Raw genomic sequence first — 72,089 nt, 5'->3', positions numbered from 1 at the left:
CAGTCACACAGCTACCCAGTATCCCCAATCACAGAGCCCCCCAGTCACACAGTAGCCCCCCCCCCAATCATAGAGCCCCCACAATCACACAGTCTCCTAGTCACACAGACCCCCCAATCACAGAACCCCCAGTCACACAGCTACCCAGTATCCCCAATCACAGAGCCCCCCAGTCACACAGTAGCCCCCCCCAATCATAGAGCCCCCTCAATCACACAGTCTCTTAGACGCAGACCCCCCCCCCCAATCACAGAGGCCCCAGTCACACAGCCACCCAGTATTCCCAATCACAGAGCCCCCAATCAAACAGTCCCTAAGTCACACAGTCCCCCCCAATCATAGAGCCCCCCTCAATCACACAGTCTTCCCAATCAGAGAGCCCCCAATCACACAGTCCCTCAGTCACACAGTCCCCCCAATCATAGAGCCCCCCAATCACACAGTCGCCCTAATAAGAGAGCCCCCAAATCACGCAGTACCCTAGTCACAGACCCCCCAATCACAGAGCCCCCAGTCACACAGCCACCCAGTATTCCCAATCACAGAGCCCCCAATCAAACAGTCCCTAAGTCACACAGTCCCCCCCAATCATAGAGCCCCCCTCAATTACACAGTCTCTCCAATCATAGAGTCCCCCTCAATCACACAGTCCCCCCAATCATAGAACCCCCTCAATCACACAGTCTCTCCAATCAGAGAGTCCCCAAATCACACAGTCCCTCAGTCACACAGTCTCCCCAATCATAAAGTCCCCTCAATCACACAGACCCATCACAGAGCACCCCAGTCACAACCTCCAAGTCCCATAGTTGCCCATTACAGAGCCGACCAAATCAAACAGGCCCCCAATCACAAACTCCCCATTACAGAGCCCCCGCAGTCATACAGTCCCCATCAAAGAGCTCTCCAGTCCCCAAATCCCATTATCCCGTCATCATAGAGCTCTCTAGTCACACAAGGCGCCCCATCACAAAGCCCACCAATAACAGAGCCCTCCAATCACACAGCCCACCAATAACAGAGCCCTCCAATCACACAGCCCACCAATAACAGAGCCCTCCAATCACACAGCCCACCAATAACAGAACCCTCCAATCACACAGCCCACCAATAACAGAACCCTCCAATCACACAGCCCACCAATAACAGAGCCCTCCAATCACACAGCCCACCAATAACAGAGCCCTCCAATCACACAGCCCACCAATAACAGAGCCCTCCAATCACACAGCCCACCAATAACAGAGCCCTCCAATCACACAGCCCACCAATAACAGAGCCCTCCAATCACACAGTCTCCATTTCACATCAGAGTCCTTTGGTTTGAACTTTTCTCGTTCAAAAAATTTATTTGAAAGATCATTGTAAAATAACAGTTACAGTATATTAGACAAGAATTTCGAAATGAATATTGATATCACTGAAAGTACAAGATATAACATTACTATTACATTACTATGAATACATGTCTGAGCGAAAAGAAAAAGGAAAAGAAAAGAGGATCTGACACGTCTGACACGTTTGATTCAATGAATCTGAATATTTTGAACTTTTTTGTCTTGAACGGCACAGCAGAGGACAGAGGGTGTTGGTGGTCTGATTTAAATTACTCCCGTGTAATCCAAACTTCACAACCACGAAAATCCATCGGAAACGCCAATGTACTCACTTCCCGTCTTTATAAAGGTTAAAGTATAATAAATAAATAAATAAATTGTATGTCTACAGAGAGTTATGAAAGAACGTATACCGATGTCTCCCACTGAACATCACAATGACAATGTAATATTGTATACAATGCCCAGCAGGCAGATGTGACACTTGTCAGCAATGAATGGCGATGGAGATTCTGTTTCCCGGGTAACATTGTAACGTTGTCCCACCAGGAGGATCCGACATCCAGATTGTAGAATATTGGAGGAAAGCTCACACTCACACGCGGATCTGCCATTGCTTTTATGATGAACATGTCTCTTCGCCTTCCCAGGGACCGCGCTGCATAAAACGCCGCTGACGTCAAAGGACAGCACGCCGTATTCTACATGAACATGCGTCTGGAGTCATTATTGTAATGTTTTCTTTGAAGTGATGTTTGATGTCGCATTTTCTTCCGCTCATGCTGTACCATATTTCCACCATTCAATCACATATAGAGATTTGTCAACTCTCTACATTGTAGTTGGTTTTCACAGGCTTTTGAGAACAGGTAAAGTATATAGAAAGCCAACCACTAAAATATCAAATAAACTTGTTATTTTAATTTTAAAAGTTATTTATACTTTTTTTAAATCTGTATCCTTCAAATAATCCTGGGTGATCCAGCCATGAAGGTTTTTATGTAACCACTTCCTCTTACAAGGTGACAACGCTCTGTCTTTGTCTTCCAGTTGTGTTCCTGTGTTGTCACCCTATCTCAGGGACTTCTGATGGAGTGGCCAATATGCATTACTCAGGCATAGTCCATTATTGTCACCGGGAAACCTGCATTGATTATCTATCTATCTATCTATCTATCTATCTATCTATCTATCTATCTATCTATCTATCTATCTGTCTATCTGTCTGTCTATCTGTCTATCTATCTATCTATCTATCTATCTATCTATCTATCTATCTATCTATCTATCTATCTATCTATCTATCTATCTATCTATCTATCTATCTATCTATCTATCTATCTATCTATCTATCGTGGCCCGTCCATTAGGGGCGCCACCGTCCACCGTGCTGGAGGACACCGGAGCCACAGGAGGAGAGAGGAGACGGAGAGGAGCCACAGCCCCCCCACCCACCACCGTCCGCCGCGCTGGAGGACGCCGGAGCCGAAGGAGGAGAGAGGAGACGAAGAGGAGCTGCAGCCTCCCACCCGCCACCGTCCACCGCGCTGGAGGACACCGGAGCCGCAGAAGGAGAGAGGAGAGGAGCCACAGCCCCCCACCCGCAACCGTCCGCCGTGCTAGAGGACACCGGAGCCACAGGAGGAGAGAGGAGACGGAGAGGAGCCACAGCCCCCCCCCACCCGCCACCGTCCGCCGTGCTGGAGGACGCCGGTGCCGAAGGAGGAGAGAGGAGACAGAGAGGAGCCGCAGCCCCCCACCCGCCACCGTCCGCCGCGCTGGAGGCCCTTGGAGCCGAAGGAGGAGAGAGGAGACAGAGAGGAGCCACAGCCCCCCACCCGCCACCGTCCGCTGTGCTGGAGGACACTGGAGCCACAGGAGGAGAGAGGAGACGGAGAGGAGCCACAGCCCCCCACCCGCCACCGTCCGCCGTGCTGGAGGACGCCGGAGCCGAAGGAGAAGAGAGGAGATGGAGAGGAGCCGCAGCCCCCCACCCGCCACCGTTCACCGCACTGGATGACACCAGAGCCGCAGGAGGAGAGAGGAGATGGAGAGGAGCTGCAGCCCCCCACCCGCCACCGTTCGCCATGCTGGAGTACACTGGAGCCGCAGGAGGAGACGGAGAGGAGCCGCAACCCCCCCACTCACCACCGTCTGCCATGCTGGAGGACACCGGAGCCACAGGAGGAGAGAGGAGACGGAGAGGAGCCGAAGCCCCCCCACTCACCACTGTCTGCCATGCTGGAGGACACCGGAGCCGCAGGAGGAGAGAGGAGACGGAGAGGAGCCACAGCCCCCCACACACCACCGTCCGCCGCGCTGGAGGACACCAGAGCTGCAGGAGGAGAGGAGGAGAGAGGAGTGCCGCTGGCTGCTCAAAGGGGGGTGGGGGGGTTGTTTGCCGCTGCCCCCCAAAAAAAACCACTAGCCGCCCTTGCTATCTTTCTGTGTATCTATCTACACTAAATTGTCAAAAGTATTGGGACACCTGCCTTTACACGCACATGAACTTTAATGGCATCCCAGTCATATGCCGCATACACACGATCGCACATTCCGACAACAAAACCGTGGATTTTTTTTCCAACGGATGTTGGCTCAAACTTGTCTTGCACACACACGGTCACACAAATGTTGTCGGAAATTCCGAACGTCAAGAACGCGGTGACGTACAACGCGTACGATGAGCCAAGAAAAATTAAGTTCAATAGCCAGTGCGGCTCTTCTGCTTGATTCCAAGCATGCAGGGAATTTTGTAAGTCGGAGTTGTGTACACACGCTCAGAATTTCCGACAACAAGTTTTGTTGTCAGAAAATTTGAGTACCAGCTCTCAAACATTTGTTGTCGGAAATTCCAACAGCAAATGTCCGATGGAGCCCACACACGGTCGGAATTTCCAAAAACAAGCTCACATCCAACATTTGTTGTCGGAAATGCCGACCGCGTGTACGGGGCATTAGTCCGTAGGGTTCAATATTGAGTTGGCCCCGCCCTTTGCAGCTACAACCACAGCTGCAGGGAAAGCCTTGGCTGCTTATGACTTGCTGTCTGTAGTGACAGCATCTTGGCGAGATACCCTGGATAACACAATACGCCAGAAAACGAAATGTCTTTTTGTTATGGTTTACAATATCAGGGCTCAAAATTTCAAGTCTTGAGCTACTAGCCAGGCCTTAAGAGTTGCTCGCCACCAGTTGCCCCGCCCAACCCCTACCCTGCCCCGCCCCTAAACACGCCCTTGTAAATTATCTCATGAAATGACACTGTTAAATGTTTTATGCAGAATTAAGTTACAAAAATAAATATTAATATTAACTTTAACAATATTAACATAAATCATATTTCAATGATCTGACTGTGATAAATAAAATAAGGATAAAAAATGATTGGCTACTATAGGCAATCTACACATCATTACTGCCTTGTTAGGTAAATAAGCGTTACGTACAGATTGCAGGGTTGAGAAGTGCCCGTTGTACTGTACCTAGTGTGGGGTTGAGAGGTGCCCATTGTACCTAGTGTGGGGTTGAGAGGTGCCCGTTGTACCTAGTGTGGGGTTGAGAGGTGCCCGTTGTACTGTACCTAGTGTGGGGTTGAGAGGCGCCCGTTGTACCTAGTGTGGGGTTGAGAGGCGCCCGTTGTACCTAGTGTGGGGTTGAGAGGTGCCCGTTGTACCTAGTGTGGGGTTGAGAGGTGCCCGTTGGACCTAGTGTGGGGTTGAGAGGTGCCCGTTGTACCTAGTGTGGGGTTGAGGGGTGTGCTACGCAATGAGTGCAGGGCTAAGGGATGTGCTGTGTACTCCCAAGTTCTCCCCATGGGGATTGAGTCCAGGACCTCCTGCATGTAACGTGATAACCGCTACACTATGGAACCTGTGAAAAGTGTGCCAAAAATTGTCTATTTTTCAGAAAGGTAAGGGTTAAACACCAAAAAATGCTTGCATCCTATAGGTCAACCTGAGGCCCTTTGGCGTTTCTTTTGTTTTAGGACACTTTCAAAAGGTGTAGAAGAACTGGTGTTTCTGACCACTCTATGCCTAAGGGCCATGACCTGGTACCAGCCCATAGCAAAGAGCTCCAGGGGCCTCTAAGGTCCCCGGCCTGCCTCCACCAGCGACAGTTCTGGTGAAGACCAGCTGTTGCTTAGACTGCACACCTTGGGTGAGGGCATGTCCTCTGCTAAAGATGGTTTAGCGCTCGCTTAGCATGCGAGAGGTAGCCGGATTCTCCATTTGCTTTAACCACTTCAGCCCCGGAAGATTTGGCTGCTGAATGACAGGGCCATTTTTTTGCGATTCGGCACTGCGTCGCTTTAACTGACGATTGCGCGGTCGTGTGATGCTGGATCCTAACAAAATTGACGTCTTTTTTTCCCCACAAATAGAGCTTTCTTTTGGTGGTATTTGAACGCCTCTGCGGTTTTTATTTTTTGCGCTATAAACAAAAAAAGAGCGACAATTTTGAAAAAAAACACAATATTTTGTACTTTTTGCTATAATAAATATCCCCATTTTTTTTAAAAAAAAGCGAATTTTTTTCTCAGTTTAGGCCGATATGTATTCTTCTACATATTTTTGGTAAAAAAAAGAAAAATCGCAAAAAACGTATATTGATTGGTTTGCGCAAAAGTTATAGCGCCTACAAAATAGGGGATAGATTTATAGCATTTTAATTTTTTCTTTTACTAGTAATAGTGGCGATCTGCGATTTTTATCGGGACTGCGACATTATGGTGAACACACTTTTGACACATTTTTTGGGACCATTGGCATTTATACAGAGTTCAATGCTATAAAAATGTACTGAATACTGTAAAAATGGCACTGGCAGGGAAGGGGTTAACACTAGGGGGCGATCAAGGGGTTAACTGTGTTCCCTAGGGTGTGTTCTAACTGTAGGGGGAGGGGACTGACCTAGAGGAAATGACAGATCTTGGTTCCTAGCTATTAGGATCTGCCACTCTTCACAGAGCAGAACAGGGATTTCTGTGTTTCCACACACACACTTCCGTGTTCTGCCTCTCGTGCCCGTGATCGCTCGTGGCCAGAGGTCATCCCAACCGTCGGCCACGAGCATCGGCACCCCAGCACGTGCGCGCCTGCTATCCCAATCCCACGAGCCAACGTATAGCTACGACGGCTCGCGGGATTGTGCCGACCTGCCGCAGTAAAATGACGGCAGCTGGTCGGCAATCGGTTGAAACTGTAATAATAGAAGAGACATTTGTACAAATCAAGATCTGTTGAGAGTTGGAGGAATGAAAAGTAAACTAGAAAATAAAATAACAAAAGTCGTTAAAGGCACCTCTAACTAGACTTTATCTCTAGATTAAACTCCTATATATATCAACTAACCAGTTGTGGACTCTGGACGTGTGTAGTACGTCTAAAAAGTCTTTCTCAAAGTTCATTGGGTGTGTGTAGTATGTCCTGTTCTGCTGTGGCTCCTCCCCTCACACCTGCCGACAATTACCAGCTTTTAAATTGATAGCTGGGAGTTGATGTGTGAATACAGCAGTTTTAGAAGCAGCTGCTATGAAAAAAATGGGCCGTCAGACTCGATGTTTATAAACATTGTTTACACATGAGGTAGAGTGATACAAAGTAACATTGTTACTTTTGTTACATAGTTACATAGTAGGTGAGGTTGAAAAAAGACACACGTCCATCAAGTCCAACCTATGTGTGTGATTATGTGTCAGTATCTAATTGTTTCATTTATCTGCAGATCAAAACTATGCTATACTCTGGAAGCCGTTCCTCAAGAAAATGAAGGCAGAGGGCAAAGGACTAGTTACCAGTCATGCCTGTGGCCTCCCTGCTACTGATCTTTTCCCCATGGCTGACTTACTAAAGCCTCGTACACACGATCGGATTGTTGGCCAACAAAACCGTGGAATTTTGTCCAAAGGACGTTGGCCCAAACTTGTCTTGCATACACACAGCCACACAATTGGTGGCCAACAATTACGAACGTAGTGACACACCAGATGTACTACGTGTTTTTTTCAGCTCTTTAGCGCCACCCTTTGGGCTCCTTCTGCTAATTTCATGTTAGTAGAAGTTTGGTGAGTGTTGATTCGCACTTTTCATTTCACGCTTTTCAGTTCGTTTCTGAACGGCTGTACTTCAACCAGACATGTTGCGGAATCAGAGGAGATAACGTGTTATTTATTATTGGCCTTGGAGTTATTGCTTTGAAATTTTTTTTTGGTTGAATAATAATGATTTGATTTGGTATATTTTCTATATTTTTGGATGCATAGAATGCACTTTTTGGTTAAGTTCTATTGGCAGATAACATGTCTAATTTTATTTGTTTTCTTTTTTTAATGCACAATAAAAAAAATGTGTATAATAATACTTGGCTATGTGTTTTACTTCAAATGACAGTTTGGGAAGCAGTTATATTTTTAAAAAATACAATGTAAAATTAACAAGGGACACCAACATAGTTGTATCTTTGATCTTAAAAACTACGAGATAATGATGTTGTGGTAAAAAAAAAAAAAAAGCATAATAATATTATTCTTAATATCACTAGAAAAAAAAAGCCTTTGAAAATTTTTTTGCAATAACTCCATCAGTATCACCAGCAAAGCAGCTTCATTATTATCCCATTAAAGAAGAAGAGAATTGTGCGCTGCATTTCCAGATTTCATAATTTGCCGCGTCACGAATGTTAATTCTCCATTACGAACGCTAGTTTACAAGACCGACCGCTTCCGGCTTCTCCTTGCTTCTGAACATGCGTGTTTGTACTTTGGACTTTTGTCCGACGGACTTGTGTACACACGATCGGAAAATCCGACAACACACATTTGTCCACGGAAAATTTGAAAACCTGCCATCCAACATTTGTCCGCGGAAAGTTGGCCAACAATTGTCCGATGTAGCGTACAAATGGTTGGATTTTTCACCAACAGCCAGTCATTGAACATTTCCCATCGGGAAAGTCCGATTGCATGTACGCGGCATAAGTCTTGCTTTATAGTGTGTCTTTGTGTGGAGGTGGCCACCTTGAGTGACTGCTGGGCAGGGAATCCCCCACCGGCAGCTCATTACAGCTGACTTCTGGGTCCAGATTCAAACCCAGAGCTGAACCCAAACTTATTCTGCCTGCAGATGGGGCAATTAGGAAACATTGCAGTAAAGTAATCTCTCTGTTCTCTCCTCCTGTTTGTAAGCTTCCAGTTTTAGACTGATAACAATAGTCTGCAGAGCTTGATCGACCAAGGTCTTCTGTGCAAGGCAGTATGAAGAAAGTTTCATACATATATATATACAGTGGGGATGGAAGGTATTCAGACCCCCTTAAAATTTTCACTCTTTATTATATTGCAGCCATTTGCTAAAATCATTTAAGTTCATTTTTTCCCTCATTAATGTACACACAGCACCCCATATTGTACACACAGCACCCCATATTGTACACACAGCCCCCCATATTGTACACACAGCACCCCATATTGTACACACAGCACCCCATATTGTACACACAGCACCCCATATTGACAGAAAAACACAGAATTGTTGACACTTTTGCAGATTTATTAAAAAAGAAAAACTGAAATATCACATGGTCCTAAGTATTCAGACCCTTTGCTCAGTATTTAGTAGAAGTCCCTTTTGATCTAATACAGCCATGAGTCTTTTTGGGAAAGATGCAACAAGTTTTTCACACCTGGATTTGTGGATCCTCTGCCATTCCTCCTTGCAGATCCTCTCCAGTTCTGTCAGGTTGGATGGTAAACGTTGGTGGAGCCATTTTTAGGTCTCTCCAGAGATGCTCAATTGGGTTTAAGTCAGGGCTCTGGCTGGGCCATTCAAGAACAGTCACGGAGTTGTTGTGAAGCCACTCCTTCGTTATTTTAGCTGTGTGCTTAGGGTCATTGTCTTGTTGGAAGGTAAATCTTCGGCCCAGTCTGAGATCCTGAGCACTCTGGAGAAGGTTTTCGTCCAGGATATCCCTGTACTTGGCCGCATTCATCTTTCCCTCGATTGCAACCAGTCGTCCTGTCCCTGCAGCTGAAAAACACCCCCCAAAGCATGATGCTGCCACCACCATGCTTCACTGTTGGGACTGTATTGGACAGGTGATGAGCAGTGCCTGTTCTTTTTTTTTTTTTGCAGCAACTGCGTAATGCTACCATGCCAATATGGACCAATTTATTTGAGTTACTGTTGCCTTTCTATCATCTGGAACCAGTCCGGAACCTCTGACATCAACAAGGCATTTTCCTCCACACAACTGCCGCTCACTGGATATTTTCTCTTTTTCGGACCATTCTCTGTAAACCCGAGAGATGGTTGTGTGTGAAAATCCCAGTAGGTCATCAGTTTTTGAAATACTCAGACCAGCCCATCTGGCACCAACAACCATGCCACTTTCAAAGTCACATAAATCCCCTTTCGGCCCCATTGTGATGCTCGGTGTGAAACTTTAGCAAGTCATCTTCACCACGTCTAGATGCCTAAATGCATTGAGTTGCTGCCATGTGATATGTGGCTGCTTAGCAATTTGTGTTACCAAGCAATTGAACAGGTTTACCTAATAAAGTGGCCGGTGAGTGTATATATGCAGTATATACTGTAGATGGATCTAAGAACAGTGTAATAAAAGGTTTAGATGGAAATGTGGGGCCCATTCAAGGAATCCTTTTATTTGAAAGGTAGTTGGCAATGGAAGGTTCCCAGGATCTGTGTATGTACAATGTTCATATTTATAGACAAACATGAGCGGGGAGAGGCAGCTGCTGAGCGTTCCCCATTGTGGAGCCATTCATTGGCTCTTATTATTAGCCGCCATTGTCCTCCTCTGTATACGGAAGACACAGGAGATGTTTTGTGTGTGAAGATTGCGCTATTATAATTATTATGATGAAGAGTTCCTCCCCGGGTCAGTCCGGACTCTCTCCGCTCACCCTGTCAGTATGACAATAGTAGAAACCATTTTGCATTTTTAATGCTGAATTCCAGGCAGATATAAAAAGACACAAATGAATGCAGCTCTATAATCATTAACCTCTTCCTTACTGGGCACCTAAACCCCCCCCTCCTGCCCAGACCAATTTTCAGCTTTCAGCGCTGATGCACTTTGAACGACGATTACGCGGTCATACAACACTGTACCCAAATTACATTTTTATCATTTTTTTCACACAAATAGAGCTTTCTTTTGGTGGTATTTAATCACAGCTGGGGGGTTTATTTTTTGCTAAACAAACAAAATAAGATGGAAAATTTAAAGAATAAATAAATAATGTTTCATAGTTTGATATAAAATTTTGCAAACAGGTAATTTTTCTCCTTCATTGATATGCGCTGATGAGGCGGCACTGGTGGGCACTGATAGGCTGCACTGGTGGGCACAGATAAGGTGGCACTGATGGGCGCAGATAAGGCGGCACTGATAGGCACAGATAAGGCGGCACTGATGGGCGCAGATAAGGCGGCACTGATAGGCACAGATAAGGAGGCACTGATGGGGACAGATAAGGCGGCACTGATGGGGACAGATAAGGCGGCACTGATGGGAACAGATAAGGCGGCACTGATGGGGACAGATAAGGCGGCACTGATGGGGACAGATAAGGCGGCACTGATGGGGACAGATAAGGCGGCACTGATAGGCACAGATAAGGCGGCACTGATGGGGGCAGATAAAGCAGCACTGATGGGGACAGATAAGGCGACACTAATGGGCACAGATAAAGCAGCACTGATGGGCACAGATAAGGCAGCACTAATGGCCACTGATAAGATGACACTGATGGGTGGCACTGATAGATACCACTGATAGATGGCACTGATGGGTACTGGTAGGTGACACTGATGGGCACTGAGGTGACACTGAGGGGCAGCACTGTTGATGAGGCACTCATTGTGGGCACTGATAGGTGGCACTGTGGGCACTGATAGGTGGCACTGAGGGCACTGATGGGTCGCACTGTGGGCACTGGTAGGTGGTGCTAGTGGGCACTGGTAGGTAGTGCTAGTGGGCACTGGTAGGCAGCACAGTTGTGTACTGCTAGGTGGCACTGACAGGTGGCACAGGTGGGCACAGATGAGCTGGCGGCAGCTCTCCTTGATTGGGATCGATGTCCTTCTCACAGCTGCCGGTGATCGGCTTTTTTTTTTCTCCTCATGCTATCAGCGCGGGGAGAAAAAATAGCTGATTACCGGCTCTGTTTACATCACATGATCAGCTGTCATTGGCTGACAGCTGATCACGTGGTGAGGGGTCAGGATCGATAGTCTCATAGACTCGCTGATCACAGAGCGCGCCGCGCGCGCCCTGCAGGGGGCGCACAGAACGCACGGGCACGGGAGGACGTACTGCCGGCAAATTAGGTCCGCACTGTAGCCGTCATTCGGCTATAGCGCGGATGTGAAGCAGTTAATAAAAATATGAAATTTCTTTTTTTCTCCAAAGCACCGGATAAGACCCGGTATCAGTCTCTCACAGTCCCTGTACAGCAAAACTCAGGCTGGGAGAGGGAGAAGCGGCACAACGAGCCAATCAGAAGTGTTGCACTGCAAAAGAAAATGCTGATAGGAGGAGAGAGGAGAGTGACGGAGAGATGAGCTCATCAAGTCTGCTGCTTCTCCTTTCCCTTTCTCTCTCTACATAATAATGGAGACAAACTGAAATTCAGTGAGTGAAAGGGGCAGGCCAAGGAGAAAAGGGCTAGATGTTGCCTTGTACAACTGTGCAACACTGACGGGAAGGCTGGAGCTTTAAACATATAAATGTAGCAAGAAATGGTTTGCACATGTTTATTTATTGAGGTTATTTTTTTTTTTCACATAGTATGGATCGATGAATATGTCGCCTGGAATGAAATGTGTGTATATTGAATATATGGATTTCTTTGTCTTTCCAGATGAAAAATCACCCCCACCCCCAACTGCTAAAATTATAAGGAGGAACAAATGTGAGTGGCGTTCTTTCTGTATGGTTCTCTGTCTCTTGTTTACATTATTGGCAGCCCTTACCGCCCCGCTGAAAAGCGATCTGCGGTGGGTCGTAGAGTCAGAGGGTGGCTAAGAGGCAGCTGACCACCAATATAAGGGGGCATTCTACACTGACCACCAATATAAGGGGGCATTCTACACTGACCACCAATGTAAGGGGGCACTTCTACACTGACCACCAATGTAAGGGGGCATTCTACACTGACCACCAATGTAAGGGGCATTCTACACTGACCACCAATGTAAGGGGGCATTCTACACTGACCACCAATGTAAGGGGGCACTTCTACACTGACCACCAATATAAGAGGGCATTCTACACTGACCACCAATATAAGGGGGCATTCTACACTGACCACCAATATAAGGGGGCACTTCTACACTGACCACCAATATAAGAGGGCATTCTACACTGACCACCAATATAAGGGGGCATTCTACACTGACCACCAATGTAAGGGGGCACTTCTACACTGACCACCAATATAAGGGGGCACTTCTACACTGACCACCAATATAAGAGGGCATTCTACACTGACCACCAATGTAAGGGGGCACTTCTACACTGACCACCAATTTGAGGGGGCATTTCTACACTGACCACCAATTTGAGGGGGCATTTCTACACTGACCACGAATATAAGGGAGCATTCTACACTGACCACCAATGTAAGGGGGCATTCTACTCTGAGCACCAATGTAAGGGGGCACTTCTACACTGACCACCAATTTGAGGGGGCATTTCTACACTGACCACGAATATAAGGGGGCATTCTACACTGACCACCAATATAAGAGGGCACTTCCACACTGACCACCAATTTGAGGGGGCATTTCTACACTGACCACCAATATAAGGGGGCATTCTACACTGACCACCAATATAAGGGGGCATTCTACACTGACCACCAATATAAGGGGGCATTCTACACTGACCACCAATATAAGGGGGCAATTCTTCACTGACCACGAATGTAAGGGGGAATTCTACACTGACCACCAATATAAGGGGGCAATTCTTCACTGACCACCAACGTAAGGGGGCATTCTACACTGACCACCAATATAAAGGGGGCAATTCTACACTGGCCACCAATGTAAGGGGGCATTCTACACTTACCACCAATATAAGGGGCATTCTACATTAACCACCAATATAAAGGGGCATTCTACACTGACCACGAATATAAGGGGGCATTCTACACTGACCACCAATATAAGGGGGCAATTCTACACTGACCACCAATGTAAGGGGGCATTCTACACTGACCACCAATATAAGGGGGCAATTCTACACTGATCACCAATGTAAGGGGGCATTCTACACTGACCACCAATATAAAGGGGCAATTCTACACTGACCACCAATGTAAGGGGACATTCTACACTGACCACCAATATGAAGTGGCATTCTACACTGACCACCAATTTGAGGGGGCATTTCTACACTGACCACGAATATAAGGGGGCATTCTACACTGACCACCAATGTAAGGGGGCATTCTACACTGACCACCAATGTAAGGGGGCATTCTACACTGACCACCAATGTAAGGGGGCATTCTACACTGACCACCAATATAAGGGGGCACTTCTACACTGACCACCAATTTGAGGGGGCATTTCTACACTGACCACGAATATAAGGGGGCATTCTACACTGACCACCAATATAAGGGGGCATTCTACACTGACCACCAATGTAAGGGGGCATTCTACACTGACCACCAATATAAAGTGGCATTCTACACTGACCACCAATATAAGGGGGCATTCTACACTGACCACGAATGTAAGGGGGAATTCTACACTGACCACCAATATAAGGGGGCAATTCTTCACTGACCACCAATGTAAGGGGGCATTCTACACTGACCACCAATATAAGGGGGCATTCTACACTGACCACCAATATAAAGGGGGCAATTCTACACTGGCCACCAATGCAGGGGGCCTTCTACACTTACCACCAATATAAGGGGCATTCTACATTAACCACCAATATAAAGGGGCATTCTACACTGACCACGAATATAAGGGGGCATTCTACACTGATCACCAATGTAAGGGGGCATTCTACACTGACCACCAATATAAGGGGGCATTCTACACATACCACCAATATAAGGGGGCATTCTACACTGACCACCAATGTAAGGGGGCATTCTACACTGACCACCAATAAAAAGTGGCATTCTACACTGACCACCAATGTAAGGGGGCATTCTACACTGACCACCAATAAAAAGTGGCATTCTACACTGACCACCAATATAAGGGGGCATTCTACACTGACCACCAATGTAAGGGGGGAATTCTACACTGACCACCAATATAAGGGGGCATTCTACACTGACCACCAATGTAAGGGGGCATTCTACACTGACCACCAATATAAGGGGGCATTCTATACTGACCACCAATAGAAAGGGGCATTCTACACTGACCACCAATAGAAAGGAGCATTCTACACTGACCACCAATATAAGGGGGCACTTCACTATTGCCAACAATGTAAGGGGGCATTCTACACTGCCCACCAATACAAGGGGGCACTTCTAACCTGACCACCAATTTGAGGGGGCACTTCACTATTGCCAACAATGTGAGGGGGGCCCTTCTACAATGACCGCCAATAAAATGTGTCACTTCTACGCTGACCCTTGCCAGACCCAGGCTCTTACAACGACAATGAGCAAGCCTATTCAAAAACTAAAAAAAAAAAAAAAAAATATTTTTCACAATCACTCCGCTCATCCTAATGAAAACAGACAAAGAATTAATCAATCGCTATCATGTTTTTTTTCTTGATAGTAGTCTTTAAACATAAGTTTATTGAATTGTAGTGTGCATGTTACACTTTCTGGTCTGCTGGTCTTCAGTGGAGGGGGGGTACTGGAGCAACCATTAATTTTTTGCCATTTACCCGGCATATAGCGAGCTAAAAAATGTTCCATTTGAATTCTCAGGTGGTCAGTGTAGGAGGTCCTCCTTCCATTGAAGGTCAGTAGAGAAGTGCCCCCTTACCTTGGTGGTCTGTAAAGAAGAGTCCCTTCAACTTGGTGGTCAGTGTAGAAGGAACATCACAGAGCAAGGGACCTGAACCTGACCTGAATGCCTTGCTATAAAATCAGATCCTAAATGGCTCCACTTACTTGTTGGCCAGGGGCCCGCTATGGGTGGGAAATCCAAACACGAAGTTCTCAATGCTACTCTATAATTATTATTGGTGTGGAGCAACACTGACAAACTATACTTCATTGGCACCTTCAATTATAGTGCTTATGTGCTTAAAAAAAAAAGGAAAATAAATATGGTGCGTATAAATGCAGTAAAAAGTGCTCAAACAAAGACAGTCCAATTATATATGTTCCTACTATAAAGTGAAACGCGCCCCCCTTACGCGTTACGTCCCCGCGTGTCCACTGTGAGTGATACACAGGAAGTGCCATCTTACTTCAAACCAGACACATTGGTGGTTTTCTGTTGTATGGAAAACATTTTAGTAGTACTCTTATTCCCTAAAGCTGGAGCTGGAATTAAAGCAAAATTGTCCCAAACCAAAAAATACAACCCCCCCCCCCCCGCCTCCTTCGGTGTCTTTCCTTTTTAATAGCACCCATGTGCACCACCCTTTTTTCCTCTACATTGCAGGCAACATTTGATAGAGGGCTAGAACTTCGTCAGGTTTTTATTGCTTAGAAAAGTGGATACAAGGTGCTAGAACCTTCTGGTACCTTTAACCCCCTGTTCACACCAGTTCGATTTGACAGTTCCAAATCGCAGGACAAGTCACACCCCACTACCGGCAATGGAACCGCTTATATAGCTGTGACTCATGTCACAGGGACTGTGAAAAAGGTTCCTGCGCTATTTTTGAGGATTTCATGTGCGACTCGCATTGACTTCTGTGCATGAAATCGCACTGATGGTTGGCTTTAAAAATCGCACTGAAGTAGCACGATTTCAAAGTCGCATTCAATGTGAACGGGGGGCTTATACACCGACTAGCCATAAAGTTATTACCGCTGACAGGTTAAGTGAATAACATAGATAGTCTAGGCTAGACATGTGCAATTCGTTTCATTCCAAATAAGTTTTTTAACTAATTTTGACAAATTAGTTCATTCCGAATTAACCAAAACCCGTTTAAAGAATGTTTCTGAATATTCGTAAATTCGAATATTCGAAACTTCGTAAATTTTTGTAAATTCTAAAATCCGTAAATTTGAAAATTCACAAATTCGAAAATTCGTAATTAAAAAATCCGAAAACCCGAAAATTCGAAAATCTGAAATAATAACAAACTAATAATAACTTAACTATTACTAACTATTAAATTATAGGTATTGCAATTTCCTTTCAAATTTGTCTGTTAGTGAACGTAACGAATACGAATTTATGCGAAGTTACGAATTATCTGAAATAACGAATGCCGCATCTAAACGAATGGAATGTAACAAATTAATAATACAGTGGTGCCTTGGATTACGACCATAAGAATGCTTGTACTCCAAAGCACTCGTATATCAAAGCGAGTTTTCCCATAGAAGTCAATGGAAACTCAGATAATGCGTTCCACAGTGACTTCTGTTGCATGCAGTACCGCATGTGGCCAGAGGTGGGGGGGGGGCCGGAGACACTCGAAAACACTCTGAAACAGGTTGGAGCCGCTCAGATGCACTCGGAAACACTCGAAGAGGCTCGGAAACAGAGTGTTTCCGAATGGCTCCGAGTGCATTAAAGTGGCTTCCGAGTGACACCGGTGCCCCCGCACCTCTGACCAAATACGGTACTGCACATCGCAGAGGCTTGAATCCTGCTCGTTTTGCATGACAATGCTTGCAAACCGCGACAGGATTTTTAAACAATAATAGCTCGTATTGCGAAACACTTGTTAACCACATTACTCGTAATCCGAGGTATTATTGTAATAAATAATAATAATAATAACTTTTTATTATTATTATTTATTAATTTGTTCCGTTCCATTTGTTTAGATGCGGCATTCGTTATTTCAGATAATTCATAACTTTGGATAAATTGGTATTCGATACATTCACTAACAGCCAAATTTGAAAGAAAATTCCAATACATATAATGTAATAGTAATAGTTAAGTTATTATTAGTTAGTTACTATTTCAGATTTTCAAATTTTCAGGTTTTTGGATTTTTGAATTTCCGAATTTTCGAATTTCCAAATTTTCAAATTGTGATCATACTAGTATCGGTATCGGGACCGATACCGAGCATTTGTGTGAGTACTCGCACAAATGCTCCCGATGCCATATCTGATACCTGGTCACGGGCGGAGTCTGCGGGCGGGGAGGGCGGGCGGAGTCAATGAGTGGAGTCGGTGGACGGAGAGCGAGTCCTCACCTGCAGTGGAACTAGCTAGGTAAGCTGGTAGGGGTGCAGGGCACAGCCGCATCAGGATCGGTGACCAGAGCCATCACATTCAGTCGCCGTCAGCGGCTGAACATCTCGACGCCCATCTTGGTACACCCTGCACTCGGCTGTAGTAAGCCAGCAGCGGACATCTTGTTACACCCAGCCCATATAGTTCGGGCTGGGTGTAACAAGATGTCTGCTGCTGCTTACTGCGGCCGAGTGCAGGGTGTACCAAGATGGGCATCCCAGCATAGCATTTCAAAATAAATTATTTCCCCGTGTCATTTATTTCTGCATTTCAGTGCCAGCCATCAGTGCCAGCCACCTGTCAGTGCCCATAAGTGCCATGTATCAGTGCCAGTCACCTGTCAGTGGCAGCCATCAGTGCCACTTATCAAGATGGTCATCCCAGCATAGCATTTCAAAATAAATCCTTTCCTCATGCCATTTATTGCTGCATTTCAGTGCCAGCCATCAGTGCCAGCCACCTGTCAGTGCCCATAAGTGCCATCTATCAGTGCCAGTCACCTGTCGGTGCCACCTATCAGTGCCATCTATCAGTGCCCATAAGTGCCGCCTATCAGTGCCATCTATCAGTGCCAGCCATCAGTACCAGCCACCTGTCAGTGTCACCTATCAGTGCCCATAAGTGCCGCCTATCAGTGCCATATATCAGTGCCCATAAGTGCCGTCTATCAGTGCCAGCCATCAGTGCCACCTATGAAGATGGTCATCGCAGTATAGCATTTCAAAATAAATCCTTTCTTCATGTCATTTGTTGCTGCATTTCAGTGCCAATCTCAGTGCCAGCCACCTGTCAGTGCCCACAAGTGCCATCTATCAGTGCTAGTCACCTGTCAGTGCCACCTATCAGTGCCCATAAGTGCCGCCTATCAGTGCCAGCCACCTGTCAGTGCCACCTATCAGTGCCCATAAGTGCCGCCTATCAGTGCCATCTATCAGTGCCCATAAGTGCCGCCTATCAGTGCCAGCCACCTGTCAGTGCCACCTATCAGTGCCCATAAGTGCCGCCTATCAGTGCCATCTATCAGTGCCCATAAGTGCCACCTATCAATGCCCATAAGTGCCGCCTATCAGTGCCAGCCACCTGTCAGTGCCACCTATCAGTGCCATCTATCAGTGCCACCTATCAGTCTCCATCAGTCAGTGACATCTATCAGTGCCATCTATCAGTACCATCCATTAGTCAGTGCCACCTATCAGTGCCTATCAAACTGTCACATGATATTACAAAAAAAGTATCAGTAATCGGTATCAGCGAGTACTTGGAAAAAAGTATCGGTACTTGTACCCGGTCTTTAAAAAGTGGTATCGGGACCACCCTAATCATAACAAATGACCTGAAAAACGGAAAAGAAAAAATGAATGAAACGAAAATGAATGAATTTTTCGGAAGTGCACATTTCTAGTCTAGGCATCTAAAAGTCAGTAAGTTATATTAAGTAGCAAGTAAACATGTTGTCCCTGAAGTTGATGTGCAGAAAAAATGGGCATTGCAGTGTAATGTGTTGGGGGCTGTGTAGCCCGTCCCATTGATGTCTATTGGGATGCAGCAGCTGTACAGACACAAAAATTAGAACATTGCCCCGAATTATTTTTAGTCCAGTCATACACATTATACATCTAAATCCAACACTTACATTTATTTCCATAGCAGGGAGCGGGTTATACCCCTGTCAGATTTTTTCTTCTTTGCCCAGACATTAGAGGCATTGGAGGGTGTGTAGTACACAATGGTGAAGGAGACAGACTTACCTTATAGCCGGTCCCACTTCCGGACCGCCGCACGCCGATATACGTCCTTACTTTGAGGATGGATATCGTTGTTATGGTAGAAGCTAGTTGCCATAACCCTGGTATCCTCTTGTTCGGCTGGCAGTCCGCTTTTAAAAAAAACTGCGTAAAAATAAAAAATAAAAGGTAAAATAAATAAGAAAAAAAAAATTTTAAACGTGCCCCGTCCCGCCGAGCTCGCGTGCAGAAGCATAGGCATACGTGAGTAGCGCCCGCATATGAAAGCGGTGGTCAAACCACACATGTGAGGCATCGCCGCGATCGGTAGAGCGAGAGCAATAATTCTAGCCCTAGACCTCCTCTGTAACTCAAAACATGCAACCTGTAGAATTTTTTAAACGTCGCCTATGGAGATTTTTAAGGGTAAAAGTTTGTCGCCATTCCACGAGCAGGGTCGATTTTGAAGCGTGACATGTTGGGCATCAATTTACTCGGCATAACATTATCCTAAACAATATTTTATCAAATTGGGCTAACTTTACTTTTGTCTTATTTTTTAATTCAAAAAAGTGTATTTTTTCCAAAAAAAAGTGCGCTTGTAAGACTGCTGCGCAAATACGGTGTGACAGAAAGTATTGCAACGACCGCCATTTTATTATCTAGGGTGTTAGAAAAAAAAAAATATATAATGTTTGGGGGTTCTAAGTAATTTTCTAGCAAAAAAAAAATGTTTTTCACTTGTAAACAACACATCTCAAAAAGAGGCTCGTCCTTAAGTGGTTAAAAAACAAAAAAGACAAACTAGAAGAGGGATGAGCTGGGTTGGTATGCGACACATTCACTTTATTCCTGGGGGCAAAATCAGCTTAGCACTTCTAATGAAGCCGGCGTTTCGGGTTTGTCCACACTTTGTATCCAAATAACTATTTTTAGAAAGCCTGTAATTATAAAATATAAAACCTGACTCTCTATATATAGAAATGCTGGTTGGTGATCCAAAAAGTTCAAAATGTTCTGAACCTCCGACCAAGGAAAAGGTTGAAGATCAAGTTCTGACTTTCTGATATCTTCTAAATACCTAGTGGTGGTTTTGGGGCAATACAAGTGATATTAGTGTCTTCCTCTGAAACAGAACAATACACCCACCAACCACTTTATTAGTATCGGATTGGACCCCTTTTGCCTTCATTCTTGGTGGCATAGATCCAACAAGGTGTTGGAAACGTTCCTCAGAGGTTTTGCTCCATAGTGACATGATAGCATCACACAGTTGCTGCAGATTTCTTGGCTGCACATCCATGATGGGAATCTCTCCACCACATCCCAAAGGTCCTCTATTGGATTGAGATCTGGTAAATGTGGAGGCCATTGGAGTACAGGGACCTCATTGTCCAGTGGTGAGATGATTGGAGCTTTGTGACATGGTGCATTATCCTGCTGGAAGGAGCCATCAGAAGATGGGGACACTGTAGTCATAAAGGGATGGACATGGTCAGCAACAATACTCAGGTAGGTCGTGGGGTTTAAACGAAGCTCAATTGGTTCTAAGGGGCCCAAAGTGTGCCAAGAAAATATCCCCCCCCACCATTACACCACCACCACCAGCCTGACCCGGTGATACAAGGCAGGATGGATCCATGCTTTCATGTTGTTTACGCCAAATTCTGACCCCACCATCTGAATGTCGCAGCTGAAATGGAGACTCATCAGACCAGGCAACGTTTTTCCATTCTTCTGTTGTCCAATTTTGGTGATCCTGTGCGAATTGTAGCCTCAGTTTCCTGTTCTTAGCTGACAGGAGTGGCTCCCGGTGTGGTCTTTTCCTGCTGTAGCCCATCTGCTTCAAGGTTCGATGTGTTGTGCATTCAGAGATGTTGTTCTGCACACCTTGGGTGTAACGAGTGGTTATTTGAGTTACTGTTGCCTTTGTATCATCTGGAACCAGTCTGCCCATTCTCCTCTGACCTCTGACATCAACAAGGCATTTTCCTCCACACAACTGCCGCTCACTGGATATTTTCTCTTTTTCAGACCATTCTCTGTAAACCCGAGAGATGGTTGTGTGTGAAAATCCCAGTAGATCAGCAGTTTTTGAAATACACAGACCAGCCCCGTCTGACACCAACAACTACGCCACGTTTAAAGTCACACCAATGCCCTTTCTTCCACATTCTGATGCTCGGTTTTATACTTCAGCAAGTCGTCCCCACCACGTCTAGATGCCTAAATGCATTGAGTGGCTGCCATGTGATTGGCTGATTAGTAATTTGTGTTACCAAGAAATTGAACAGGTAATAAAGTGGCCGGTAAGTGTATATACACAAGAAAACTGGGCAGGGGTGCTAACACGGCATTGGATATCAATGCAGAAAGCTATGAGCCCACTGGATTTTTGGCAGGATCAACAGGTGCTTTTATGCACTTATTAAATATATATAAAAAAATGCTTTCAATGGTATATTTATTAGACCAAAGTGTCTATGTTATGATTTATATGCACTTTACAAGAGAGGGAGAGAGTGATTGCACCTAGCTAAAGAGCGCTCCCTCTAGTGGCCAATCCACAAACCTCTACATTTAGTAACCCCAACATGGAAGAAAAAATTTGTAAAAAATGTTAAAGTAATATTAGCAGTGACGGTTGTGTGACATTAGCGAATTAATATTCACTAATTTCTTCCTGTTTCACCTCCCGGCCAATCAGGAAGCGAGTCCTGAGACCCTATTGGCCGGTAGTCCTAAGACCCCATTGGCTAGGAGTTCAGAGACCCAATTGGCCAGGAGGAGAAGCGATTTGAGGGGCGGGTGTCTGTGGTCAGGTCTGTCTGCCGCCCCCGCCCCCGACCGATGGAGCACCAGCCTCCAATGAATATTAGGAATTGTTTTAAAGCCGAACCCCAGGAATAATAAATACTGCCTAAATACATTCTTTGTGTGTATTCTTCCTTGAATCTCAGTGTGTTTTGTGTACTGTGCCTTGCAAAAGTATTCACCCCCCCCCCCCCTTGGCTTTTTACCTATTTTGTTACATTACAGCCTTTAGTTCAATGTTTTTTTTTAATCTGAATTATATGTGATGGATCAGAACACAACAGTCTAAGTTGGTGAAGTAAAACTAGAAAAATATATACATAAAACTATTTTTCAGAAATAAAAAACTGATAATTGGCATGTGTGTATGCATCCACCCCCTTTGTTATGAAGCCCATAAAAAGCTCTGGTGCCACCAATTACCTTCAGAAGTCACATAATTAGTGAAATGATGACCACCTGTGTGCAATCTAAGTGTCACATGATCTGTCATTACATATACACACCTTTTTTGAAAGGCCCCAGAGGCTGCAACACCTAAGCAAGAGACACCACTAACCAAACACTGCCATGAAGACCAAGGAACTCTCCAAAAAAGTAAGGGACAATGTTGTTGAGAAGTACAAGTCAGGGTTAGGCTATAAAAAAATATCCAAATCTTTGATGATCCCCAGGAGCACCATCAAATCTATCATAACCAAATGGAAAGAACATGGCACAACAGCAAACCTGCCAAGAGACGGCCGCACACCAAAACTCACGGACCGGGCAAGGAGGTCATTAATCAGAGAGGCAGCACAGAGACCTAAGGTAACCCTGGAGGAGCTGCAGAGTTCCACAGCAGAGACTGGAGTATCTGTACATAGGACGACAATAAGCCGTACGCTCCATAGAGTTGGGGTTTATGGCAGAGTGGCCAGAAGAAAGCCGATACTTTCAGCAAAAAACAAAATGGCACGTTTTGAGTTTGCGAAAAGGCATGTGGGAGACTCCCAAAATGTATGGAGGAAGGTGCTCTGGTCTGATGAGACTAAAATTAAACTTTTTGGCCATCAAAGAAAACGCTATGTCTGGCGCAGACCCAACACATCACATCACCCAAAGAACACCATCCCCATTGTGAAACATGGTGGTGGCAGCATCATGCTGTGGGGATGTTTTTCAGCAGTCAGGACTGGGAAACTGGTCAGTGTTGAGGGAAAGATGGATGGTGCTAAATACAGGGATATTCCTGAGCAAAACCTGCACCACTCTGTGTGTGATTTGAGGATAGGACGGAGGTTCACCTTGCAGCAGGACAATGACCCCAAACACACTGCTAAAGCAACACTTGAGTGGTTTAAGTGGAAACATGTAAATGTGTTGGAATGGCCTAGTCAAAGCCCAGACCTCAATCCAATAGGAAATCTGTGGTCAGACTTGACCTGTTCACAAGCGCAAACCATCCAACTTGAAGGAGCTGGAGCAGATTTGCAAGGAGGAATGGGCAAAAATCCCAGTGGTAAGATGTGCCAAGCTCATAGAGACTTATCCAAAGCGACTTGGAGCTGTGATAGCCGCAAAAGGTGGCTCTACAAAGTATTGACTTTAGGGATGTGAATAGTTATGCACATTGACTTTTTCTGTTATTTTGTCCTATTTGTTGTTTGCTTCACAATTAAAAAAAAACATCTTCAAAGTTGTGGGCGTGTTCTGTAAATTAAATGATGCAAATCCTCAAACAATCCATGTTAATTCCAGATTGTGAGGCAACAAAACACGAAAAATGCCAAGGGGGTGAATACTTTTGCAAGGCACTGTACATTTAAACATTTTTTGTGCCCAGAGTTCAGCTACAATAATAATGCAACATACTCACTCACTGAAAACACTTTATACCTATAAACCTGCATTAAATCTAAATACAAATTTCAAATGTTTTATTTCTAATGTTCTCAATTACAGCTCTGTCCTCCATATAACACAATGAAGTGATCATGTATCCATTATAGTATTTTGCCTGTAAAATGGTGTTAAATCCAATTCTATTATTTATGTGATTGTTGTGTAATCAGGACATGAGATCGGTGATATTTAATCCGCACAGGTCTGGTTGTTCAGTTTCGCAATGTGTAATTATAAAGTTGTAAGACGGATTTCATAACATTTAACCATTACAGCTTTTGTGTCCTGGTTGAAGGGAAACCTATACTCTGATTACGGTATATGTTCTGCAATCCAGAATGTCGCAGTTGTTGGAAATCCATTGCATTGGTTGGCTCTGTTTATATGAGAAGGTAAAACCTTACTCAGGCTCATCATACACATTGCAATCCTGACCCCTGAACTCTGTATGTTACTTAATCCTGACCCCTGAACTCTGTATGTTACTTAATCCTGACCCCTGAACTCTGTATGTTACTTAATCCTGACCCCTGAACTCTGTATGTTACTTAATCCTGACCCCTGAACTCTGTATGTTACTTAATCCTGACCTCTGAACTCTGTATGTTTAATCCTGACCCCTGAATTTTGTATGTTACTTAATCCTGACCCCTGAACTCTGTATGTTACTTAATCTTGACCTCTGAACTCTGTATGTTTCTTAATCCTGACCTCTGAACTCTGTATGTTACTTAATCCTGACCCCTGAACTCTGTATGTTAATTTATCATGACCCCAGAACTCTGTATGTTATATAATCCTGACCTCTGAACTCTGTATGTTACTTAATCCTGACCCCTGAACTCTGTATGTTACTTAATCCTGACCCCTAAATTCTGTATGTTACTTTATCCTGACCCCTGAACTCTATATGTTTCTTAATCCTGACCCCTGAACTCTGTATGTTACTTAATCCTGACCCCTAAACTTTGTATGTTTCTTAATCCTGATCCCTGAACTCTGTATGTTTCTTAATCCTGATCACTGAACTCTGTATGCTTCTTAATCCTGACCCCTGAACTCTGTATGTTACTTAATCCTGACCCCTGAACTCTGTATGTTACTTAATCCTGACCTCTGAACTCTGTACGTTACTTAATCCTGACCTCTGAACTCTGTACGTTACTTAATCCTGACCCCTGAATTCTGTATGTTTCTTAATCCTGACCCCTGAACTCTGTGCATTACTTAATCCTGACCCCTGAACTCTGTACGTTACTTAATCCTGACCCCTGAACTCTGTATGTTACTTAATCCTGTCTCAGGAGGTGTTCCCCTTTCTTGAAAATTTTAGCCCACTTGGCTGCTTAGTGAAATGTCCCAGGACAAGGGAATGGGTCAAAGCTTGCTAGCAAAGTCCCAAAATGCTTGCTTAATATTACATCCGGCAGCTTTAATCCTTTCTGGCCTTTGGAAATGTAGAAGTACTCACACAGTCCCTGGAAACCCAGGTCCTTCCCCGCAAGCCAGGGTGTGTCCCGAGTCCCAACCAAGACCATAGGATAGTGGAGATCCCTCAGAACTTCCCTCAAAATCTGGTAACCTTACCTTTCCGGGCCCCTGACCCCTGAACTCTGTATGTTACTTAATCCTGACCCCTGAACTCTGTATGTTACTTAATCCTGACCTCTGAACTCTGTATGTTTCTTAATCCTGACCCCTGAACTCTGTATGTTACTTAATCCTGACCCCTGAACTCTGTATGTTACTTAATCCTGACCCCTGAACTCTGTATGTTACTTAATCCCGACCCCTGAACTCTGTATGTTACTTAATCCTGACCCCTGAATTCTGTATGTTACTTAATCCTGACCCCTGAATTCTGTATGTTACTTAATCCTACCCCCTGAACTCTGTATGTTACTTAATCCTGACCTCTGAACTCTGTATGTTCCTTAATCCTGACCCCTGAACTCTGTATGTTTCTTAATTCTGACCTCTAAACTCTGTATGTTACTTAATCCTGACCCCTGAACTCTGTATGTTACTTAATCTTGACCTCTGAACTCTGTATGTTTCTTAATCCTGACCTCTGAACTCTGTATGTTACTTAATCCTGACCCCTGAACTATGTATGTTACTTAATCCTGACCCCTGAACTCTGTATGTTACTTAATCCCGACCCCTGAACTCTGTATGTTACTTAATCCCGAACCCTGAACTCGGTATGTTACTTAATCCCAACCCCTGAACTCTGTATGTTACTTAATCCCGACCCCTGAACTCTGTATTTTACTTAATCCTGACCCCTGAACTCTGTATGTTACCTAATCCTGACCTCTGAACTCTGTATGTTTCTTAATCCTGATCCCTGAACTCTGTATGTTTCTTAATCCTGATCACTGAACTCTGTATGCTTCTTAATCCTGACCTCTGAACCCTGTACGTTACTTAATCCTGACCCCTGAACTCTGTATGTTACTTAATCCTGACCCCTGAACTCTGTATGTTACTTAATCCCGACCCCTGAACTCTGTATGTTACTTAATCCTGACCCCTGAATTCTGTATGTTACTTAATCCTGACCCCTGAATTCTGTATGTTACTTAATCCTACCCCCTGAACTCTGTATGTTACTTAATCCTGACCTCTGAACTCTGTATGTTCCTTAATCCTGACCCCTGAACTCTGTATGTTTCTTAATTCTGACCTCTGAACTCTGTATGTTACTTAATCCTGACCCCTGAACTCTGTATGTTACTTAATCTTGACCTCTGAACTCTGTATGTTTCTTAATCCTGACCTCTGAACTCTGTATGTTACTTAATCCTGACCCCTGAACTATGTATGTTACTTAATCCTGACCCCTGAACTCTGTATGTTACTTAATCCCGACCCCTGAACTCTGTATGTTACTTAATCCCGAACCCTGAACTCGGTATGTTACTTAATCCCAACCCCTGAACTCTGTATGTTACTTAATCCCGACCCCTGAACTCTGTATTTTACTTAATCCTGACCCCTGAACTCTGTATGTTACCTAATCCTGACCTCTGAACTCTGTATGTTTCTTAATCCTGATCCCTGAACTCTGTATGTTTCTTAATCCTGATCACTGAACTCTGTATGCTTCTTAATCCTGACCTCTGAACCCTGTACGTTACTTAATCCTGACCCCTGAACTCTGTATGTTACTTAATCCTGACCCCTGAACTCTGTATGTTACTTAATCCTGACCTCTGAACTCTGTACGTTACTTAATCCTGACCTCTGAACTCTGTACGTTACTTAATCCTGACCCCTGAATTCTGTATGTTTCTTAATCCTGACCCCTGAACTCTGTGCATTACTTAATCCTGACCCCTGAACTCTGTACGTTACTTAATCCTGACCCCTGAACTCTGTATGTTACTTAATCCTGTCTCAGGAGGTGTTCCCCTTTCTTGAAAATTTTAGCCCACTTGGCTGCTTAGTGAAATGTCCCAGGACAAGGGAAATGGGTCAAAGCTTGCTAGCAAAGTCCCAAAATGCTTGCTTAATATTACATCCGGCAGCTTTAATCCTTTCTGGCCTTTGGAAATGTAGAAGTACTCACACAGTCCCTGGAAACCCAGGTCCTTCCCCGCAAGCCAGGGTGTGTCCCGAGTCCCAACCAAGACCATAGGATAGTGGAGATCCCTCAGAACTTCCCTCAAAATCTGGTAACCTTACCTTTCTGGGCCCCTGACCCCTGAACTCTGTATGTTACTTAATCCTGACCCCTGAACTCTGTATGTTACTTAATCCTGACCTCTGAACTCTGTATGTTTCTTAATCCTGACCCCTGAACTCTGTATGTTACTTAATCCTGACCCCTGAACTCTGTATGTTACTTAATCCTGACCCCTGAACTCTGTATGTTACTTAATCCTGACCCCTGAATTCTGTATGTTACTTAATCCTGACCCCTGAATTCTGTATGTTACTTAATCCTACCCCCTGTACTCTGTATGTTACTTAATCCTGACCTCTGAACTCTGTATGTTCCTTAATCCTGACCCCTGAACTCTGTATGTTTCTTAATTCTGACCTCTGAACTCTGTATGTTACTTAATCCTGACCCCTGAACTCTGTATGTTACTTAATCTTGACCTCTGAACTCTGTATGTTTCTTAATCCTGACCTCTGAACTCTGTATGTTACTTAATCCTGACCCCTGAACTATGTATGTTACTTAATCCTGACCCCTGAACTCTGTATGTTACTTAATCCCGACCCCTGAACTCTGTATGTTACTTAATCCCGAACCCTGAACTCGGTATGTTACTTAATCCCAACCCCTGAACTCTGTATGTTACTTAATCTCGACCCCTGAACTCTGTATTTTACTTAATCCTGACCCCTGAACTCTGTATGTTACCTAATCCTGACCTCTGAACTCTGTATGTTTCTTAATCCTGATCCCTGAACTCTGTATGTTTCTTAATCCTGATCACTGAACTCTGTATGCTTCTTAATCCTGACCTCTGAACCCTGTACGTTACTTAATCCTGACCCCTGAACTCTGTATGTTACTTAATCCTGACCCCTGAACTCTGTATGTTACTTAATCCCGACCCCTGAACTCTGTATGTTACTTAATCCTGACCCCTGAATTCTGTATGTTACTTAATCCTGACCCCTGAATTCTGTATGTTACTTAATCCTACCCCCTGAACTCTGTATGTTACTTAATCCTGACCTCTGAACTCTGTATGTTCCTTAATCCTGACCCCTGAACTCTGTATGTTTCTTAATTCTGACCTCTGAACTCTGTATGTTACTTAATCCTGACCCCTGAACTCTGTATGTTACTTAATCTTGACCTCTGAACTCTGTATGTTTCTTAATCCTGACCTCTGAACTCTGTATGTTACTTAATCCTGACCCCTGAACTATGTATGTTACTTAATCCTGACCCCTGAACTCTGTATGTTACTTAATCCCGACCCCTGAACTCTGTATGTTACTTAATCCCGAACCCTGAACTCGGTATGTTACTTAATCCCAACCCCTGAACTCTGTATGTTACTTAATCCCGACCCCTGAACTCTGTATTTTACTTAATCCTGACCCCTGAACTCTGTATGTTACCTAATCCTGACCTCTGAACTCTGTATGTTTCTTAATCCTGATCCCTGAACTCTGTATGTTTCTTAATCCTGATCACTGAACTCTGTATGCTTCTTAATCCTGACCTCTGAACCCTGTACGTTACTTAATCCTGACCCCTGAACTCTGTATGTTACTTAATCCTGACCCCTGAACTCTGTATGTTACTTAATCCTGACCTCTGAACTCTGTACGTTACTTAATCCTGACCTCTGAACTCTGTACGTTACTTAATCCTGACCCCTGAATTCTGTATGTTTCTTAATCCTGACCCCTGAACTCTGTGCATTACTTAATCCTGACCCCTGAACTCTGTACGTTACTTAATCCTGACCCCTGAACTCTGTATGTTACTTAATCCTGTCTCAGGAGGTGTTCCCCTTTCTTGAAAATTTTAGCCCACTTGGCTGCTTAGTGAAATGTCCCAGGACAAGGGAATGGGTCAAAGCTTGCTAGCAAAGTCCCAAAATGCTTGCTTAATATTACATCCGGCAGCTTTAATCCTTTCTGGCCTTTGGAAATGTAGAAGTACTCACACAGTCCCTGGAAACCCAGGTCCTTCCCCGCAAGCCAGGGTGTGTCCCGAGTCCCAACCAAGACCATAGGATAGTGGAGATCCCTCAGAACATCCCTCAAAATCTGGTAACCTTACCTTTCCGGGCCCCTCCCACCAGCCGTGTTCTCCCTGCATTGCATAGAGAAGCGCTGCGACCCAACCCTGCCGAACCAAACCTCTGGTTATGCAGGAAATCATTCCTTTGGTGCAGTCCCTGTACAGCAATGCTAGAGCTTGAGAGGAAGGAGCAGCACAAGAACCAATCAGTTCATCTGCTGACAAGAAGCATACCAAGATGCGCTCATCACTGTGCTGCTTCTCTGTTCACTGTCCAGTCACAGGTCCAGGAATCCAGTGGCAGAAAGAAGTTACTGTGAGGGAAATCCTTGGATTGAAGGAGTGTTTGTTATTTAATCTTTTATCTTGTTATTCTTGGCTGGAGTTCTGCTTTAACAGAGTGACTGGTGAGTGAAGGAATGGTAGGTATGTACTAATAGGTAGGTGTGGGGGATTAAAGTAAATATGTTACTTTGCCCTGAGCGGCAAATTTCCAGTCTCGAATTAGTGCCTTTCCCTTTGACCCCTACATTGGGATGATGCAGCATTTGTCAACTCTGGAAGAGATCTGCATATTGGAATGAGAACCTCATGAGAGGCCGTGCTGGGATTTGTAGTCCCCCCTGTAGCCCACGAGCCACAAGCCGCGCAAGGCGCCTTAAAGGGCCCTTAAAATATGACCACACCTAGTGAATTTCGCCCCTTATAAAGAGTTACATAAGGCATCCAGTGCAGGGATAATCCACCTGGTAAAACATGTTTTGCTCTGTCCATCCCACGAGAGGTTGGGAATCCAGCGAAGAATGGGGAGGGGGAATATGAGTGGTCACACCCAGAGGAGTGCAGAGAAAGTTTTACCTTCAGTATGAGATTCACCTGAATGCCTTCGTCTCCTCTGGAACAAACCATGGAATCTTTACAGGTAAACGTCTTCCGATCACGGAATGTCCCTCTGTATTCTGTCACCTTCAGGTGTTGTGCTCCGCTAGAACATCAGTTGTGTTGGTGTTAGTTCTCTTTGCGTCTCATTATACAGGCTAATCTGTTGTCAGTTGGTGAATTGTTTTAATGATAAAGTCTTTTATATAAGTATACGTGACTTTTTTCCCTCCCTCCTTTCCTCTCATTTTTCATTCCTTTCTATATTCCTTACATTCTGTCTTTCCTCCTTCTTTACTTCTTTGTCTCCTTTCTTCTTTCCTCTTCCTTTTTTTCTCCTACTTTCCTTACTTTCGATTCCGTCTTGTCTACCCTTTCCTTCTTTTCACCCTGTCTACCTTAATTCTGTCCCTATTTCTTTCCTTCCTTCCTTACATCTTATCTATACTTCCTTTCCTTCATCTTCCTTTTTTTCCTTTCACCCTTCATTCCTTTCTTCATTTCTTTTCCCTCCCGCCTTCCTTCTTTTTCCTTCCTTACATCTTATCTACATTTCTGTTCTTCTTCCTTTTTTTTCTTACCTTCCTTCCTTTCAGTTCTGTCTTATCTACCCTTCCTTCCTCCCTCCCTCCCTCCCTTCCTTCCTTCCTTCCTTCCTCCCTTCCTTCCTTCTCTCTTTTCCTTTTTATCTTTTCTTTCCCGCCTTCCTTCTGTTTCCTTTCTTATTATATCTTACATGAGAGTCGACCAGGCTGCACATCTTATCTACCTTTCCTTTCTTCTTCTTTTTACCTTCCTTCCTTACATTTCTGTCTTAACTACCCTTCCTTCTTTCATTTCTCCCTCCCTCCCACCCTTCCTTGCTTCCTTCTCTACTCTTTTCTTTTCTTACTCCTCCTTTTTCCCTCCCACCTTCCTTCTTTTTCCTTCTTTATATCTTATCAGTCCTTTCTTTTTTCTCTCGCCTTCTTTTTCTCCCCCCTACCCTCTTTCCTTTTTTTTCCTTCTTTCTTATCTATCCTCCCTTCCACCCTGTTTACCTTCCTTCTTTTCCTCCCTCCTTTCTTTCTACCTTCCTTACTTGCATTCTCCTTCTCTCTTCTTTTTTCTCCTACCCCCCTTCCTTCCTAACTAGCCTTTTTTCCTGCCTTCCTTCTCTCCTCTCTTTTCTTTCCTTCCTTCCTTCCTTCCTTCCTTCCTTCCTTCCTTCCTTCCTTCCTTCCACCCCCACTCCTTTCTTTTCTTTCTCTTCCTTTTTGCCTCTTACCTTCCTTCTTTTTTCCTTCCTTACATCTTATCTGTCCTTTCTTTTTTATATCCCCTTCTTTTTCCCCTTTTACCCTCTTTCCTTTTTTCTTCCTTCTTTCTAATCTTTGCTTCCTTCCATCCTGTCCACCTTCCTTCTTTTCCTTCCTCTTTTCTTTCAAACCTTCTTTACTTGCTTCCTCCTTCTCTCTTCTTTTTTCCTCCTACCCCCTTTCCCTCTTAACCACCCTTTTCTTCCTGCCTTCCTTCTCTCCTCTTTTTTCCTTCCTTCCTTCCTTCCTTCCTTCCTTACTCTTTTCTTTCTCCTTACATCTTATCTGTCCTTTCTTTTTTCTTTTCCCTTCTATTTTCCTCTCTTACCCTCTTTCATTTTTTCTTCCTTCTTTCTTATCTATCTTTCCTTCCATCCTGTCTACCTTCTTTCTTTTCCTCCCTCCTATCTTTCCCACCTTCCTTACTTGCTTCCTTCTTTTTTCTTCTTACCATCCTTCCCTCTTAACTACCCTTTTTTCCTGCCTTCCTTCTCTCCTTTCTTTCCTTCCTTTCTTCCTTCTCTCCTCTCTTTTTATTACTCTCTCCATTTCCTCATCTCTCTTACCTCCTCTATCTATCCTCCTCTCCCTCTCTCTCCCTTTTTTTCCTCTCTCTTCTTCTCTCTCTCTCTCTCTCTCTCTCCATCTTTCTTCTTTGTCTCTCTCCTTCTATCTCCTTCCTCGCTCCATCACTCTTTCTCCTTCCTTCCTTCCTTCTCTATTCATCCTTCTTCTCTTTCTCTCTCCTCCTTCGCTCCATCACTCTGTCTCTCTCCTCCTTTAATCTCTCTTCTTCTTTAAACATATTTAATGACATTGTTTGCATAAACACCCATTAGAATCTCCGTATCATTTATAATGTTGCTCCATTCATTAATATTACATGTCACCTCTGTCATGAATTCTAATGATCACAGATGATTGTGTGCTGTGTGTAGAATACATTGCGGTAACCTTCTATAATATGATCCTTGTGTACTGCACAATAACGTATTCTGTACATTCGGTGTGAGATCACCGGAGGCTTTTTCTTTGTGACTACAGGTGATGTGTGACAGGTGGTGAGGTCTCAATGGGGATGATTTGTCGGATCATTTTTATTCCTGGTGTGATCTCCAGTGCTCGGGGAAATACGCCTTGAATCTCAGCCAAAACCTTTTTATTTTTATTTTTTTGCTAGGGAGTGTTTCTTTTACTTCCTGTGTGGTCACCAGGATAGGAAGCGAGGATGAATCCCCCCAAATGACAGATAATTCACTTTAAAGTATATGATGGATTGGTAATGGGTTACAACCCTGTGGGGGGGGGGGCGGGGGTTTAATGCTATCCTAACATGCTGTCGTAGTGACAACCAAACAGAAAGTAAGATAACATTTCCAACAGCAACACTGAAATTAGTAGATTAGGGGAAGGCCAGAACCCCTATCACTTTTTATTTCTGCCTGTGTCCCTGTTTGCAGATTTTGCCTCTGTTTTCATTGTGATTGTAATACGTTTTTTAACCTGAATAGTCTAAAAACTAATAAACACTAAAACCCAATTGGTTGTTACAAAATACTGCACTAAGACACTTCCTTCCTTCTTCCTTTCTTTCCTCTTCCTTTTTTCCTCCTACCTACATTCTCTTTTGTTCCTCTTATTTTATTTTCCCTTCCCCCTGTCCTTTCTCTTCCTTCCCACCTTCCTTGCTTCCTTCTGTTTTATCTTCCCTTTCCTTTTCCCTTTTCCTTTATTCCTTCCATTATAGCTACCTTTCCTTGTTTCCTTGTACTTCCTTCCTTCTTTCCTCTGCCTTTTTTTTGCCCCTACTTTCTTACCGTTTCCTTCTTTCTATCTTAAGTTTTCCTCCTTCTTAACTGTCCTTCCTTCCCCCACTCATCCCTTAACCCTTCCTTCCTTTCCTCTCTTTCCTTCTACCTTTCTTCCCTTAATCCTGTTTTATCTACCCTTCCCCCTCTCCTTTCTCTTCCTTCCTTACTTCCTTCCTTCTATTATAGTTACCTTTCCCTTCTTTCTTCTATCCTTCTACTTACTTCCTTTTTTTCTTTGCCTTTTTGTGCTCCTTGCTTCACTTTCTTTATGTCCATCTTAACTTTCCTTACTTCTTTCACTCCTTCCTTCGTTCTTTTTTAACCTCCTACCGTCCTTCCCTTAGCTTTCTCCTGTTTTATCTATCCTTCCCATTTTCTTCTCTCTTCCTTCCTTCCTTCCATTATAGTTACCTTTCCCTTCTTTCTTCTATCCTTCTACTTCCTTCCTTCTTTTCTTTGCCTTTTTGTGCTCCTTGTTTCACTTTCCTTATTTCCATCTTAACTTTCCTTACTTCTTTCACTCCTTCCTTCGTTCTTTTTTAACCTCCTACCGTCCTTCCCTTTCCTTTCTCCTGTTTTATTTATCCTTCCCACTTTCTTCTCTCTTTCTTTTTCTTCCTCTCTTCCTTCCTTCTATGACATCACTAGTGTCTGGCCCACATTTTAATTATAAATCTAATAAACCGATGACCTGAATAAGCCTTTCCTTTTCCCTTTCTTTTCCTTCCCTTTTCTTCCTTCCATTATAGCTACCTTTCCTTCTGTCCTTGTACTTCCTTCCTTCTTTCCTCTGCCTTTTTTTTTGCCCCTATCTTCTTGCCATTTCCTTCTTTCTTTCTTAAGTTTTCTTCCTTCTTAACTGTCCTTCCTTCCCCCACTCATCCCTTGATTCCTTCCTTCCTTTCCTCCTACCTTTCTTCCCTTCATCCTGTTTTATCTACCCTTCCCCCTCTCCTTTCTCTTCCTTCCTTCCTTACTTCCTTCCATTATAGTTACCTTTCCCTTCTTTCTTCTATCCTTCTACTTACTTCCTTCTTTTCTTTGCCTTTTTGTGCTCCTTGCTTCACTTTCCTTATTTCCATCTTAACTTTCCTTACTTCTTTCACTCCTTCCTTCGTTCTTTTTTACCTCCAACCTTCCTTCCCTTTCTTTTTTCCTGTTTTATCTACCCTTCCCATTTCCTTCTCTCCTTCTTTTTCTTCCTCTCTTCCTTCCTTCTATGACATCACTTGTGTCTGGCTCACCTTTTATTTATAAATCTAATAAACCGATGACCTGAACAAGCCTATCCATGCATGCTGACCTTTCCCACCAGCGGTCCACTCTGGTCCAGTATATCAATGAGCCCTTTTCTTCATTACAAGCCCTGATAAAGGGAGTCCGAGCGCCTGGAATGTGTTGGAAACCTCTAAACCTCTTTTTATTGGGTCAAATAAAGTGCCACTGGCCTCCAAAAAAAAAACCCGTGGTGCTCTCACCTTTCTACAATATTTTAAAGTATTATATCTTGGCCTCAGATATAATCATAATGCATTCAAATTTAGAGCCCTGTTTGTTCAGGGAGGTATGCCCAGAAAGCAGAATACCTGCATTCCTGACATACATCCCTGAATGCATACAGAACTGAACGTGAGTACGACTCCATCCAGCCACAGCACACAGAGCCTTGACAAAGTATTCATACCCCTTGAAATTTTCCACATTTTGTCATGTTACAACCAAAAACGTAAATGTATTTTATTGGGATTTTATGTGATAGACCAACACAAGTGGCACATAATTGTGAAGTGGAAGTAAAATGATAAATGGTTTTCAAAATTTTTGACAAATAAATATGTGAAAAGTGTGGGGGGGGCATTTGTATTCAGCCCCCCTTTACTCTGATACCCCTAACTAAAATCTAGTTGAACCAATTGCCTTCAGAAGTCACCTACTTAGTAAATAGAGTCCACCTGTGTGTAATTTAATCTCAGTATAAATGCAGCTGTTCTTCGAAGCCCCCAGAGGTTTGTTAGTGAACCTTAGTGAACAAACAGCATCACGAAGGCCAAGGAACACACCAGACAGGTCAGGGATAAAGTTGTGGAGAAGTGTAAAGCAGGGTTAGGGTATAAAAAAATATGCCAAGTTTTGAACATCTCACGGAGCTCTGTTCAATCCATCATCCGAAAATGGAAAGAGTATGGCACAACTGCAAACCTATCAAGACATGGCCGTCCACCTAAACTGACCAGCCGGGGAAGGAGAGCATTCATCAGAGAATCAGACAAGAGGCCCATGGTAACTCTGGAGGAACTGCAGAGATCCACAGCTCAGGTGGGAGAATCTGTCCACAGGACAACTATTAGTCGTGTTCTCCACAAATCTGCCCTTTATGGAAGAGTGACAAGAAGAAAGCCATTGTTGAAAGAAAGTCATAAGAAGTCCTGTTTGCAGTTTGTGAGAAGCCATGTGGGGGACACAGAAACATGTGGAAGAAGGTGCTCTGGTCAGATGAGACCAAAATTGAACTTTTTGGCCCAAAAGCAATGTGTGGCGGAAAACTAACACTGCACATCACCCTGAACACACCATCCCCACTGTGAAACATGGTGGTGGCAGCATCATGTTGTGGGGATGTTTTTCTTCAGCAGGGACAGGGAAGCTGGTCAGAGTTGATGGGAAGATAGATGGAGCCAAATACAGGGCAATCTTAGAAGAAAACCTGTTATGCCGTGTACACACGGGCGGACTTTTCGACCACACTGGTCCGACGGACTTTCAATGGACTTTTGAATGAACTGACTTGCCTACACACGATCACATCAAAGTCCGACGGATTCGTACGTGGTGACGTACGACAGGACTAAAATAAGGAAGTTGATAGCCGATAGCCAATAGCTGCCCTAGCCTGGGTTTTCGCTTGTCGGACTAGCATACAGACGAGCGGATTTTTCGACCGGACCCAAGTCCGTTGGAATGATTTGAAACATGTTTCAAATCTAAAGTCCCTCAGATTTTTGACCGAAAAAGTCAGCTGCAGGTCCGATGGAGCCCACACACGGTCGGATTGTCCGCTGGATTCGGTCCGTCGGACCAGTCCGGTCGAAAAGTCCGCCCGTGTGTACACAGGGCGGAGTCTGCAAAAGACTTGAGACTGGGGCGGAGGTTCATCTTCCAGCAGGACAACAACCCCAAAAATACAGCCAGAGCTACAATGGAATGGTTTAGATCAAAACATATTGATGTGTTAGAATGGCCCAGTCAAAGTCCAGACCTAAATCCAGTTGAGAGTCTGTGGCAAAACTTGAAAATTGCTGTTCACAGACGCTCTCCATCCAATCTGACAGAGCTATTTTACAAAGAAGAATGGGCACAAATGTCCCACTCTAAAGCTGGTAGAGACATCCCCAAAAAGACTTGCAGATGTAATTGCAGTGAAAGGCGGTTCTACAAAGTATTGACTCAGGGGGGCTGAATACAAATACACCCCAAACTTCTCACATATTTATTTGTAAAAAAAAAATATGTAAAAAAACATTTATCATTTTCCTTCAACTTCACAATTATGTGCCACTTTGTGTTGGTCTATCACAGTGATGGCGAACCTTGGCACCCCAGAGGTTTTTTTGAACTACATTTCCCATGAATCTAATGCACTCTGCAGTTTAGTGGCGCATCATGGGAAATGTAGTTCCAAAACATCTGGGGTGCCAAGGTTCGCCATCACTGGTCTATCACATAAAACCCCAATAAAAAAATACATTTAAGTTTTTGGTTGTAACATGACAAAATGTGGAAAATGGGGTATGAATACTTTTTCAAGGCGCTGTATATCAGCCTATCATTGACTTGGATAGGCTGCAGGTAGCGGGGCTGGACGCTGTTCCTGTGCCTCCTGGGTGTATCGGGCACACAGGGGCTTTGTATCAATTCAGTAGAGGAGAGAAGCCGGCACAACTCTGCAGGACTGAAGGGAAGGATGGAGTTCACCTTTAAGCAGTATAACATGAGCGGTGTTTTAGGAAGCGTTGATAGTAGTATTGCCCACACATGCCATCTGTAGCAGAACCCGTACAATACACAATCCTGTCTCTTCAGCAGCTGGACAAACAATACGAGGGCCCCAACCGAGGCGGAAATCCATAATCCTGCCATCCTGCCTTCCTTACAATTCTGCTTTCAGTATAGGTGCGCTGTGATGTCTGCGTCACGCATTGATAAGTCTCTATTATCTTTGAAAGTTTACAGAACGCTTCACCGCCAATGGCTCTTCACGTGAAGTTTTCTTGACGCTGAATAATAATTCTGCTCCACTGCAGAATGAATGCATTGACCCTTTCTCTGTTAGAACAGTTTTTGCTTTCTTTTTTTTTTTTTTTTTTTTGTCACGCGATATTAGTGCTACTGCTTATCAAACCGATACTCTCAGTAAAAATTATGATCAAGTTAATTTTATTGCACACAAACAAAATATAATGCCCGTGTTTTGGCAGCATATAAAAAAATGGGGTTTCATTGAGTACATAGATACCCAATATGTCAAATCTTAAAACTGCATGTGTCTGTGAAACAGCGAAAAACGACAGTACCCAAAATTGTCCATAGGGAGGCGCTGTAGAAATCTTTACAAGTCATCAGTTTAGAGTTAAAGTGATTGTAAACCCTTGTTTTTGTTTTCTCTTTTAATTTAAAATAACAAACATGCCACACTTAAAGCGGAAGTAAACCCATCCATAAAACTGTTTCATTTCCGGCACGTGCCAGAAATGTAACACTCCCATTGGCTGTGCTCTCAACCAGACTGTCAAACCATCCAATGACTGGTGTCATAACTGATCACATGTGCAGCATCATGGCAGTTGTAGATTAAACAGAGGCAAAGATGGCAGCTTCCTTGGCTGAAAACGATAGGGGGGGTTTACTTACACTTTAAGCCTCGTACACACGATCGGATTTTCCGACGGGAAATGTGTGATGACAGGCTGTTGGCGGTAAATCTGACCGTGTGTACGCTCCATCAGACAATTGTTGTCAGACTTTCCGCCGACAAATGTTGGATGGCAGGTTTTAAAATTTTCTGCGGACAAATGTCTGTTGTCGGATTTTCCGAGCGTGGGTACACAAGTCCGTCGGACAAAAGTCCAAAGTACAAACACGCATGCTCGGAAGCAAGGACGAGCCGGAAGCGGTCGGTCTTGTAAACTAGCGCTCGTAATGGAGAATTAACATTCGTGACGTGGCAAATTATGAAATCTGGAAATGCAGCGCACAATTCTCTTCTTCTTTAATGGGATAATAATGAGGCTGCTTTGCTGGTGATACTGATGGAGTTGTTGCAAACACATTTTCAAAGGCTTTTTGTTCTAGTGATATCAAGAATAATATTATTATGCTTGTTTTTTTTTTTTTTGTTTTGTGAAAGTTACCACAACACCATTATCCTGGAGTCTATAAGATCAAAGATACAACTATGTTGGTGTCCCTTGTTAATTTTACATTGTATTTTATTTAATGTTACTGCCGACTCCCAAACTGTCATTTGAAGTAAAACACATAGCCAAGTATTATTCTACACTATTTTTTTTATTATGCATTAAAAGAAGAAAACAAATAAAATTAGACATGGTATCTGCCAATAGAACTTAACCAAAAAGTGCATTCTATGCATCCAAAAATATAGAAAATATACCAAATCAAATCATTATTCAACCAAAAAATAAAATAAAAGCATCATGCATGTGTCCTGCTTCTTAATATAGGGGGTCAGCAATGCCAAGAGTTGGTGAAAGCAGGGGTCCGTCATCCGGAGATAATTCCGAAAAACATCTGGATTATTCTCCTGGAGCTCCCGCAGCAAAGGCATATGACATAATTGGTCACCATTAATAAAACAACCAATTTTTGGTCCAAGAAATCCTCCTCCTCCTGTTCCTGGACTGGACTTGGGTCAAAGCAATAACTCCAAGGCCAATAATAAATAACACGTTATCTCCTCTGATTTCGCAACATGTCTGGTTGACGAACGGCCGTTCAGAAATGAACTGAAAAGTGCAAAATGAAAAGCGCGAAATGAAAAGCACGAAATGAAAAGCGCGAATCAACTCACCAAACTTCTACTAACATGAAAGTAGCAGAAGGAGCACAAAGGGTGGCACCTGACAATTGAACTTCATCTTTTTCGAGTCGTAGTACGTCACTACGTTCATGTTTGTTGGCCGACAATTGTGTACCGTTTGTATGCAAGACAAAATCCAGGCACGCGCCTTCGGACAAAAGTCTGAGGTTTTGGCTCGTTTTGCACAGAGTGGCCCTGATCCACCTCTTCTAGAGGCCCCTGGCGGCTCTCGCAGCTCCTCCTCTTATCAGATAACCCCATAGGAGAAGTGCTCTCCCGGGGGATTACCTTGCGGGCGCGCTCCTGAGTCCAGAGACACGAATGCTGGACTCGGCCCCGCCCCCAGGCGCCCTCGTCATTGGATTTGATTGACAGCAGCAGTAGCCAATGGCTGCGCTGCTATTAATCTATCCAATCAAGAGCCGGGACCCCGTGCAGAGAGGAACAGCGTGTCTCCGCCGAGGGAAATACGGGGCTCAGGTAAGTAAAACGGGGGGCTGGGGGGACGGTGACTGGCAAAAGTTTTTTCACCTTAATGCATAGGATGCATTAAGGTGAAAAGACACAACGGTTTACAGCCCCTTTAAGGGTGGCCCTAGAATTATCACTCTCACTCCAGCGTGCGTGGCGATACCCAATATGTGTGGCACAATCATCGTTTTTGTACATAGGCTTACCCTACATACACATTTACGTTTGTAGGTGCTTGCATGTGGGGATGATGGGCTTTAAAAAAAAGAAAAATGTTATTGTTTTTCTTATACTTTTTTAAAGGTTTCCTTAACCTCTTGCTGCCCACGTAACACATATGTGTGGTGGGAAAGAGGGTATGCTTTAAGGTCCATATGTTGCACCACGGACGTGCAGTCGGGGGAGGCAGGTGAGGCCGTGTACATAAAAAAAAAAAAAAGATCGAGCTCCAAGGGTCGTAGCTCGGCAATCAGGGGTCACAGAGACCCCAAATTTGGGGGGTAAGTAGCTGAAGTCCTACCCCACCACTGCCCCCTTCTATGACACCACTGCCCCCTTCTATGACACTACTGCCCCCTTCTATGACACCACTGCCCCCTTCTATGACACTACTGCCCCCTTCTATGACCCCACTGCCCCTTCTATGACACCACTGCTCCCTTCTATGACCCCACTGCCCCCTTCTATGACACTACTGCCCCCTTCTATGACACCACTGCCCCCTTCTATGACACCACTGCCCCCTTCTATGACACCACTGTCCCCTTCTATAACACCACTGCCCCCTTCTATGACACCACTGCCCCCTTCTATGACACTACTGCCCCCTTCTATGACACTACTGCCCCCTTCTATGACCCCACTGCCCCTTCTATGACACTACTGCCCCCTTCTATGACACCACTGCCCCCTTCTATGACACCACTGCCCCCTTCTATGACACTACTGCCCCCTTCTATGACACTACTGCCCCCTTCTGTGACCCCACTGCCCCTTCTATGACACCACTGCCCCCTTCTATGACACCACTGCCCCCTACTATGACACTACTGCCCCCTTCTATGACCCCACTGCCCCCTTCTATGACACCATTGCCCCCTTCTATGACACTGCAGTGAGAGGCGTGCCTCCACATCCTCCTCGGCATCATGGCGACTTCCACCGTGCATCTCCTCCCTCCTCCTCCTTGCCGGCCAATAGGATAGCTTCTCCTCTCGGCAAATCAGGTGACGGGACTCAGGACCCGCTTCCTGATTGGCCGGGAGGAGAATCAGGAACACAATAGCGAAATATAAAAAAAATATATATTTAAATATTCAAAAAATATATATATACCAGCAGCCGCCACTGATCGGCACTGATGCCGGTATCGGTTCAACCCTCCCGCGTGTCATGCCGCAAAGTGCATTGGGGTGCCACATTGCACCAATGTGGGTACCAGGTGTTGCAGTAATAAATATATAGGGTTGCAATCATTTTGCCTTTACTACAGTATGCGCTTGGATGTTCCACTTTAAAAGAAACTTTTCTATAGAAAAAAGTTAAAGTACATCAAATACTAAATAAAACAAATAGATACAAAGTATAGAAAAACATGATGAATACTGAAAAGACGACAGAGTTTCAACTCTGAGGTATAAAATATACAAATATTATCGCACACAAGGAGAATGCATGAATTATAGAATATGTGTTCTGTGCAATGATTGCAATGTGGGTGAAGTATGGAATATAGATCGTGGTCAATAGCTCAATAATAACAATGCAGGATAATAACATTCCGGGGAAGAAAGAGGAAAATAAATACTTCACCGTGAGTCACGACACGCACAGTAATAGAAGAACGGATCTACAGCTCAGCACTCTACCAATGTCAGCAAACTTTTTTCTAGGCTTAGGAATTTGTGTTCTTTTTCTTTGGTTGAGTTTTGTTTATCATAGCGATCTATTCATTTTTAGACAGAAGAAACTTTTTTTTTTTTTTTTAATTTAGCAATACATGTAAAAGAAATGAACATGATTTACAGACACATTTTTAGAATATTAACCACTTGCGCTCCAGAAGGTTTTACCCCCTTCACAACCGGGGCATTTTTTGCTATTCATCACAGTGTCACTTTAAGTGACAATTGCGCGGTCATGCTACACTGTACCCAAATGAAATGTATATCGTCTTTTTCACACAAGCTTTTTTTTGCTGGTATTTGATCGACACTGTTTTTAAAAAAAATTTTGCGATATAAACTTAATTGATCGAAATAAATCAACCCCTGTGCTCTCACGCCTAGTGTGGTCAGTTTTTAATAGGAAAGTGGAGGGAACTGGCAGAACACCAGGGATTTTACACAATGGAAGCAATACAAATAGAACAGGAGACTTTTTCATACAAGTAAATGGTACAGCAGGCATATGGGTATATGAAATGTTGGGTTGACATAAGTGCCAGTGTTTAACCACTTCAGCCCCGGAAGAATTTACCCACTTCCTGACCAGAGCGCTTTTTGCGATTCGGCACTGCGTCGCTTTAACTGACAATTGCGCGGTCGTGCGACGTGGCTCCCAAACAAAATTGACGTCCTTTTTTTCCCACAAATAGAGCTTTCTTTTGGTGGTATTTGATCACCCCTGCGGTTTTTATTTTTTGCGCTATAAACAAAAAAAGAGCGACAATTTTGAAAAAAACGCATTATTTTTTGCTTTTTGCAATAATAAATATCCCCCAAAAATATATAAAAAAACATTTTTTCCTCAGTTTAGGCCGATACGTATTCTTCTATATATTTTTGGTAAAAAAAAAAAAATCACAAAAAGCGTATATTGATTGGTTTGCGCAAAAGTTATAGCGTTTACAAAATAGGGGATAGTTTTATGGCATTTTTATTTATTTATTTATTTTTTACTAGTAGTGGCAGCGATCAGCGATTTTTATCTTGACTGCGACATTATGGCGGACACGTCGGACAATTTTGGCGTGATTTTGGGACCATTCACATTTATACAGCGATCCGTGCGATTAAAATCGCATTGATTACTGTGTAAATGTGACTGGCAGTGAAGGGGTTAACACTAGGTGGCACTGTAGGGGTTAAATGTATCCTAGGGATGTGTTCTAACTGTAGGGGGGATGGGCTAGCAGTGTCACTACACTGATCACTGCTCCCGATGACAGGGAGCAGAAATCAGTGACACTTGTCACTAGGCAGAACGGGGAGATGCTTGTTTACCTTAGCATCTCCCCGTTCTTCCTCTCCGTGAGGCGATCGCAGGTATCCCCGCGGCGATCGAGTCCGCGGGATCCGCGACCCGACTCACGGAGCTCCTGGCCGGCGCGCACGCAATGGCACAGCGGCTATTTCAAAAGGGCTTACAGGTACGTCCTTTTGCCTAGCCGTGCCATTGTGCCGACGTACATCGGCGTGCGCCGGTCGGCAAGCAGTTAAAGCAGAGTTCCACCCAAAAGTGGAACTTCCACTCACATGTCGCCCCCCCCCTCTTCCGGTGCCACATCTGCCACCTTTCGGGGGGGGGGGGGAGGATACCTGTCTTTGACAGGTATCCTGTTCCCACTTCCGGGAGCCGTTGATGTCACGGCGCCGCTCCCTCCTCCTCCTTCCCTGGCCGCCGGGTCAGTAGGAGAGAGGAGCGGAGCCTTGCGTATGCGCAGTAGGGTTCCCGTTGAGAAGCCGTAAGGCTACACTGCCGGGTTCCCTTACCCGCAATGGTGGCGGCATGCACCCGACAGCTGATGGAAACATCAGCTGCGGTGCCGACATCGCTGGACTCCAGGACAGGTAAGTGTCCGATTATCCCCTTGCCGCCGAGCGTACGCAGATATGCGGCCTTGGCTTTCGGGGGTTATACCGGGATGATGCCCGCAGCTGCAGGCATCATCCCGGTACCGTTTTTTTAGAGCGGGCGACCAGCTATGCAGGGATAACAACCGATGCGGCTAAAAACCGCTTGGTTGTTATCCCGGAAGAGCGGGAGGGGACATCCCCCCCTCTCGCCGCTATTACCAGGCCTCCCGTCCCACCCGGAGAGTGAGACCCGATCCTCGATTCGCCACTTCCGGCGGCTAGAGACAGACTGGCACGAAGCCGGAAACGGCTTCGTTCCAGTCTTCTCTCTGTAAACCCGGAAGTGACGTCACAATGTCACTTCCTGTTTACTCGGCTGCCAATGGCGCTGGTTTTTAAAAAATATACAGTATTCTGAATCGCAGTTTCCACCGATCTGAATACTTTGAAGTGCAAAGGAGGGATTTGGGGTCTTTTAGATCCCCGATCCCTCCATAAAGAGTACCTGTCACCACCTATTACATTCCTTGTGACAGCAATAAAAGTGATCAAAATTTTTTTTTTTTTTAAACACAATTTATTAATATAAGAATAAATAAAATAAATAAGAAAAATTTTTTTTTAAAGCGCCCTCGTCCCCGCGAGCTCGCGCAGCAAAGAAAAACGCATACGGAAGTCGCGCCCACATATGTAAACGGTGTTCAAATCACACATGTGAGGTATCGCCACGATCGTCAGAGCGAGAGCAATAATTCTAGCACTAGACCTCCTCTGTAACTCTAACCTGGTATTTTTTTTTTAAATATTGCCTATCGAGATTTTTAGGTACCGTAGTTTGTCGCCATTTCACGAGTGTGCGCAATTTTAAAGCGTGACATGTTTGGTATCTATTTACTCGGCGTAACATCATCTTTCACATTATACAAAAAAACTGGGCTAACTTCACTGTTTCGTTTTTTTTTTTAAATTCATGAAAGTGTCTTTTTCCCCAAAAAGTTGCGTTTAAAACACCGCTACACAAATACCGTGTGATATAAAATATTGCAACAATCGCCATTTTATTCTCTAGATTCTCTGCTAAAAAAAAATATACATAATGTTTGGGGACTCTAAGTAATTTTCTAGCAAAAAATACAGATTTTAACTTGTAAACACCAAATGTCAGAAGTAGGCTTAGTCATGAAAGGATTTTTAAAAGTCGGAAGCTGCAGTATGTGTAGCTGCTGGCTTTTCATTTTTGCAGGTGGTCGGAACCTCCGCTTTAATTTGAGGGGTAAATTTAAATCCTATATCATTTCAAGTAAATAACAATGTAACGCATTGCAGCCTATCGGTACTTGGAGGTGGCTGCATTCATTGCCTTTTGTTTAAGGTTTGTTCCCTTTTATTTATTTTTTGTCAATGCAGCAAATACAGTGGATATAAAAAGTCTACACACCCCTGGTAAAATGTCAGTTTTCTGTGATGTAAAAAAAATGAGACAAAGATAAATCATTTCAGAGCTTTTCCTTTAATGTGACCTATAAACTGTACAACTCGGTTAAAAAACAAACTTTTAGGGAGGGGAAGTAAGGGAAGTAACTGGGGATGTAGTGGTGTTCAGAATTAAGTAATCACATTCAAACTCATGTTAAATAGGAGTGAGTACACACCCGCCATCATTTTAAAGTGCCTCTGATTAACCCCAAATAAAGTTCAGCTGTTCTAGTAGGTCTTTCCTGACATTTTCTTAGTCCTACAGCAAAAGCCATTGTCCGTAGAGAGCTTCCAAAGCATCAGAAGGATCTCATTGTTAAAAGGTATCAGTCAGGAGAAGGGTACAAAAGAATTTCCAAGGCATTAGATATACCATGGAACACAGTGAAGACCGTCATCATCAAGTGGAGAAAATGTTCCACAACAGTGACATTACCAAGAACTGGACGTCCCTCCAAAATTCATGAAAGGATGAGAAGAAAACTGGTCAGGGAGACTGCCAAGAGGTCTACAGCAACATGAAAGGAGCTGCAGGAATATCTGGCAAGTACAGGCTGTGTGGTACTGTCAGAAACCATGAATCAGACCGAGACAGAAGTGCAGTTAAATCACACTTGTTTTAGTAATAAAAGTAAAAAGAACAAACATAGTCAAAACATAGCCAAAGTTCGGTAACTGGAATGGATAGTCAGCCAAGCCAGAAGGTCAGGGATCAGTGTAGAGGAACAGCAAGCAGGATCTGGAGCCAGAAGGAATGTCAGCCAAGCAAGTCTTTAACAGGAATGCAGGGGATAGTGTCTGTGATGTTGACCAAGGCGAAGGCAGAGATCTTCTGGGCTGGATGGCTTAAGTAGGCAGGACTGACAAGCAGGATATCATCAACAGGTAAGTCACTGTGGAGAGAAAGGAGCTGGCAATTAGCCGACAGCTGAGCGGCCAGCTCAGAGAAGGAAGGGCTGAGCCCAGCCCTGACAGGTACATGTGACAACAATCTCCCGTATTCTTCATATGTCTGGGCTATGGGGAAGAGTGGCAAGACGGGAAGCCTTTTATTACCAAGAAAAACACCCAAGCCCGACTAAATTTTGCAAAAAGACATCTGAAGTCTCCCAAAAGCATGTGGGGAAAATGTGTTATGGTCTGATGAAACCAAGGTTGAACGTTTTGGTCATAATTCCAAAAGATATGTTTGGCGCAAAAACACCACTGCACATCACCAAAAGAACACCATACACACCGTGAAGCATGGTGGTGGCAGCATCATGCTTTGGGGCTGTTTTTCTTCAGCTGGAACAGGGGCCTTAGTCAAGGTAGAGGAAATTATGAACAGTTCCAAAAAACAGTCAATATTGGCAAAAAACGTTCAGGCTTCTGCTAGAAAGCTTGAACATGAAGGGGAACTTCATCTTTCAGGATAACAACCACCCAAAGCATACATCCAAATCAACAAAGGAATGGCTTCACCAGAAGAAGATTCAAGTTTTGGAATGGCCCAGCCAGAGCCCAGACCTAAATCCCATTGAAAATCTGTGGAGTGATCTGAAGAGGGCTGTGCACAGGAGATGTCCTCACAATCTGACAGATTTTAAGGGTTTGTGCAAACAAGAGTGGGCAAATATTGGCATGTCAAGATGTGCCATGCTGATAGACTCATACCCAAAAAAACTGAGGGCTGTAATAAGATCAAAAGGGGCTTCAACAAAGTATTCGTTTAAGGGTGTGCAGACTTATGCAACCATATTATTTGAGTTTTTCATTTTTAATTCCCTCCACCTAAAAGATTTCAGTTTGTTGTACCGAGATGTACAGTTTATAGGTCACATTAAAGGTGGAAAAAGTTCTGATTTATCTTTGTCTCATTTTTTTACATCAGAGAAACCTGACATTGTAACAGGGGTGTGTAGACTTTTTGAGTAGCAACACATTGAGGGGAGATTTACTAAAACTGGAGCACGCAGCATTTGGTGCAGCTGTGCATGGTAACCAATCAGCCTCTAATTTCAGCTTGTTCAATTAAGCTTTGACAATAAAACCTGGAAGCTGATTGGTTCCTATGCAGGGCTGCACCAGATTTTTGCATCATGCAGTTTTAGTAAATCAACCCCTTCCTGTCGCTTTGGGGTTGCTTTACTAAAACCGGAGAGTGCAGAATCTGGTGCAGCGTAACCAATCAGCTTGTTCCAGTGAAGTGGTTGTAAACCCTGTTGGACCACTTTTAGGCCTCATGCCCTTTTAAAAAACGAGCTGCAAAGCTAGTACTGGCGCCAAGAAAAAAGTGGCGTTAAAAACGTGTTTTTTTTTCACATTTTGCATTGGCGTCAATGCACGTTTAGCCAGGCTAGCTTTCAACTGCGTTACTCTGTCTCTATTCAAAATCAATAGTTCCCAATGGGAGCCCATTGATTTCAATAGAAGTTGCACCAGAAATCGGATGCAGATGATCCGACTTGCGGTGCAACTTGTGCTGAGAATGTTGAAGGGGAACCCCAACAAAATTTTGCGTGAGGTTCCCCCCAAGATCCATACCAGACCCTTATCTGAGCACGCAGCTCGGTAGGACCATACCAGGCCACATGCCCTCAACATGGGGGGTTGGTGCTTTGGGGCAGAGGAGGCCCCTGCGCCCCCCCACCCCAAAGCACCTTGCCCCCATGTTGATGACGACAAGGGCCTCTTCCCGACAACCCTTGCCCGGCGGTTGTCAGGGTCTGCGGGCGGGGACTTATAGTGATCTGGAAGCCCCCTTTAACAAGGGGCCCCCCAGATCACGGCCCCCCCCCCACCCTAGGTGAATGAGTATGGGGTACATTGTACCCCTACCCATTCACCTAAATAAAAAAATAAACACACTACACAGGTTTTTAAAGTATTTTATTAAGGCAGGTCCGGCTCTTCTCCCTCTTCTGGCAACATGTTCTCTCCTCTCCGGTCCTTCTCCCCTCTCCGGTCCTTCTCTCCTCTCCGGTCCTTCTCCCCTCTCCGGTCCTTCTCCCCTCTCCGGTCCTTCTACCCTCTCCGGTTCTTCTCCCCTTTCTGGTCCTTCTCCCCTCTCCGGTCCCTCTCCCCTCCTTCTCCCCTCTCCGGTCCTTCTCCCCTCTCCGGTCCTTCTCCCCTCTCCGGTTCTTCTCTCCTTTCCGGTCCTTCTCCCCTCTCCGGTCCTTCTCCCCTCTCCGGTCCCTCTCCCCTTTCCGGTCCTTCTCCCCTCTCCGGTTCTTTTCCCCTTTCTGGTCCTTCTCCCCTCTCCGGTCCCTCTCCCCTCTCCAGTTCTTCCCCCTCTCAGGTCCTTCTCCCCTCTCCGGTCCTTCTCCCCTCTCCGGTCCTTCTCCCCTCTCCGGTTCTTCTCCCCTTTCCGGTCCTTCTCCCCTCTCCGGTTCTTCTCCCCTTTCCAGTCCTTCTCCCCTCTCCGGTTCTTCTCCCCTTTCCGGTCCTTCTCCCCTCTCCGGTCCTTCTCCCCTCTCCGGTTCTTCTCCCCTCTCCGGTTCTTCTCCCCTTTCCGGTCCTTCTCCCCTCTCCGGTTCTTCTCCCCTTTCCGGTCCTTCTCCCCTCTCCGGTTCTTCTCCCCTTTCCGGTCCTTCTCCCCTCTCCGGTTCTTCTCCCCTTTTCTGTCCTTCTCCCCTCTCCGGTTCTTCTCCCCTCTCCGGTTCTTCTCCCCTCTCCGGTCCTTCTCCCCTCTCCGGTTCTTCTCCCCTCTCCGGTTCTTCTCCCCTCTCCGGTTCTTCCCCCTCTCCGGTCCTTCTCCCCTCTCCGGTCCTTCTCCCCTCTCCGGTTTTTCTCCCCTTTCCAGTCCTTCTCCCCTCTCCGGTCCTTCTCCCCTCTTCGGTCCTTCTCCCCTCTCCGGTCCTTCTCCCCTCTCCGGTTCTTCTACCCTTTCCGGTCCTTCTCCCCTCTCCGGTCCTTCTCCCCTCTCCGGTTCTTCCCCCCTTTCTGGTCCGGTCCTTCTCCCCTCTCTGGTTTTTCTCCCCTTTCCGGTCCTTCTCCCCTCTCTGGTCCCTCTCCCCTCTCCGGTTCTTCTCCTCTCTGCGCTGTCCTCTCTCTCTCTCCTCTATCTTCTGCTCTTTTGCTGGATCTTCTCCCTCTGTTCTTCTTCCGATGTATGTAATACACACATATACATATATACACACACACATACACTCACAGGCCAGTTTAATAGGTACACCTTGTTAGTATCGGGTTGGACCCCCTTTTGCCTTCATTCTTGGTGGCATAGATTTAACAAGTTATTGGAAACATTCCTCAGAGATTTTGCTCCATAGTGACATGATATCATCACTCAGTTGCTGCAGATTTGTCAGCTGCACATCCATGATGCCAATCTTTCGTTCCACCACATCCCAAAGGTCCTCTATTGGATCAGATGTGGTGAGTGTGGAGGACATTGGAGTACAGGGACCTCATTGTCCAGTGGTGAGATGATTGGAGCTTTGTGACATGGTGCATTATCCTGCTGGAAGGAGCCATCAGAAGATGAGGACACTGTAGTCATAAAGGGATGGACATGGTCAGCAACAATACTCAGGTAGTCCGTGGTGTTTAAACCGATGCTCAATTGGTACTAAGGGGCCCAAAGAAAATATCCCCCACACTATTACACCCCCACCACCAGCCTGAACCGGTGATACAAGGCAGGATGGATCCATGCTTTCATGTTGTTTACGCCAAATTCTGACCCATCATCTGAATGGCGCAGCTGAAATCGAGATTCATCAGATCAGGCAACGTTTTTCCAATCTTCTATTGTCCAATTTTGGTGATCCTGTGAGAATTGTAGCCTCAGTTTGCTGTTCTTAGCTGACAAGAGTGCCACCCAGTGTGGTCTTCTGCTGCTGTAGCCCATCTGCTTTAAAGTTCGATGTGTTGTGCATTCAGAGATGGTATTCTGCATACCTTGGATGTAACAAGTGGTTATTTGAGTTACTGTTGCCTTTCTATCATCTCAAACCAGTCTGCCCATCCCCCTCTGACATCAACAGGGCATTTTTCCCCACACAACTTCCGCTCACTGAATATTTTCCCTTTTTCAGGCCATTCTCTGTAAACCCGAGAGATGGTTGTGTGTGAAAATCTCAGTAGATCAGCAGTTTTTGAAATACTCAGACCAGCCCTGTCTGGCACCAACAACCATACCACGTTCAGGCCTCATGCACACTGGATGTTAAAATAACATTATAAAAACGTCAGTAGCTTTGCAGTGAGTTTTTCAACTTTTTTCAATGTTTTTGTAATAGCGTTTTTTAGCGTTTATTAGCATTTTTCTGCATTAGCATTTTAGCATTTTTTTTTTTTAAGAAAAAAAATTATTATTTTTTTTTTTTAATGGGTCAAAAACGTTAAAAAAACGCTGGTGAGCGACGTTTTTGAGCGTTTATCGACATTTATCAGTGTCTCTCAGAACCCACTAGTTTTGGGCTTTTTTTACTGCTCAAAAACGCCACTGCCCAAAACTGCTGATAACAGCCTATGTGTGCATGGACACCTAGGACAACATGATGGAGAGTTTAATGACAGTAGAAAAAAAACATCTACAGCCAAAAACAGCTGCTGTAAAAACATCAAAAAAGCGTCCAGTGTGCATGAGTGCCCAAAGTCACTTAAATCCCCTTTCTTCCCCATTCTGATGCTCGGTTTGAACTTCAGCGAGTTGTTTTTACTAGATGCCTAAATGCATTGAGTTGCTGTCATGTGATTGGCTGATTAGTAATTTGTGTTAGCAAGCAATTGAACAGGTAATAAAGTGGATGGTGAGTGTATATTTTCTGTCCTAAAATTCCAACACTAAAGCCTCGTACACACGATCGGATTGTTGGCCAACAAAACCGTGGAATTTTGTCTAAAGGGCTTTGGCCCAAACTTGTCTTGCATACACACGGCCACAAAATTGTTGGCCAACAATTAGAAACGTAGTGACATACTACGTGGTTTTTCAGCTCTTTAGCGCCACCCTTTGGGCTCCTTCTGCTAATTTTGTGTTAGCAGAAGTTTGGTGAGTGTTGATTCGCGCTTTTCATTTCATGCTTTTTCAGTTCGTTTCTGAACGGCCGTTCGTCGACCAGACATGTTGCGGAATCGGAGGAGATAACGTGTTATTTATTATTGGCCTTGGAGTTATTGCTTTGACATTATGTTTTTGGTTGAATAATAATGATTTGATTTGTTATATTTTCTATATTTTTGGATACATAGAATGCACTTTTTGGTTAAGTTCTATTGGCAGATAACATGTCTAATTTTATTTGTTTTCTTTTTTAATGCATAATAAAAAAAAATTGTGTAGAATAATACTTGGCTATGTGTTTTACTTCAAATGACAGTTTGGGAGTAGGGAGTAGTATTTAAAAAAATACAATGTAAAATTAACAAGGGACACCAACATAATTGTATCTTTGATCTTAAAAACTACAGGATAATGATGTTGTGGTAACTTGCCCAAATAAAAGAAAAAAAAAACAAAAACATAATAATATTATTCTTGATATCACTAGAAAAAAAAAAAGCCTTTGGAAATTAGTTTGCAATACTCCATCAGTATCACCAGCAAAGCAGCTTCATTATAATCCCATTAAAGAAGAAGAGAATTGTGCGCTGCATTTCCAGATTTCATAATTTGCCGCGTCACGAATGTTAATTCTCCATTACGAACGCTAGTTTACAAGACCGACCGCTTCTGAGCATGCGTGTTTGTACTTTGGACTTTTGTCTGACGGACTTGCGTACACACGCTCGGAAAATCCAACAACGCACATTTGTCCGCGGAAAATTTTAAAACCTGCTAGCTAACATTTGTCCGTGGAAAATCCGAAAAAACAATTGTCCGATGTGGAGCGTACACACGGTCGGATTTTCCGCCAACAGCCTGCCATCGAACATTTCCCGTCGGAAAGTCCGATCGTGTGATTCAAGACTCACTAAGTGTAAGGTTCTTTCACTAAAAGCCAAAATAATGACACCGCAATATAGTAGTTTTAGTACTTTTATATTTTTTGCTTGAAACCAACCTAAGCTTTTTTGACAATCAAACCCATATAACGCAAGGACCTTGCCTTTCTGGCAGGATCAACAGGTATTTTCTGTACTTGCTGAAAATGGAAATAAAAAGAAACCGATGCAGCTACCCTTCGACAAGCTAACCTATATATCTCTGTTTTCCTTTTCAGAAATGCTTCTCGCTTCTTGCCATTGCTTTTAGCATCCTGGACTTTCCTGGAGTTACAGCAGAGATTATATTCCACACACAAGAGGAGCAAGAAGATGGAACGTTTATTGGAAATGTAAGAGAGAGTATTATATCACCTATAGCAATGCGATTTAAACTCTTGGCACATACAAACTATTTCAACTTGGGCACCCAGACCGGAGATTTATACACGACATCCAACAAACTCGACAGAGAATCCTTATGCCCTTTGGAAACCCTGGACCAATGTTCCATGACACTGGATATCTTCACTTCATCCCAAGAATATGCAGAGTTTTCCAAAGTGAAACTTTTTATTTTGGATATCAACGATAACGCCCCTTATTTTTTAGAACAGTCCTACACTATTTCCATTCCAGAGGACACAACCATAGGGACCAAGTTTCACGTTGACCACTTGGCCAAAGACCCAGATATTCAAGAAAATGGAGCCCTCTCTTATCTTTTGGTGAGCCCAGGTGACATTTTTTCTTTGGATTATCGATCTGAGCTGATCTCCTTGGTTCTAATGAAATCTCTGGATAGAGAATTACAAAGTGAACATCGAATGACTTTAATCGCCATCGATAGAGGAAAGCCGCCATTGTCTGGAACTACTACTTTTGTTGTAAAGGTAACTGATGTGAATGATAACTGTCCCTTTTTCCTTGCAAACAACATTTCTGTGCATCTTCCCAGGGACGCATCTATTGGCACCACTGTGGCACAACTTACAGCCATTGACAAAGACATAGGTGAAAATAACGTCATTCAGTATCATTATAGCTACAGAGTTTCTGAGTCCATCCGGAGCCTTTTCCATCTAGATAGTGCAAGTGGTACAATAACCTTGTCTGAGTCATTACCTGATCAAATAAGCCAATATAAGCTTACTGTACTAGCCTTTGGATATGGTTGTGCACCAGCAATGGCAACAGTCATGGTACAACTGGAAGTTAAAAAACAGGAGCCTAAAATGGAATTCCGCTTCATAGGTTCTCAACACGAAGGTGGCGTCTATATTAAGGAAGACATTCTACCGGGTTCAATCATTGCCATCTTAGAGGTCACAGATCCCGATGACAGCATCAAGAGACCTCTTTCCATTACCGGACCTTCACCTTTCCTTTTAAAGACTTCTGATTCTTCTCCTAACACCTACCTGCTATTAACCTCTACTCTGGTGGATTTTGAGTCAGAGAATCGTTTTGACATCAACATTGTTGGTCATTCAAATTTTGATGAATTTGTTACCTACACCGTAAACCTCACAGTGCTTATCGAGGATGTAAATGACAACCCTCCCAAATTTGCACAAAATATTCTAGAAGTATCTGTTGAGGAAAATAATACACCAGGAGTGACATTACTGAGGGTCTCCGCTTCTGATGTTGACAGTGGACCAAATGGAGAACTGAGTTATTATTTAGAACATGAAGAATCAAATGTGTTTTCAATAAACAGCTCCAATGGGGTCCTAAAAGCTTTGGTGCCTTTCGACAGAGAAAAAGAACCTTCATATTCTGTTCGGATCATAGTTAAAGACCATGGATTACCATCAAAGAATGATTCTTGCCTAATTGTTATCAACATCTTAGATCAAAATGACAATCCTCCAGTTTTTTCTTCCAAGGAGTTTACATTTTATATCCCCGAAAATCTTCCTCGAGGAGGAAATGTTGGCATTATAAATGTAACTGATGTGGATATTGGACTGAATGGTGACTTTTCTGTCTCTTTATTGAATAAGACCTCACTTTTTTCGTTCAACCATGATACCATTCTCAGATCTCAAGGTTCTTTTGACTATGAAAGGGAAAGGATGTATGAGCTTTGGGTGGAAGCCAGAGACAAAGGGAGTCCATCTTTGTCCTCCATGGCCAAAGTGCTTGTCTTTTTACTGGATGTAAATGATAATGCTCCTTTAATAGTTCTCCCAGAGTCAAACTTCTCCTATGTGTTAGTACCTCCAGATACATCAAAAGGATCTCCAGTTACCAAAGTTCATGCTGTGGATTATGACACTGGCATGAATGGGGCCATAACCTACAGTGAGTTTGGTGAAATAAGCCCTAGTACCGATCTTTTTAAAGTTGACATGCATTCAGGTAACATTACATTAATAGAAAGTATCAGGGATCATCAATGTGGCCTCTATCAACTTCTAGTAAAGGCCAGTGACCAAGGCTTTCCAGAAGCCCTTTCGACTATTGTGCGGGTCAACATTCTTCTCAACCAAAGCATAAGTAACCGGACCTACCTTGAATCTTTGATTATGAGTAAGACAGTCATAACCCAGGAGAGCCAAGTCATCCTGCTGAGTCCATGTCCACAGAACCCCCAAACCATGGCCACGTTCTCCTGGTCTCTGACAGCCCCGATTGCCCTGGCCATTGTTTCAGTTTCTGTCATATGCTGTATGATGGGAACCTTGCTGTTTCTTTATTCAAGGAGGAAAAACTCTAGAAAGAAGCAAAGCCCAGATGTACAAGTTCCATTACAAATAAATGCAGATTACTGTGCCAAAGACTGGGACGAGGTCAAGTACTGCAAATCCTCTGAAACTCCTTTGACACATCAGTAAACCCATTCCAATATGCTGGGGCATGCCACTAAAAATTTGATTTGTTGTAAAATCATTATTTTTTTTGCTCTATCTTAGGGCTTTTCAATAATTCTGTATATAAATTATTCCTATTATTTAATTTTTTTTTTCTTATCAATTTTCTTTCACAGCCAGATTGATTTATACAGTGGGTATAGTACATTTTTCTGAAATGAAGACAGACACCATTTTTGTTTTATCCAGCTGTGCAACTTATAACATCCCAGTGAAAGATATAATACCAACATATCAGAATTATTTTTTTTAATTCAAAGGCAGAATCACTGAGTTGGAAAAAGTATCACCCCCCCCTTATGCCAGTATTTTGCTTTAATTACAGCCCTTAGTCTGTTGGGATACGATTTTGCAATATTTGCCTGCTCTTCTTTGCAGTACTGCTCAAGTTCAGTTAAATTTGATGGTGACGATTTGTGGACTGCAGTCTTCAAGTCATTTCACAGATTTTCAATGGGATTTAAGTCTGGGCTCTGACTAGACCATACAAGGACATTCACATTTTTCTCCTTCAACCACTGTGTGCTCATTCCTGCTGTGTGCTTTGTGTCATTGTCATGTTGGAAGGTAAACCTTCTTCCCCTTGACAACTTTCTGGCAAACTTTTCCTCAAGAATTTGACAGTATTTTGCCCCATCCATTTTTCCTTCTATCCTGACAGGTGCTCCAGTACCTGCTGCAGAGAAACACCCACATAACAGGATATTTCCACCCCCAAATAACAGGATGTTACCACCTCCATGCTTTACTATAGGAATGGTGTTATCTGGATGGATTTCCACCACACATATCGTTTGGTGTTGAGGCCTAATAATTGAATTTTAGTCTCATCTGACCATAATACCTTTTTCCATGTGGCCTCAGAATCTTCAAGTGCATTTTGGCAAAGCTCAGTGGTGACTGCTTTCTTAAGGAGTGGCTTTTTTCTTGCAATCCCTCACATTTGTGGAGAATTTGTAATATTGTTGTCACATGCACACAATGACCACTCTTTGTCATAAATTCCTGCAACTGCTTCAGAGTTGCTGTAGGCCCTTTTGGTGGCCTCTCTGATTAGTTTCCTCCTGGCTCTTTCATCCAGTTCGGAGCGACGTCCTGATCCAGGGAGGGTCTGTGTTGTACCAAATACCTTCCACTTCTTAATAATAGACTTCACTGTGCTTCTAGGCATTCGTAAAGCCTTTGACATTTTTTTTGTATCCATCTTCTGACTTTTGCCTGTCCACAACTTTACTCTGGAGATCCCGGTGACCACCTTGCTACCCATAGTTGATTGTTTGCTTCAGTTGCACTATCAGGGACTTGAAATGCTCCGGGAAAGCTCTTTTCATGCTTAGCTAATCAAATTGACCACAGCTGATCCCAGTCAAATGGCTTTGTGTGTCAAATGAGAAGGTGAATAGCTACACCTGATTGAGTTTTTTTTAAGAGGGGGTGATCCTTTTTCCAACTCAGAGATTCTGTTTTTAATTGTTGACATTTTTTTCTGGCATGTTGGTGTTATATGTTTCACTTGGATGTTATAAGTTGCACTGAGTAAATACAGCTTGATAAAACAAAAACAGTGTCTGTCTTCATTTCAGGCTGCAAAGCAACAAAACGTGATTATTTTAAAGGGCGGTGTTTTTTTTTTTTTTTATACCCAGTTTGTAGCTCAAAACCCCCAAAAGGTGGAGGCATAAACGCTGCAATAGTATTACAGTGGCATAACTCCATGTTTGAGACCATCCTGGATGTTTTGTCTCTTTTTTCGAAGCTTCAAACAACCCGTTTCTTCCACCTAAACTGTGAATGGGGCCATTATGTGATTGAACATTGTAGGACAGGGCCGCCCATCAAGACTGAGATCCCACTAAACAGAATATGTACCTGCACACACTGGGGCCAATTTCAAAGTCATACTTTGGAGTGGATTTACTAAAGGCCTAAAGACAGTTGCTCCAGAGCAAACAGCCCCCCCCCCCCCCCCCAGGCCGCCGGCACTAACACCCCCCCCTCCACCACTCGCTGTCCTTACTGTGGATGCGGGCGGTGAGAGCAGCGGTCGGAGCTGCTATGGCCATCTCCCAGCGTGGCGGGCTCCGGTGTCCTCTCCTGGAGTCCTCTCCTCTCTGCTCCTCCCGGCGCTAGGCGTCCAATAGGATCGCCTGATGTTTTGGCCAATCAGGAAACGGGTTTCATACCTGCTTCCGGATTGGCCGGAAGGAGGATCAGTGTTGCAACAGCGAAAATTCATTCGCTGTTGCAACACACCAGGATGGGCTCAGGACGCATGCTCTGCGACCCAAGTCCACAATATTTTTAAGCCTATTAAAACCTATTGCTCTAATCAGGTGCTTCAAAAAAAAAAAATGGGACGGGTTGCCACTGCTTTCAGGTCACCTAAAATAATCAGAAGCTCCAACCAAGTGGGTTCTTACATTCAGATGTGTCCCTCACCGGTGGTTCTCATGTCTTTGGCTTTGCTTGATGGGGCCAGATCATTAGGAGCAACCAATACTGGAAGGGCTGCAAGTCACAAGAAGTCAGTGTTGACTGCAATCTTCTCTTTCATGGAGTCCAACAAGCAAAATGTAATATGACGGGACATCTGCACTTTTCTACCACCACCTAAAATTGACTAGACTCCTTCAAATTAAGGGCAAGATGTACCAAAGACGTAGTAAAGCTCTGAAAAGGACTGAGGGGGTGAATCAATTGTCAGCTGTTGTCCCTCTATTGTCAGACTGGTGTTTATAGAGTTTCTTTGTATTTTTGTATGATGTGTTTTTAAGGAAGCTGAAATAAAATAGCGATTGTATACGACTTCTGGTTCCGTTCCACCAACCCAATGAATCTAGGGGATTTCTGGGATGTCAATATGTCATCATTCCAAATAATTCACAAGATGTATCTAAAAATACAATATTAATGTAAAATATATTCATATATAAAAAAGGGAAAAAAATTATATCCAAAATATGCATCTATGTGTTAATACATATTGGGGGGAGATTTACTTAAACTGGAGAGTGCAAAAATCTGGTGCAGTTCTATATAGAAACCAATCAGCTTCCGGGTTTTAGATTCAAAGCTTAATTGTACAAGCTGAAGTTAGAAGCTGATTGGCTACCATGCAGAGCTGCACTGGATTTTGCACTCTCCAGTTTTAGTAAATCAATGTCATTAGGAACATTTTCCCCATCATGCATGCCCTAAACCAAATGTCCGGTGGTGCTAAATATTCTGCGATATATAAAAAAGAATGTGACCTGGCACAACCACTAATGGCAGACCCCCGTCCCTAATATATAATGCAGAAAAAAGGAAGGGAAAGTGGAACTTTAGATGAGGCTTGTCATTGAAAATGATGATACATGAGATGTGTGTGTATATATATATATGAAAGATGTATTGTCTTTAAAAAAAAATTATATATCGATCTATAGTCAATAATATTAAATTTGTAGTCAATAAGACTTACACAAAACATATAATGCTTATAACATAGAATACAAATAATCTATGAACATGATTGGTATGTACAATGCAAAAACAAATCATTCAGAACGTCATATAAAAATAATTAATGAGATAAATACATAAATCACTCATACATGAAATAGTACAGAAATACATGAGTAATTGCATATTAAGAACCAGGCTGGCCTTGGCTCCTTGTATTTGAAACTCTACACGTTTCGTGGCATTTCAGCCACTCATCAGGAGTGGGATGCAAGATTGTACTGTAAAAATGGGTAGATAAATGTCAGTTTATATATAATGCCCTCTAGGGCAGAGGTCTCCAAACTGCGGCCCGGGGGCCGGATGTGGCCCTTTGCTTGCAATTATTAGGCCCTTGGGACACTATGCCTCCCTTTGATACAAGGCTCTATTCATTCTACACCGACAATGGGGCATAATTCCTATCACTGATACCAACAATAGAGCAATCTTCATACCCCTGACCCCAACAATGGGGCACTGTTTTTCCTATGGACACCAATGATGGGACTCTATTCCTCCCACTGACACCAATGATGGGGCACTATTCCTCCCACTGATACTAGCAATGGGGCACTATTCCTCCCACTGATACCAGCAATGGGGCACTTTTCCTCCCACTGACACCAACAATGGGGCACTATTCCTTCCACTGATACCAACAATTGGGCACTATTCTTCCCACTGACATCAATTATTAGGCACTATTCCTCCCACTGGCACCAATGATGGGGTACTATTCCTCCCACTGACACCAACAATGGGGCACTATTCCTTACACTGATACCAACAATTGGGCACTATTCCTCCCACTGACACCAATGATGGGGCACTATTTCTTCCCCTATTATCGACAATGGGGGCAATATTTCTCCCACTAATACCAATGATGGGGCATCCTTTACTCCCATTGACGCCAGGGCATTTTCTACTCACACTGGCCACAGTCCGGCCCCCTCAAAGTAAGAAGGACAGTAAACGGCCCTTTGTTCATAAAGTTTGGAGACCTCTGCTCTAGGGGAAGGAAATCGAGGTATAGCAACATGTTAGTTACTTACAAACCAGCTCCCAGGCTGGGCCCAGCTACTACACAGGAAATTATGGGGGCCTTCGATAAAATGTCTGCCCCGGGGTTGAGACAGGAGACCCCCTCCAGACCACAGGGAACAGCCAGAGGACAGTCCAGGTTGCCATGACACAGTCCCTGTGTGTGGTGTGTGCACAGATCGTACATGATGTGCTGCAAAGATGTGTAAAAAATTATATTGGGTGAGTGAATGAATAAAAAGCAAATATATGTATGTAAATGTGATAAATGGAATATCTATGTGTTCCCTCGAGGGGACTACCGTGAGTGTGAAAGTGACCAGAAAACAAAAAGTTTTATGCATCACATATTTCAGGTAATAGGGGGGTCTCCACATGACTCCATTCATATACATATTGGTTGTGTTTTTTGAGCACCCTCCATGGAGTGTATTTTAACATTTTGCTTGTTAAGCACTTTTTTTGATTTCTGGTCACATTCACACACACACACCACTTTCACACTCACTGTAATCCCCTTGAGGGAATGGTGATTCCATGTTGATGGGGAAAAAGGCCTCTTTCCGACAACCCTGGCCGGTAGTTGTTAAGATCTGTGGGTGGTGGGCTTATTGGAATCTGGAAACCCGTCCCAGACCCCACCCCTCCGATATAAATGGGTATCGGGTACCCATTCACCCCAAAAAGCAGTAAAATGTAAAAAAAAAAAAAAAACAAGATCCAGTTTTTGACAAGTCCTTTATTAAAAAAATATCTCCGAGCTGTCTTCTCCCGGTGCTGTTCTCTTCTTCCTCGCTGCCGCTATCTTCTTCCTCACCGCCGGTTACCTGCTAAAAACAAAAAAGCCGTTCTTCTCCTGAGGCTGTCTTCTTCCGTTGTCTTATCCCCTTCCGCTGTCTGACATCTCTTATATAGCCATGGGGTGTGGCCATTCAATTACGTCAACCGGAGATCCCGCCCCTTGTGACATCATCGGATGGTCACGCCCCATGGCTATATTAGAGATGCCAGACTGCGGGCGAAAACACAATGAAGGAAGACAGCAACAGAAGAAGAGCGGCTTTTCTTTTTTTAAGTGGTAACCGGCGGTGAGGAAGAAGACAGCAGCGGGAGAAGACGGCACCGGGAAAAGACAGCAGCCGGAGAAGACGGCACCGGGAGAAGATGGCACCAGGAGAAGACGGCACCGGTAGAAGTTGGCAGCGGGAGAAGATGGCAGCGAGAGAAGACGGCAACGGGAGAAGACAGCAACGGGAGAAGACAGCAACGGGAGAAGACAGCAACGGGAGAAGACAGCAACGGGAGAAGATAGCAACGGGAGAAGACAGCAACGGGAGAAGACGGCTCAGAGCTATTTTTTTAATAAAGGACTTGTCAAAAACCAGCTCTTGTTTTTTTTTTACATTTCACTGCTTTTTGGGGTGACCCGATACCCATTCACATGGGGGGGCAGGATCTGGGGGCTTTCAGATTCCGATAAGCCCCCCACCCGCAGACATCGACAACCACCAGCCAGGGTTGTCGGGAGGAGGCCCTTGTCCCAATTAACATGGGGGCAAGGTGCCCCCCAAAGCACCCATCCCCCTTGTTGAGGGCATGCGCCCTGGTATGGTTCAGGAGGGGGGTGGCGCTCGCTTGTCCCCTCCCTTTCCTGACCTGCAGGTCTGCATGCTCGGATAAGGGTCTGGTATGGATTTTGGGGGGGACCCCACGCCATTTTTAAAAAAAGATTGGCATGGGAGGTCCCCTCCGAATCCCTATTAGACCCCAAGGGCCTGGTATGGACCTGGGGGGAACCCACACCATTTTTTTTCAATTTATTTTTCGCCAGCAATTTTTTTTTTACATTCAGCTGTCAGCGGGGAACCTCGTTGACAGCTGATGACTCATCGGCTTCTTGGCCCCCTCTTTAGCCACCAGCTATATACAGTGTGTTTAAAGAGGGGGGAAAAAAGAGTTTAAAAACAGATGTCAGCGGATTGGATGTCAGCGGATTGGATGTAAGCGAATGTTCTCTGCTAACATCAGTTTTTCGTCTGTTCCAAAAGACGGATGTTGATGGAAGTGGATGAAAATAAATGATCATCCGTTGTCAGCTGTTTTTCCATAGGAATGCATTGATGTTCTAACTTTCCTGTTTTGCTGGGGGGAGGTGTACAAATATACCTGCCACAACATTTTCTACTAGAGAAGGATTTTTGTGGATATGTTAAATTTGGGACTTGTGGTGTTTTTTGCGTCCACATGGATGAGTGTACCCGTATTACATATCTGGGAGAGATAGGTCTTGATAGGCCATCAGAGTGAAATAGGATTTTTAGACACTATTTCTTTCTTTCGCAATTAATGTACATTTCATGATGAGACAGGTGAACAGTGATAGCCGCCATCCGCATTCTTTAACCACTTGCTTTACCGGGCACTTTTACCCCCTTCCTGCCCAGGCCAATTTTCAGATTTCAGCACTGTCACACTTTAAATGACCATTGCGCGGTCATGCAACGCTGTACCCAAACAAAATTTTTATCATTTTTTTCAGACAGATAGAGCTTTATTTTGGTGCAATTTAATCACCACTGAGTTTTTTTATTTTTTGCTAAAGAAACAAAAAAAGACAGAGAATTTTGAAAAAAAAAAAAAAGTTTTTCTTAATTTCTGTAATAACATTTTCTAGCACTGAAAATAGCACTGATTTTCTAGTATTTTTTTTCTCCTTCACTGATGTGTGCTGATGAGGCGGCACTGATGAGGCAGCACTGATGGGCACTAAGGCGGCACTGATGAGCACCGATGAGGCAGCACTGATGGGCACTAAGGGAGCACTTATGAGGCAGCACTGATGGGCACTGATGAGGCGGTACTGATGGGTACTGATGAGGCAGCACTGATGGGCACTAAGGCGGCACTGATAAGGCGGCACTGATGAGCACCGATGAGACAGCACTGATGGGCACTAAAGCGGCACTGATGAAGCAGCACTGATGGGCACTGATGAGGCTCTCATAGTCTCACAGGGTCTCGACCTCCAGAAAGTTCTGTGTAGGGTTAATAGCCTACTGTCAGGGGATACCTGCTGCAGGGATAGCCAGATCTGCGTAGCTACACTTAGAAAACTGAGACCAGACTATATATGTTTTAGGCAACTTTATTACCAGTGAAACAAAACATATCCAACACCAGCAAACCAGGATACACAGCAAATGTGAAGATACAAGTGAGCCAAAACCAAATGACATAATACCCAACATGCAACCTAAGTAACAGAACGCCTAGATAGTAAACAAACTATATACAATATAAAGTGCACCTGGAAAGTATTCACAGCGCTTCACTTTTTCCACATTTTATTTTTTTACAGCCTTATTCCAAAATGGATTAAATTCTTTTGTTTCCTCAAAATTCTACAAACACTACCCCATAAAATCACATATACATAAGTATTCACAGCCTTTGCTCAATACTTTGGTGAAGCTCCTTTGGCACCAATTACAGCCTCAAGTCTTTTTGAGTATGATGCTACAGGCTTGGCACACCTATTTTTGGGCAGTTTCTCCCATTCTTCTTTGCAGGACCTCTAAAGCTCCATCAGGTTGAATGGGGAGCATCGGTGCACAGCCATTTTCAGATCTCTCCAGAGATGATGGGCACTGATGAGGCGGCACTGATGGGCACTTAGGCGGCACTAATGAGGTGGCACTGATGGGCACTTATAGGCTGCACTGATGAGGAGGCACTGATGAGGCTGCACTAATATGTGGCACTGATGTGCAACACTGATAGGTGGCACTGACAGGCATCGCTGATGAGCACTGATTGGCAGCAGCAATGGGCACTGATTGGCAGCACTTGTGGGCACTATGATCAGTGTCCTGATTTTTAGTGTAAATGTCCCCTGTGTGGATTTGCCGGTTATCGGCTCTCCTCTCCTCACGTTGTCAGAGTGAGGAGAGGACTGCCGATAACCGGCAAATACTGTATAATTGATTGTTTGTTATACAAGTTGACATCTATATAGATTTATGTTACTTGGAGGTACTTTGAAAAAGTAACGTCTTACCTCTGTGCTCGCCAACAAGGGTTTCTCCACCAAGTACTAAGTCATGTTTTGCTTGGGGATCAAATACTTATTTTACTCACCGAAACGGCAACTTATTTAATAGCATTTGTTTTATGTTGTTTTTTTTTTTTTTTTTTTTGGTTGATATTCTGTTTCCATCATTTAAAATACACCCATGACAAAAATTATAGACCCTACATTTCTTTGTAAGTGGGCAAACTTGCAAAACCTGCAGGGGATCAAATAATTATTTCCCCCCCTGTACATGAGCATGCATCAATCTTATGGGACTGCAGGGGGTTAGACAGGACTGAGTTTTAGGAACCAATAGGGAGCCTCTTGTTTGGTAGGGGCCTCTTCCACATATCTATCATTGTGGGACATTTGCATTCAATTGTTTTATCATTACAACAGATGACACGTAACTTGAGTCCAGGTGAATATGTTCACTAGATCCCTCAGGCATACATGCTCTTAGATGAGTGTGTGGATCTCATAGTCTCCTGGGGTCTCGACCTCCAGAAAGTTCTGTGTAGGGTCAATAGCCTACTGTCAGGGGATACCTGCCGCAGGGATGGCCAGATCTGCGTAGCTACACTTAGAAAACTGAGACCAGACTATATAGGATTTAGGCAACTTTATTACCAGTGAAACAAAACACATCCAACACCAGCAAACCAGGATACACAGCAAATGTGAAGATACAAGTGAGCCAAAACCAAATGACATAATACCCAACATGCAACCTAAGTAACAGAACACCTAGATAGTAAACTAACTATATACAATATAAAGTGTACCCGGAAAGTATTCACAGCGCTTCACTTTTTCCACATTTTATTATGTTACAGCCTTATTCCAAAATAGAATAAATTCATTTGTTTCCTCAAAATTCTACAAACAATCCCCCATAATGACAACGTGAAAGAAGTTTGTTTGAAATCTTTGCAAAATTATTAAAAATAAAAAAGGAAAAAAATCCCATGTAATTAAGTATTCATAGCCTTTGCTCAATAATTTGTTAAAGCACCTTTGTCACCAATTACAGCCTCGGGTAGTTTTTAATATGATGCTACAGGCTTGGCACACCTATTTTTGGGCAGTTTCTCATAATCTTCTTTGCAGGACCTCTCAAGCTCCATCAGGTTGGATGGTGAGCGTCGGTGTACAGCCATTTTTAGATCTCTCCAGAGATGTTCAATCTGGTTTAAGTCTGGGCTCTGGCTGGGCCACTCAAGGACCTTCACAGAGTTGTCCCGTAGACCCTCCTTTGTTATCTTGGCTGTGTGCTTAGGGTCATTGTCCTGTTAGAAGATGAACCTTCGCTCCAGTCTGAGGTCCAGAGTGCTCTGGAGCAGGTTTTCATCAAGGATGTCTTTGTACATTGCTGCATTCACCTTTCCCTGAACCCTGACTAGTCCCCCAGTTCCTGCCGCTGAAAAACATCCCCACAGCATGATGCTGCCACCACCATGCTTCACTGTAGGGATGGTATTGGCCAGGTGATGAGCAGTGCCTGGTTTTCTCAAGACATGACGCTTGCCATTCAGGCCAAAGAGTTCAATCTTTGTTTTCTCAGACCAGAGAATTTTGTTTCTCATGGTCTGAGAGTCCTTCAGGTGCCTATTGGCAAACTCCAGGTTGGCTGTCATGTGCCTTTTACTGAGGAGGGGCTTCCATCTGGCCACTCTAACATAAAGGCCTAATTGGTGGAGTGCTGCAGAGATAGTTGCTCTTCTGGAAGGTTCTCCTCTCTTCACAGAGAAATGCTGGAGATGTGTCAGAGAGACCATCGGGTTCTTGGTCACCTCCCCGTCTAAGGCCCTTATCCCCCGATTGCTCAGTTTGACTGGGCGGCCCGCTCTGGGAAGAGTCCTGGTGGTTCCAAACTTCTTCCATTTATGGATGATGATGGAGGGCATTGTGCTCATTGGGACCTTCAATGCTGGGGAAACTTTTTTGATCTGTACCCTTCCCCAGATCTGTGCCTCCATACAATCCTGTCTCGGAGGCCTACAGACAATTTCTTGGACTTCATGGCTTGGTTTGTGCTCTGACATGCACTGGTAACTGTGGGACCTTATATAGACAGGTGTGTGCCTTTTCCAAATCATGTCCAATCAACTGAATTTACCACAGGTGAACTCCAATCAAGTTGTAGAAACATCTCAAGGATGATCAGTGGAAACAGGATGTACCTGAGCTCAATTTTGATTGTCGTGGCAAAGGCTGTGAATACTTATGTACATGTGATTTTTTTTTAGTTTTTTATTTTTTAAAAATTTGCAAAGATTTCAAACAAACTTCTTTCACTTTGTCATTATGGAGCATTGTTTGTAGAATTTTGAGAAAAATAACAAATTTGATCAATTTTGGAATAAGGCTGTAACATAACAAAATGTGGAAAAAGTGAAGCGCTGTGAATACATTCCAGATGCACTTTATATTGTATATAGTTAGTTTACTATCTAGGTGTTCTGTTACTTAGGTTGCATGTTAGGTATTAAACAAACGCTGTGAATACTTTCCGGATGCACTGTTCAGTATACAAAATGGGGAACACAGAAAAACAGGGTAATGTTGGAGATGCAAGGAAGGGGGGGGGGCCAGGGCTGGGATCAGAAACAAAGGAAGCAGATATGAGGCAGCAGGGTACAAGGTACAGGTACAAGACAGAGGCCAGAATCCAATTCAGGATTAAATGGCAAGCAGTATCTGGCTAGCAGAGCAAAACACTTAAGTGCAAGAGAAATGTGGAGGGACCAAATACCCTCCCAACAGCCAGCATCAGATAGAAACTGATTACTGGGATTGCTGGCTGCTGGGAGACACCCACTGGTAGACACCGGAACTACAATCGTCCCCTCTAGGAACCACAGTGCCACCAGCTGGTGATCCAGGTCCTGACACCTACTTAGGGATATCTCATCACCCCTGACTCCATGGTGTCGTCCAACATTGAGATGTACTTTGAAGGGCTGAATGTGCTCTGAATTAACCGCTTCCCGACCACCTCACGCAGATATACTGCGGCAGAAGGGCACGTACAGGCAGGTTAACGTACCTGTACATTGCCCTTTAAGAAGCGGCTTGCGGGCGCGCGTGCCCGCTGGGAGCTCCATGACCATGATACCCGCAATCGTCTCACGGTGAGGAAGAATGGGGAGATTGCTAATGTAAACAAGCATCTCCCCGTTTTGCCTAGTGACAGTGTCACTGATCTCTGCTCCCTGTGATCGGGAGCGGAGATCAGTGTAGTGTCACACACAGCCCCTCCCCCTCACAGTTAGAAACACTCCCTAGGACACACTTAACGCCTACAGCGCCACCTAGAGGTTAACCCCTTCACTGCCATTTTTTTAGCCTTGATCGCTGTATTAATGCTAATGGTCCCAAAAATGTGTCAAAATTGTCCGATCTGTCCGCCATAATGTCGCAGTCACGATAAAAATCACAGATCACCGCCATTACTAATTAAAAAAAAAATTATTAATAAAAATGCCATAAAACTATCCCCTATTTTGTAGACGCTAAAACTTTTGCGCAAACCAATCAATATACGCTTATTTTTTTTACCAAAAATATGCAGAAGAATACGTATCGGCCTAACTGAGGAAAAAAAATGTTTTTTTATATATTTTTGGGGGGTATTATAGCAAAAAGTAATAAATTAATGCGTTTTTTTCAAAATTGTCGCTTTTTGTTTATAGCGCAAAAAATAAAAACCGCAGAGGTGATCAAATACCACCAAAAAGAAAGCTCTATTTGTGGGGAAAAAAGGACGTCAATTTTGTTTGGGAGCAACGTTGCACGACCGCGCAATTGTCAGTTAAAGCGACGCAGTGCCGAATCAATTTATAGCTACGGTATATACTTTCATCTCAGACTATCTTGATCATGCGGTGACAACACTGTAGCGGCTTTACTGCAACATGAACGGCGTTGTTACCCTATTAAAGAAAGTGATAAAATAAGAGATCTATTGGTGAAATCGCTATGTAATAAACGATATTACAGGGGGAACTCAGAGAAACAAAAACAGATGTGTAATGCTATTGAGACTGCATCATGTACAACATATACAACACTTTGATTTTGCCTATAGTTCCACTTTAGCCACTTGACCTCTGGATTCTCAGAGCATTTTGCTATTCAGCACTCTGCTACTTTAATTGGTAATTACTCGGTCATGCAACACTGTACCCAAATCACATTTATATGATTTTTTTTCACACAAATAGAGCTTTAATTTGGTGGCATTTGATCACCACTGCGTTTTTTTTTTTATTTTATAAATAAAAAAATACTGAAATTTTTTTTTTTTTTAATTAGATTTTCTAATATCAGTTCTAAATCATATCCATATCCAATAAAAACTAATTTCTTCATAGATTTAGGACAACATGTATTCTGCTACATGTCTTTGGTAAAAACCAAGCTACGCTTTTGGGGACACTAGTACAGTTTTGATGATGATCAGGATACTGATCTATACAGACACTATACTAGTAATACTAGTAATGGTGGTGATCAGTAACCTATTCTGTGACTGTGATAGGGAGGTGGGCAATCTAGGGCTAACTGACACTGGCTGGGAGGCAGTGACGCGTCCCGTCCATTAGGGGCGCCGCCCTCCCCCCCCTTATCCATGCGTCAGGCTCCCTAATCTACATGTGGGGCGCCGGAAGCATGGATTCTAATGGGGGGGGGGGTTTTGAAGCATGTAATTAGAGCCAGAGGCTCTAATAGGCTTCAAAAAAGGGTGGGCTCGGGGCGCAGAGCACTGCGCTCCAAGCCCACCCAGTTGTGTGACAATAGCAAATGAATATTAGCTATTATCACACTGATTCTCCTCCCGGCCAATCAGGAAGCGGGTCCTGAGACCCGTCACCTGATTGGCTGAAAGGAAAGGCGATCCTATTGGATGCCTAAGAGGAGGAGGGAGGAGACACACTGCGGAAGCCGCCATGATGCAGGGGAGGGGGAGATGCGCTAGAAGCCACCAACCTTAGATGGGGTAAGTGCCTGGATGACCGACTGCGAGACCTCCCAGGGGTGCAGGTGACCCGACCGACAGCGTGGCCGACCGGGGGGGTGGTTGTTTGCCACACCCCCCACTGCTGGGAGGGATGCCAACTGACACTAACGTCGCTAGTGATGAAATAATACTGTACACTGTATTAATGGCTCTGGCTGGGAAAGGGTCAGTGGCGGCCTGTCCATACGGGGCACAGGTGCGCCGCCCCCCTAATCCATGTGTCCAGCCCCTAATCTACATGCAGGGTGCCAGACGCATGGATTCCAATGGGGATTTTTTTTTCTAGAAGCACATGATTAGAGTCTGAGGCTCTAATTGGCTTAAAAAAAGTGTGGTCTTGGGGCGCAGAGCACTGCGCCCTGAGACCACCCAGTTGTGTGACAATAGCTAATTAATAGTTGCTATTGTCTTCCTGACTCTCCTCCCTGCCAATCGGGAAGCGAGTCCCAATTTGCTGAGAGGAGAAGCGATCCTATTGGCCGCCAAGGAGAATGAGGGAGGAGACGCAGGGGAAGCCACCGCCCAGCACCTGGAGGAAGTGCTGCCCATGACCTAGATGGGGCAAGTGTGGGGCTGGTGACCGACCGACTGACTGGCTTTCTGCCCGACCGGGAGGGGGGCCTTTGATCCAACCGGGGAGGGTAGCGGCGGGTGGATTGCTGCCCCCCCCCCCTAAAATATACCACCAGCAGCCACAGGAAGGGGTTAACATCAAGGGGCAATTAGGGGTTTTACTGTGTGCCTAGCAAGTGTAATGTCTCTTACTAAGAGATCTGTATGCTTTTTCTCCTTGAACTCAGAGTTGATTTCAGGGAGAAGAAACAGACAGATCGCTTTGTCAACACAGAACTCCGTGCTGTGATTGGCCACAGCTGATCAGCAGGTGAACAATCCATAATCATTGGCTGTGTCCTGCTGACAAACTCATGCTGTGTCCAATCACATCACGTGGGGCTCGGCACGTGAGTGCCGCCAAGCCAGGAAGTACACTGCAGCGTGCGGGTACGTCGCGGTACGTGGTTGTGCTGCCCGCTCGCAGTGCATTTATTTTGAGCGGGTCAGCAAGAGGTTAAAAAATACATGGAGTCATGAGATATAAATACTCAGAGCCGCCAGCTATGCTTCCAGACTTTGTTTAATCTTCTATTATTTTGACTATAATCTGCAATATTTATTGTATCCTGAGTGATTTGCTAATCCCCTGTGTGTAGTTATATAAGTTGTTTTTCTAGCGCTTCCACTGCTCGTTAGTCTTCCCATTGCGGGATAATACCTTTTGGCTGTCACTTAATTGCATTAATAATTTTTTTTTTTTTTTTATTATTTTTATAAAAGTTGTTGATAGATCTGAATCACTATTCAACCAAGTGAAATCTCAGCAGACCTCCCCTGTGTAATCAATTTACAATACCTGACGACGGAAAGACGTTTACGGGATTTAAAATTTTTCCGTTTATATAAAGATAACAAAAAATAACATTTTAATGATCTGTCAAGAGCAAATTTGAGTATTGCGCAATACGACTGGTATCCATTTTAAGATCATGTATTATTTTTAGAAAAAGGTTCTCCCTATTCGTAAGCTAATAAACTTGACACCAATGATGGGGCACTATTCCTCCCACTGACACCAACGATGGGACACTATTCCTCCCACTGACACCAACGATGGGACACTATTCCTCTCACTGACACCAATGATGGGGCACTATTCCTCCCACTGACACCAATGATAGAGCACTATTCCTCCCAGTGACACCAATGATGGGGCACTATTCCTCCCACTGACACCAATGATGAGACACTATTCCTCCCAGTGACACCAACGATGGAGTGCTATTCGTCCCACTGACACCAATGATGGGACACTATTCCTCCCACTGACACCAATGATGGGGCACTATTCCTCCCACTGACACCAAAGATAGGGCACTATTCCTCCCAGTGACACCAATGATGGGACACTATTCCTCCCACTGACACCAATGATGAGACACTATTCCTCCCACTGACACCAATGATGAGACACTATTCCTCCCACTGACAACAATGATGGGGCACTATTCCTCCCACTGATACCAATGATGAGGTATTGTTTGCGCCCACTGGCCACAGCCTGGCCCCCCTTAAGCCCGAAGGACAGTAAACTGGCCCTTTGTTAGAAGGTTTGGGGACCTCTAATCTAACCCATAGTGCTCTGGGAATTCTTTTCCTGGAATAAATGGATATTTGTAACAGATATTAAACAACTGTTTAAAAGCACATAAACTTAAAACTACATGAAAATTAACCCAACACCATTATAGCCTTTGTTTCTAACCCTTTTGTGACCAGAAGTCCCCACTGCATAAATGTCTAGGCCAAATCTTAGCAGTGCATCATCAATGAGCTGGCATCTTGGACCCTGGATGATGCTGGAACAATGATGGTGCTGTCCTTCAGGGGAGGTACTGTCAGGTGGAGCACTGCGGTCTCTAAGAGAAGGTCAAATACTTGGGCGGGTTACATGTACAGATCACTTACTAAGATGCATTTAAAAATGTATCTAATGCTAGATCCAAGTTAAGTTTAGTGCACTGGAAGCTTCATCTTCATCTTTGGTTTGGGGGGGTTGCACATCTAGAAGGATGATGGGGTACCCTCCACTTTTTTTTTTTGGACAACACTGGGTCTGATCATGTGATTACACTAAAACAAAAAATTGCGATCACTCAGCACTCTTTCAACATAAAGATCGACAAGTAAACTCCAACTGTACCTCAGTGTTTACAGAACAGAAGCAGGTAAGAATCTTGCAAAAAAAATAAATAAATAAATAAAAAATATAAACATTTACAGCTGGCCTGCAGATACATATATATAGATATATATCTATATAGATCTATATAGATATATAGATATATATCTATATATATGTAAAAAAAAGTATATATATATAGATATATATAGATATATATATCTATA

The 72,089-nt window shown here is 44.0% G+C and overlaps 1 protein-coding gene across 1 annotated transcript; it reads left to right on the top strand.

The window, feature by feature from the left end:
- Positions 1-30,689: 30,689 nt before the first annotated feature.
- Positions 30,690-57,487, top strand: LOC141107421 (protocadherin-20-like). The gene is made up of 2 exons (XM_073598131.1): positions 30,690-30,799; positions 52,861-57,487. Exons 1-2 carry the CDS (start codon positions 30,758-30,760, stop codon positions 55,462-55,464), a joined length of 2,646 nt encoding a protein of 881 aa, XP_073454232.1. The 5' UTR covers positions 30,690-30,757; the 3' UTR covers positions 55,465-57,487.
- Positions 57,488-72,089: the final 14,602 nt, after the last annotated feature.

This window comes from Aquarana catesbeiana, linkage group LG09 (genome assembly GCF_042186555.1).
Source record: "Aquarana catesbeiana isolate 2022-GZ linkage group LG09, ASM4218655v1, whole genome shotgun sequence".
In the NCBI taxonomy this organism is placed as follows: domain Eukaryota; kingdom Metazoa; phylum Chordata; class Amphibia; order Anura; family Ranidae; genus Aquarana; species Aquarana catesbeiana.
Note: the sequence above shows the minus strand (reverse complement) of the source record. Positions and strands in the feature narration are given on the sequence as shown.

Excerpts from the sequence above, each read along its gene's own strand:
- LOC141107421 (XM_073598131.1), top strand. The coding sequence starts at position 30,758 with ATGCCTTCGTCTCCTCTGGAACAAACCATGGAATCTTTACAG. Across the intron at positions 30,800-52,860 it reads AAACCATGGAATCTTTACAG|AAATGCTTCTCGCTTCTTGC; the intron begins GTAAACGTCTTC and ends TTTCCTTTTCAG.